The following is a 72,089-nucleotide window of genomic DNA, read 5'->3' as shown; positions in this document are numbered from 1 at the left end:
CTTCCTAAGCTCCCATGAACTGGAACTCAGAAACATTTCCCTGGGAAAGCAACTCCTAGAAGCCACTTTTTTTTTTATTCATTTACTCGGGGCTAAGTTGTAAGCAGACATCCACGAAAGCACCTAATCCCTCCCAATGGTCCACCGAGCTTCTTTGATTACCAGGGGCACATTCTGTGCAGTTGTATGGGTCGTATTCATTCTATATTTTTGGACATAGAAACTTTAGTTTGCCTTCACTAACTTAGGACTTTTCATGAAATCTCTCTGGCTTTTTAAACCCATGAATCCCAGGTGAAACCATAAGCAAAATACAAAAAAAGAAAAAAAAATCAAGCAAATCTTGTTTCCCTGGGGGCTCCAATCCTTCCAAATCAAGTCTGAAACACTGTAAATTTATTCTTCCCAATCATGCCTAATACTTCAGTCAATCCTCTGCTGGGAAGAATTTATTGTAAAGCTGTTTCTGAGTGACTCAGTGTGGAGATATTCAAGAAGTTGACAGACAGGGCAAATTCCAAAGACCTTATAATCTCATAAAATGACAAACAGTAAACATTAAGCAGTTGTTACAATATAACTAAATATCAGGTGGAAATTGAAAAAATGGGGGAAAGGTCTGACTAGGGTCCTGATTAATTTGGTGCCTGAAGGAAGAAAGCATTGGGGAGCTTATTTCCAGCACTGGGTCTGGAAAGACGGAATACATTTGCAAAATACAGACTTCCTTTTGAAAAGTTATTCAAAATGGGCAAAGAAGAGAACAAAACAAAGACGGACTCCCTTTTTCGACAGTCAAGAAGTAGTGATAACTAGCTCCCAGGTGCAGGGGAACTCAACTCGACATTTCCAAACACACACACACACACAAAAAATGGAGCTAAACCATTTTTCCAAGTGTGAGAGGTAAATCAGAACTCAAAAACAACAGAAGGAGTGTAACAAAGTAACAACGACTCAAATCAGGACAGACGCTAGGTCTTGCAGCCTGGGGTTGTTAGTGTCCTTTAAGGACAGACTTTAGTCCAGCAACATAGGTATGTTCACAGCAAGAAGAAAAACTGGGCTTCCTTGTGGTGATGTATTGTATACCCTAATAAAGCTTGCCTGAAGATCAGAGGGCAGAGCCAGCCACTAGATTAGACATAGAGGCCAGACAGTGGTGGCACACACCCTTAATCCTATCACTTGGGTGGGAGTTCAAGGCCACTGGGAAGCACACATGCCTTTAATCCCAGGAAGTGACGACAGGGTGGAGAAAGGTATATAAGGCGTGAGGAAACAGGAACTAAAACAGTTCAGCTGAGACCCTTTCGGGTGAGGACTCAGAGGCTGTCAGTCTGAGGATTTGTGGAAACAGGATCAGCTGAGGAGTTGGCGAGGTGAGGTTGGCTGTGGCTTGCTCCTCTGATCTTTCAGCTTTCACCCCAATATCTGGCTCTGTTTTTTGTTTTTTTAAATCCCATCTAGATTCAAACAACACTTTCTAATCAAAATCAGCACGCCAGAAAGCATTGCACAGACCCTGAAGGGTCTAACGCCTCTACCTATATGGTCATAGTAGCAGCTGGAAGGGAGCCAACAGCCCTACCCTACACGTAAAAAGTCATTGCTGAGAAAGAGGAAGATGCAGGCAGACACACCAGTGGATGGGAATGGGGTCTGAATTCTCTTTCTCAGTGCCCTCCAAGAATTCCAGGCTAAAAAAGACAACACCCTTCAAATAATTCAGAAATAGTGAGTTTTGAGGGTACGGGCATAACACAGGTAAAATCCACCCCTCGGTGACCCCGGGAGGTCTAGAAAAGGTCTAGAAAATCCCCTCCAAAACAAACTCATAGTGCAGAAAACCAAGGCAGCATCATGAAAGTCAGTCTGCACGGTCTGAGGAAGTAGTTATGATGGACCCATGTGGAGAGGAGTTTGTGAGAAGCGTGTCTACCTGGTTTAAACTATAAAAGAAGCACTCTGCAAAATAAAAACAGGAAGTTATGAAGCAAGCACCATGAAGACAAGTGAGGTACAGTCATTAAGACTTTGGGGGGAGAGGCTGGAGAGATGGCTCAGCAGTTAAGAACACTGGCTGTTCTTCCAGAGGTCCTGAGTTCAATTCCCAGCAACCACATGGTGGCTCACAACCATCTGTAATGAGATCTGGTGCCCTCTTCTGACCTGCAGGCATACATGCAGGCAGAACACTGTATACATAATAAAATATATCTTAAAGAATAAAAAAAAAAGAATTCCTTTTTTTTTTAAATTTCTGTGGTGAGATTGCAGAGAAGAAAGTTATACATGAGTAGGGTCTCAGTAGCATGGTGGAGAAAGACAAGGAAGTATTAGAAAGTAAGCAGTCCCAGAAGACCTAATATGTACTATGTGGAAACCCCAAAATTTGGAACAAAGAGCACTTAAACATTATCCTAAGCCATAACGGGGAAGAAGTTTCAGAAAATCAGTTTGAAATACTCACCAAGGGCCAGGTAGAATAAACAGATTTGCCAAGGAGAAATCTTGAAATAAGGAACAAAAGACAGAGTCGAACATCAGTGAGTCATATACTTGAAAGTCCCTGAAGGTCAGACTACAGGGACTCCAGGCACCAAGCTGCCTTTGAAATTCTCTTGCAGGGTAGCTTGGATCTTTTGCTCCCCACCCCCAACTCACTTTATTCCTTTTGGTTCAGTCCATTCTTCTCAGGATAGAGACTTTCTACTGAAGAAAACATTTTACCAAAATTCTTTTTACCAAAATGTATTTTCTCTGTGTCACATTTTATTTACATTTTAAACTCAATGTTTTTCCTGCTCTCAGCTGTTCAACTATTACTTTAATAGTTCTTTAATATTAATTTACCATTACTTTAACATTATTGCCAAAGGCTATTAAATTCTAGAGAAGTAAAAGAATAGCATTTCAGAATGACATAAACAAAGTGTTAAGAAAGCAGTCTATATCCACTGTACAAACATTTTCAAATGAACCAAATAGATTGAAGGAGTAGATTGTTTTAAACATCTCCAAAAAGAGCAACATTCACTCAGGTTCTCACTGAACTCCTTGGGAGGTCGGTATAGCACTGTGGTCTGAGGAAAAATAGCTGATGAGATAGTCTCTTTCCTCAACGTGTTCATTCACCTCCAGTTTACAGAAAATAAAACCAACGCAGAAACATCAACTAAGACCGTCACATGGGCTACATGGTATCAGAGATGTATGCATTTTGTCACCATAGATGCCCCTAAGGAGGGCTTATGACCACGATGATGGAGTTCAGGAGCAATCTAAGTTTCATTTTTCTCCATTGTAAAAACATTTTTCCAGTTTTCAGGCACTGTTTATTGAAAACATTGTCCTAGTCCCAATGTGTGTTCTTAGTCAAATATTAGGTTTACTTCTAGGTTCTCAAGTCTGTCTTCTCTTTAATCCTGTATCTGTTTTCAGGTCATGTTGTTTTAATATACAGTTTTTAGTGTATTTTGAATTCAAGTAATATAATGCCTTGTGCTTTTTACTTTTTCCTCATAATTGCTCTCTCTCTCTCTCTCTCTCTCTCTCTCTCTCTCTCTCTCTCTCTCTCTCTCTCTTTCTCTTTCAGTGTGTGTGTGTGTGTGTGTGTGTGTGTGTGTGTAGGGGGGTGGGTATGCGCGCGCATGTGCACACACTCACACATGCAGAGGGCAGTTCATGCAAATATTAGGATTCTTATTTTCAGACCTGTGTCTTAGTTATTTCTATTGCTGTGATAAGACAGCATGATCAAGACAACTTACAGAAGAGTTTATTTGAGGCTTGCAGATCAGAGGGTGAGTCCGTGGCCGCTGTGGTGGGAGCAAACAGCAGGCATGTAGGGATGGCGATAGAAAGGAGTCAAGAGCTTCCATTTTGATCCAAAAGTATGAGGCAAAGAGAGAGAAAGAACAACGTGGGAATGGATTGGGCTTTTGAAACCTCAAAGCCCACTCCCAGTGACACACTTCCTCCCACATGGCCACACCTCTTAATCCTTTCCACACAGCTCTACCAACTGGGGACCAAGCATTCAAATATATGAGCCTCTGGGGGCCATTCTCATTCAAACCACCATAACTTGCAAACAATATCATTGGTGAATTGATCAGGATTGCAATGAAACTGTAAAAAGCTTTGGAGAGTATAAACATTTTAATATTCATTCTTCTTATCTCTGAACAAGATCTGTAATACATTTATATCTTAAAAAATCTCATTAATATTTTATAGGTTTTATTATAGAGATCTTTTCCCTCTTTGACTAATTTTATTTATTGGTATATTACTATTTTCTGTAACTATTTAATATGAGATTGCTTTCTGCTTTAATTTATCCTATTAGTTATTGTTCAATGTGGTGTGTGTGTGTGTGTGTGTGTGTGTGTGTGTGTGAGAGAGAGAGAGAGAGAGAGAGAGAGAGAGAGAGAGAGAGAGAGAGAGAGAGAGAGTATAAACATGCCACAGAGATTGTCAGGAGGTCAGAGGGCAACATTTGTGTGTCAGTTTTCTCTTTCCACTTTTTTCTGGGCTCTGTGGATCAAACTCTGTTCATCAAGATTGTGCAGCAGGTGCTTTTAAACACTGAACCAACTGAACCATCTCCCCATACCTGGGACTGTTTCTTTTCTATATTAATTTTCATTGGAGTACATCAATGCTACTGATTTTTCATGCAGATTTTATACCTTGTGACTTTGTTGAATTTATTTAATTCCAGTAATTTCTTTGAGGTACATTAGAGAAATATGTATGAATACAAATATTCAGAAGCTAGTCTTGCCATGTCAATTTAGCTAGACACTGATAGCAAGGTCTTTCCTAGGACATGAGACCTTCTCAGCCATGAGTGTTTGAATGGGTTTACACTACTAAGCATGAATATTGTCACATACAGCAGGTCACAAATCTAATCAGAGAGTGATTAGTTGCCTCCATAACAGTTCATACCAGTACTGCACTAACCCTATGTAACAACTTCCAACATTGTAAAAAAACTAGTTAATAATGAGGCTTCCAGCTTAATTTCTCTGTATCTTGCAACCAAGGTGTGTGGCATCTTCAACAATGGGGTCTTAGCAGTTAGTTCTAAGGAACAACCAAGAAGAATAACAAAGCATCTATCGTTCTGGTGTCCCTGAATCCTCCCCGACAACTCCTAATCCCACACTTAGCACTGGAATTTTTGTTTAATTACCTATGGCTTTTAGAAAGTTGACTGTTCAGTACTAAACAAAATATTTAGATGTGATCATCATTTATATGCAAGGTTCAGGCAACATTCCAGAAGAGGGAATAAAATGATAATAGAGTCAGAACAAAGAGAAAGGAGCCAATGCAATCATGACCTCACATTGGCTGTAGCTGCCTGTGATAGGCCTGTGTGAGATTGGGACTGTCAACAGTCAATCCATCATGGATCAGGGAGAGGCTAGCAGGACCTCTCCCAGCTGAACTGTCAGCTGCTGATGGATTCTGAAGAAGGGGAAGTCATTATTTTCAGTTGTATACCCATTGATGAGCTCATAAAGCTTCTGTGTGCTCCAGACCTATGGTCATACAGTTGGTCCTAAGCTGAGTGGGTCACAAAACAAAAGGATAAAAATATGAGAAAGAGATCTGGAGGGAGGGAGGTGGGGTAATAGGGGCGGGAGAAAAGGAGCCAGTGAGAGAGTAAAAGTAATAGGAATGCGTTACATACATTATCAAGTTCTCAAAGGAAAATGTAATTTATTTAATTAAAAAAAACTGAAATTTTGTTGCATTTTATTTTTGCAACCTAGCATATGATGTATCCTGGAGAATGTTTTGTGTTCTCATGAGAAGGACTTGTTTTCTGCAGCTTTTAGATAAACTGTCTGTAGGTACGTATTTGTTCTGTTTGATCTATAGTACAGTTGAACCCTGCTGTTTCTTTCCTCCCCTTTTTCTTTCTCTCCATCTAATCCATGATCTTTCCATTGCTGAAAGTGAGGTATGAAAGTCCCCTCCTATGATCATATTGGAACCTCTTTCCTTAGGCCTATGCCTATCTACTTTATGTACTTACACGAAAGATACAATCATTTTGAAATTAGGAATATGATGGCTCCAGCTCTGTTCTATTTTTCTCAAGATTGATGTAGGTATTTATGGTCAGAGAAATGGCTTCTGAACTTCAGGATTACTTTTTGTCTCTCTGTAAAAATAGAGAACTGAGAGTTCTGTTAGGGACTGTATTGAACCTGTGGTACACTTTTGGACATTTTCAGATGCTGTTTCCTATAGTTTCCTCTAAGATGTTCCTTCCTCCAGTAGGGGTAGCCCCACCTTGCATCAAACCCCTTTGCATCCTGTACTGCACTCACGCATCACACAGAAGTGTGCTTATTTTCTGTTCCCTTCATCCTCTACTCACTGTCTTCTGGCTTAACCCACTCTCACTCCTCCCTCAGGCCTTGTCATACTAAATATATCATAATGAATCACACACACACACACATGCACACGCACACGCACACACACAAATCCAACCAAAAGAAAACAACAAAACACAAAAGCCACCATTAAATTTTTATCACTGAATTTTACAAAGGCATGCAGCAAGTTGTCTCTGTAGGTAAACGGGTTGCAAAACATGCAACTCCGTGGGTTTGGTGTCCTGACTACCTGAGCAGTCAGGCAACACCTTGAGCTGCTTAGGACAGCTCTGATGGCTGAACTGCAAGGAGACAGTCCAGCCCTGGAAGGCGAGGTATCCCGGACACCTCGAGCTGCTCAGAACAACAGCTCTGCCCTGAAGGTATCCCGGACACCTGGAGCTGTTTAGCACAGCTCTGACAGCTGGAACTGCAAAGAAGCAGTCCAACTGGAAGGGAAATTTTTCTAACTTCTCGGCAGAGTCAGGCCTGGAACTGCTTTAACAGGGAAGGGTATCATGACTCTTCAGGGAAGTCAAGGTATACCTAATGTGATGGGGGATAGTCTCCATGCAGGATACAGCAATCCTGCTCCTCTCCTGGAGAGCCTCTACAGCTGAACTTTGCTCAGCCCCTACTTAAGAGGGTTTTCTGGCAGAGCTCTGTTTCTCTCGCCTAAGATGTTGCTTCTTTTGCTTCACTCTGTAAAAGGGGAAACCCCTGCAGAAATGGAGCAATCTTCTCCGGCTCCTGAGAAAAGTGTTGCTTTTTAGCTCTCTCTTGATCTGTCTACTAAGGGATGTCTCAGCAAAGATCTTCTGTTTAGCTCCTCCTTGCTCTGCTCTTTCAGCTCTCTCTTGTTTTGTCGGGGGTGGGGGTGGGGGATGGGGGGGTGGGGGGTGGCACATCTCAGCAAGGATCTTCTCTACACCAGTGAATGAAGATCTTCACACCCAAAACTCTTTTGAGAAAGAGATTTATTTGAGAAGGAGGAGTCAAGGAGAGTAGCTGCCTCTACCAGGGTGGAGAGAACAGCCTTTTTTTCTAACTGACAAGGCAGAGCGGTTTACACAGGGTGGAGTCAACCCTGAGCCCAGGGTTCTACAATCCTGCTCTGTGGTTGGTTGATTTCACAAGTCAGTTGGCCAGAGGCAGAGATGGCTCTGATCTGACTGAGCCAAACTGTGTTTCTTTCTGCCCTGATCTGAGCCATCTTTCCCTAGTTCTGGGCTCCAGGGTCAGGGTGGGTTTTTTCAGCCAGCCCCTTTTTCCTACAGTCTCCCTTCCTTTTCAACTCGGTTTGCTGGAAATGGGGAATGTGTATCCTGTAGATAACACATGGTTACTCCTCCTGTATTTACATACTAAACTCATTTTTCCTTAATGGTGACCATAATCACATAGAAGGAAAGACTCAGAAAGACAAGGGGAATTAAATTGAAATCTAATTTTGTCTCTCTGGTTAGACTTTCCTACTAATGGGCATTCAAAGTCCAAGGAATTTCCATCCCTACACCTAAAATTGACATAGCTGTAACTCACAAAAATACTTTTGACTTAGCATTATGTTATTTTGAGTTGAGCGCTTTCAGTTTTTAGTCATTCCAACTGTCTTTATTAAAAATCGCTTTAATAAAATATTAGTATCAATTTTTATAAAAAAATGTACTTTTTAATGAATATACATAGAAAATATGTCTAGTGAAAATTATGTTAAGTTGACTAATGTTTAGCCTTGTTTCTAAGGTACTAAATTATGGAGAGTTAACAAAGTTACTAATTATTCCTCCCCCATTTTCTGCCCAGGTAGAAATTTACAAATTCTTACTTAGGAGTCTTTTAAGAATTAGCTTTCAGGCCGGGCGGTGGTGGCACACTCCTTTAATCCCAGCACTTGGGAGGCAGAGCCAGGCGGATCTCTGTGAGTTCGAGGCCAGCCTGGGCTACCAAGTGAGTTCCAGGAAAGGCACAAAGCTACACAGAGAAACCCTGTCTCGAAAAAACAAAACAAAACAAAACAAAACAAAAAAATAGAGATACAAAATTTCAGATACAAAATGGGAAAGTCTGTATAGCTGAATGACTTTCTGCCCTGAAGGAAAGTTCTAAGACTTGGATTTGAGTTTTAAAATCCCTTATGTCCTGATGAGACTTTAAGGCAAATACATATATAAGACTAAATTTCTAGAACAGTGGTTCTCAACCTTTCTTTTTTTAAATAAGTATTTTATTTTATAATTAATTTAATTTTACATATCAGCCATGGATTCCTCTGTCCTCCCTTCTCCCACCACCCAGCCTCCCCCCAGTCCACCTCCTATTCCCACCTCCTCCAAGGCAAGGTCTCCCCTGGGGAGTCAGCCCAGCCTGGTAGATCCAGTTGAGGCAGGTCCAGTCCCCTCCTCCCTGCACCAAGGCTGAGCAAAGTGTCTCAGCATAGGCCCTAGGTTCCAAAAAGCCAGCTCATGCACCAAGGACAGGTCCTGGTCCCACTGCCTGGGGGCTTCCTATACAGTTCAGGCTCATCAACTGTCTCATTTATCCAGAGGGCCTGGTCCAGTTTCATGGGGGCTCCTCAGCTATTGGTTTACAGTTCATGTGTTTCTGCTAGTTTGGCTATTTGTCCCTGTGCTTTTTCTAATCATGGTCTCAATATCTCTTGCTCATATAATCCCTCCTCTCTCTCTCTCTGGTTGGACCCCGGGAGCTCCACCTGGGATTTGGCCATGGATCTCTGTATCTGCTTCCATCAGTCACTGCATAAGAGTTCTATCATGACAGTTAGGGTGTTCGGCCATCCCATCACCAGAGTAGGTCAGCTCTAGCACTCTCTTGACCATTGCCAGTAGTCTATAGTGGAGGTATCTTTGTGGATATCTGGCGACCTCTCTAGCACTCTGCTTCTTCCTATTCCCATGGGGTCTTCATTTATCATGGTGTCTCTTTCCTTGTTCTCCCACTCTGTTCCCAATCCAGCTGGGACCTCCCACTCCCCTAAGCTCACTTTCCCCCGAACCTTGCCCTCCATTACCTTCCCCACTCACCCCCAGTTTGCTCATGTAGATCTCATCCATTTCTCTGTTGCTGGGTGACCCCCTGTGTGTTTCTTAGGGTCCTCTTTACTAGGTAGCCTCCCTGGAGTTGTGAGTTATAGTCTTACACCCATCAGAATAGCTAAGATCAAAAACACTGAAGACAGCTTATGTTGGAGAGGATGTGGAACAAGGGGAACACTCCTACACAGTTGGTGGGAATGCAAACTTGTACAGCCACTTTGGAAACCAATATGGCGCTTTCTTAGAAAATTGGGAATTAACGTCCCTCAAGACCCAGCTATACCACTCTTGGGCATATATCCAAGGAATGTTCAATCATACCACAAGGACACATGCTCAACTATGTTCATAGAAGCATTCTTCATAATAGCCAGAACCTGGAAACAACCTAGCTGCCCCTCAACTGAAGAATGGATAAATAAAATGTGGTACATATACACAATGGAGTACTACTCAGCAGAGAAAAACAATGACATCATGAGGTTTGCAGGCAAATGGATGGAACTAGAAAAAATCATCCTGAGTGAGGTAACCCAGACTCAGAAAGATAAACATGGTATGTACTCACTCATAAGTGGATACTAGCTGTAAAGCAAAGGATAACCAAACTACAACTCAACTTCCTAATGCTGCGACCCTTAAATACAGTTCCTCACATTGTGATGACCCCCCTCAACCATGAAAGTATTTTCATTGCTACTTCACAACTGTTATTTTGCTACTGCCATGAATTGTAATGTAACTATCTGTGTTTTCTGATGGTCTTAGGTAACCCTTGTGAAAGGGGAGGGACCACTTTAGAAATTAAAACTAGCTGACGTCCATTAATCGAATGGATCAAGAGTAGCCTGACACAGTGGTGGGACCAAAGTCAAATCACATCAGAATGCATGGCATATTCTAATCTTGATCATCTCTGCTCTAGGGTGAGAACTAGGCTCGAGGTTGTAATGACCCCTTTAACTGTTCACTTCTGTAATCTGGTGTTTACTAGTTTATTATACTTCTTAAATGTGTAATTCTTCAACAGTCGTTTATTGACCACCCATATTGTGCAAAGAATTTCCTGACTTTGGTTAGCTTAAGTCACAGCTGATGTGGCACGGGCTTGAAATTAAGAGGAATTTGTAAGAAAATTGCTATCAAAAGTCTTGCATACTTAATATCCTGTAAAAAGAAACAACAGTGAAAAATCTCCTATCACCCACTAATGGCAGCTGACAGCCCCTGTGGGATTCCTTGTCCTCCACATCTCCTGCATTTAGATTCACAAACCTTCTCATCAGCTTGGACGATTTTGGCAAGGGTTTCATCTGGCAGCTTAACATACAGCCTTTTCCTGCCCTGGAAAGGCAACCCGGCACACCGGAGCTGTAACACGTAACCAGCTCTCGCAGCCCCTACAGAATGTGTGAGTAGGAACGTCAAAAGTTTGAAGAAGGAGGGGAAGGGAACCAGCCTTGGGAAGGGCATCTGCCCAGGCTTCCTCTCTTATTCTGAGGGCTAGGCACATGAAAGAGCCTTGGGCAGGGAGGGTGCCAGCTGGCGGGCGGCTGCTGGACTGTGGAGTCAGAGGGCCCTGAGCAGGGCTGCTTTCTCTCTGATCCCACAGCTCATTATGCAGTCGACTCACTCGGCCTCCCTTCTGCTGTTTTCCTCCTTTCAGCACAGAGGAAGCCAACGCTGAAAGTGTTTTCTGCACGTCACATGAAGATTTCATCCTGGTTTACACAGCCGAAAATGGAATGCGGTTTGCTTTTCCGACTGGGTTTCTGTTAGGCTGAGTCTCTGTCGGGGTTAACCCCAGGAAGGGTCATGAGAGGTGTCACCTCCTGCTTTGTGTTGTTCTGTACCTTGTCACCTCTGCTTCCCCTTTGAGTCACATCTTGTTGGTTTCACTTCCAATTAAAAAACCGAGTGGCAGCCCAGAGTGCATGACCAGGAGCACTGGGAATGGCCGTGACATGGAAATTAAACACGTTTAAACTCTTCTGAAACAATAGAAAGTTGGATGCTTCCACACTCAATTTCTATTAGAGCAAATTAATTTAAAAATTCGTCACAACATGACGGTAATGGCAAGCTCAGCGCTAGGGCTTGGAAAACCACCTTTTGGTGGTGGCGGTGGGTGCATGGACGGTAATTCAAGACGCCATTGTCAACTTGATTACCCCCTCCCCTCACGTGGAACTAACCCCCACTCCCATCCCCACCCTGTTAGTCCTCTTCCCATTCTGTTTGATTTTCTCACACCTAGTCCTGGAACACAGAAAACTGTACAGCGTTCCCTTTTCATAGCTATAAAAGCTTAGCTCTGAGTCTAAGTGACGTGGCTGCCTAATAATACGGGACGAAAGCATGAATACCTAAAACTGGACTTGTACCCTGAGCTGTCACTTGTACATGCTACAAATGATGATGGGTTCCCTTTTTCACCTTCTCAAGGTAAACACTGAAGGATAGAAGTTTTCGTTGGTGTGTCCTTCGGAAAACAGCATATGCAGTTGAATAGCTGCCATTTCCCTTATTTTTCTGAATAAATTGTGTCTATCTCTCTGATGCTATCCTATACTCCCCCAAACCATACCCCAAAAGAATTCCCACTGCTGTGGCCTCCTCTCTGTTTCCTGGAAACATGCCAAGATCAACCACATTTCTTTATGGCCTTTGTTCCTCTCCCTATCTGGAATATCCCTCTCGTCAATACTCCCCTCCCATGTTTCCTGGATTCTTTGAGGTCCCTCCCTCAAAGGTATCATCCCTAATCATCCTATGTCAAAAGCTCACTTTAGGAGAATGGAATCAGTAAAATAACTACCGCATAACTAGGACGATTTGGTTCAGATCTCCACCTCCCATGCAAAATCTGGGTATGGTAGCATACTTCTATATTTCTAGTGCTGGGGACCAGTGGAGACAGGAGGTTCTTTGGGATTCAGTGGGTCAGACAGTAGAGCCAAATCAGTGAACTTCAGGTTCATTGAGAGGCCCTCACCCTCAAAAAATATGGAGAAGAACTGAGGAAGATAGACAACATTATCTTTTGGCCTCCAGTCACACATGTGTGCACACGCATGAACATGTGCATACTAACACACACATACTCACTTTTTTATCCCTTTCTCTCCATCCTTTTGTTGCGATATCATTACACTTATTGGCTGATCTGTCTCCTGTACGAGGATCCTAACTGTATGAGGGCAAGGACTTGTTGCTTCATTCTCGGTATGTTCTCAGTATTTAGGACAGTGGTTCTCAACCTTCCTAATGCCATGACCCTTTAATACAGTTCCTCATTTCGTGGTGACCCCCCAATGATAAAATTATTTTCACTGCTACTTCATAATTATAATTTTGCTACTGCTATGAATCATGTGATCCCTGTGGAAGAGGTTGCTGTAGAGCAATGGTTATCAATAAATATTTAGAGAATGAATAAACATATGTAGGGTTTGTTTGGTTATCAAGATATTTAACAGAGTGATAGGTAGTATCTGTAGTATAAAGAAAAAAGTTAAGGTGAGAAGGACTGTTCCATTCTTTACTAGTCATCACCTTGAAGGAGAAAGCATAAGAGGCCAAAGGATCAAGACAAAAAAGAGAAGGTGAGGTGCAGAATGAGATTTCTAAAACTTTGTCCCTTGACCACAGTTTGGAATCTATTTTATTAGTTCCCTTCAAAATAGCTATTATAGTAAATTGACTCCCAGTAATAATTAAATATTGAAAATGGGTAGAGCATGGCAGTACATGCCTTTAGTTCCGGCACTCAGGAATCAGGAACACTCATGGAAGCAGGCAGATCTCTATGAGTTCAAGGCCAGTCTGACCTACATAAAGAGTTACAGGCCAGCCAGAACTACATAGTTAGACTCTGTCTCAAAAATAAAAATGTTGAAAATACAAAGACACCTAGAAAATTCAAAAGGTCTTCTTTTCATTTCACTTGGAAGCAAAAAATGCAGAGCATTTTTTCTATCTTCCTTGCATCCCTTCAACAAATTCTGTGCCCCACCCCATATGATTCTAGACAGCTTTCAACCAAAGACCCCCCTTTTCTACTAAAGGGTGGACATGTGACCCTGGATGTCAGCATCCTTTAATTTGGGAGAGATTAAAGCACTGTCAATGCAGATCTATTTTCTTATGCAAAGTCTATGCAGGCTGGTGCTACATTTTCACCACATGAGAAAGGTCAGTTTATATAGATATTGTATCAAAAGAGATGTCAAGTTGAAAGACAAAGTCCTAATGAAGTCTGGCCATGTCTGAGGTTTACTCTATACCTTGTCTACCCAGACTTTTCAACTTACATGAGTCAATGAAGTATGTTTCCTTTAAGTAAGCTAGTCTAAGTTTTTAAGAGGCTGGACAAATACAGGATATGCAGAAACCACAAAAATCAAGCCAAGACAGCATTAGCAACAGAGCAAGAGAGTAGATAATATGTTGAAGAGTTTCCTGCATTCATAAATGAAAAGTCATTTTGCCATCAATCTCGATCCCAGGCTGGGGGAGCCATAGCACAAGCTCAGAGCTGAAGAAATCCCAAATACCACTGCTAGATAAGGAACAATGCAGGCATAGAAGTTCCAACATCGTTACTAGTCAGCAAGAAGAGACTCTTGTTCTGTCACTCAAGCTGGACAGTGAATGACTTTACACATGAAATTACTGAAAGGATGAATGGCGCTGGTTGGTCGGTGGAAGATTCATGGGCCACAGCAGAGGTAAAAAGAGCTCTATTAGAAAGAAGAGGGGATGGGGGGGAGAAGCCAGGCTCTGGCAGAGGGAACAGAGAAGAAACACAGGAAGAGAAGCGCAGAGAGATAGAGTGTGTGTGTGTCGGGGGGGGGGGGTCCATGTCTGGCTTTTTAAGGTGGTATGTAGTCTCCCGCTGATGACGTAAGGCACCAGACAAGACCCCCAGCTGTGCATGTACAGAATCCTAACAATTATCACCTTCCCAAACACAGGGGTTCAGAAATACTATTAGTACAAGTCAATTGAATTAACAAAAATAATTTGGCTGCTTGAACACAAAATTTTGAAACCTATTTTCATTGGAGACTGTCACGTTTCACCATTCAAATACTGGATGTGTGTCAATGTATATGTGTGTTGTATGTGTGTGTGTGTGTGTGTGTGTGTGTGTGTGTGTGTGAGAGAGAGAGAGAGAGAGAGAGAGAGAGAGAGAGAGAGAGAGAGAGATGAGATGAGATACAGGATTAATCATATGTCCTCAGTAACAAAAGAAATAGTTTTCAATGTATGAAACAGGGAGCCCTGCAAGGTTCAGAGATCTTTAAAGGAATTCCAGCAATACCATTCAGAAAATACAGCTATCCATCACAAAACATACATTATTGACATTATTATGAAATGGAATCTTTATTTTTAAAGTGATAATTATTACATATATTTACAAGTTCTCTATTTCAATCATTAAATTTAAAATATTAATGTATATAACCCAAATAGATAACAGGCCTTTGGATGTCAAACAATTTTTGAGAGTATGATGAACTCTTGAGAGCAAAAGATTTGAGAAGTGACATTATAGATTAGCTGACTGAAATTACACTTAGAAAAAAAAGTATAATAGCAGGATGTTGCATACATTTGCTATAAGACCTAAATTTTATAACTTTTTGAACTCTAAAAGTCATCATAATTATCCTCAGAAGGAGATTTTTATGGTGTTTTATTAAAACTGGTATTACATGATTTTATATTGCATCTTTCTGTGGGATGGTTCGTATGTCAAATTGCTCTGATTGGTCAATAAATAACACACTGATTGGCCAGTGGCTAGGCAGGAAGTATAGGCGGGACTAACAGAGAGGAGAAAAGAAAGAACAGGAAGGCAGAAGGAGTCACTGCCAGCTGCCACCATGACAAGCAGCATGTGAAGATGACGGTAAGCCACGAGCCACATGGCAAGGTATAGATTCATGGAAATGGATTAATTTAAGCTATAAAAACAGTTAGCAAGAAGCCTGCCACAGCCATACAGTTTGTAAGCAATATAAGTCTCTGTGTTTACTTGGTTGGGTCTGAGCGGCTGTGGGACTGAAGCTGTGAGCCTAAATCAGTCTTTCCTTGAGTCATTTCTCTTGTGTATTTGTCACAGTGGTGAAAGTTTGACTACTGCAGTGGACCTGGAATGGGGCCCAGAGTGCATTTCCAACAAGCTCCAGGGAACCCTGGGTCAGGGGTAAGGAAGGGATTCCTTGCATCACATAAAGTCAATGAAATTAAGTGACTTGTAGAATAGAACTTGGATGTTCATAAGAAACCAAAGTGGCTCAAATGTACATTCAAGTTTGAGAGTCCTGCTCTAGAGCCAGTTTCCATGAACAAATGTTACTGGTGTATAGGAAAGTTAGTCTAGTTATATTAAACAACTCTCCTCCAATAGTGGAATATAATCCAAATGTTTTTGAATGTATAAGAAAAAAGAGGAGACTCAGATTTTCTTCTAGACTATGTGGTAGTGTTCTACTTGAAGAAAGCTTTAGACAACTTGTGCAGTAACTCCAGAGTAACATCTACCAAAAGGGAATATATAGAAAAAGCTCAAAGGTCAGTTATAAAACATTTTATTAAAAAAAATTCTTCTGGTATCAGTGATGAGTCACAAAACATCATTTCAAGATTGTCAAGATAGTGAAAACATTCTCATGAAAATCATTCACTTCCTAGTAATGGGTCATCAGCAAATATCACACCAGCCATGCATCTGTTGGAAAGCTGACATGAGGTGGAGACTCAAAGACTAGATACTTTCTCCCCCAACCAGAGATGATGCAGTGGGGATGCACTCCCAGAACAGTGGGCAGACATTCTACAGGCACGTGAACAGAATACAGAAATCATCTGAAGGGAGTTAACAGATTCTTGTTGAAGGATCTTAGGAATGACAGTCTTGTGTTCTAAACAAAGGTGTTTTAATTCATGAGATTGCTGTCCAGTTTTGTTTTGGTTTTTTTAGTGACAGCATTCCCCAGCCTCAAAAAATACTATGTCTTTCCATTTTAATTTGTTTGTTGGTGAGTGGCTGAAGGGTTAAGGAAGATGTCCTGTTTGTCACAGGAGTAGTACAAACCAGAAAGAAGTGTTTGGGCACAAGGTAAAGATGTCGGTGTAAATAAAGAAAATAAAAGCATGTCTTTGTTAAAACAGTGATGAAAGTTCACGAATGGAAGCAAGAAAATTGAGCTTTCAAGAAGTGGTACCTACTCAAGCCGAGGAGAGAAGCACAATTCCATTTGGTTCTGAGCCTGGCCTGGCAGAATGGTGCCTTTCAAGGGCTCTTGAGCCTGGAGAGCACTTGCTGGCCCCGCATGAAGGCAGGGACCGGTCCATGCCCTTTGTTCATAGACTGGCTTCCTAAGCCTCCCAACTGAGTCACTGCCCTTTTTCTCGGTTCTCTTCATCTCTCAGCACCACCTCTCAGCCCCACACAATTATGTTTCTATCCATAGTCTTTCAGGCACATTCTTCTGGCTCTGAGCCTGGCCACTCATATCACCAGCTTTACTTCATTTATCCGGTGAACTCATGACCTTCATTGAGTAATGCCTCTCTTCATATCAACAGCCCCAGAATTATTTAGTTCGTAGCATCTAGTCTGTTTTTAAAAGCAAAGTCTTCACACTTGGGGTTTGCTCAGAGCAGACCGTGGTGTGCAGTGTGACCCTTATCCTTCAGATCATTTCAGCTATGTGTCCACTGGTCCTGCCACTTGAGCATGTCTCATGATGGGTCTTTTACTTTCTTTGCTCTTATAGAAAGTTTAAGTTCATCAACTATATACTACATGTTGATGGCAAAGTCCTGCTGAGTAAGAACCTATCTCAGTTGCACAGGCATAGACCTTGACCAGTATGTCCTCTAAAAAGAACAGAAATCGCCTGCTCTTCATGAAATAACACATATTCCCATATGGCCTGTACATTCTGCTCATTTACCCAGCTTAACACCAGATAGACAATGAAAGTTTGCTTAATACATGTGTCTTCTTCATACAGTTCAGATGACACACTTTGCGCTATATGCACTACATGGAGCAGAGCCACTATTAAGACATTCTCCTGTTGATATGTAGCCTTATAGACTTAACAATATTGAGCCTTGTTCATAGAATAAAGTAATGTCTGTGGTTTTTAAATGATTATATTATCATTCTATATGCATATTTCAAAAACTTGAAAATCTTTTAACATCAAAGAATTACAGTTTCACCTCCCAAAATATGAAATTTTATGTTCAGTAGACTGTTTTACACATACACATAGTTTCATGGGGCTTCGGCTTATTTTTAAGACAAAGTCAATCCCAAATGTGTTTTCTGTAAGAATCTGAGCCTTGTGCAGTTGTGTCTACTCTGTTGTGGAAATGAACAAAGACAGGATGACCAGACAGATCCTGTTACTTTTGGTTTCTCTAAGACTGAATATATTTATCTATCTTTAAATAATACAATGGTTGCAAGATGGCTGGAATGCCTAAAGTAATTGGAAGGTCTGTGTGTGATTAAAAAAAAAAAAAAACAATTTACTTTAACATTGTCTTGGAAGTCACTTGATTTCTTTGTTAATATTAATTTAGTTAATTGCTATAGCTAGCTCAAGAGATTGTTGATAGTTGAAAGTATTCTTATGATCCTTGAGTTTTCCCTGATATACTTACCTCATATCATGGGAAGATTTTCACGGTGGAAGGCATTGCTGACTGCCTCATTCACTTGGTCTTGCTCTGCCGGGAACTTTGAGTTAGAGAAAAACTAAAAGGTATTTGAGAACTCCAAAAACAACCCCATCCCTTTAAACATCTGCTATGTGCAGACACACTTACTGACAGTACACAGTGCTGTGGACAAGGCTTGACCACTGGACAAATTAAGAAACCGAGCCTCAGAAGTTCACCATGCAACTAGAAAGAGAAAAAATAAGTACTAATGTGGGTGCCACCAGCAAGCCGTCATGGAATACTGAGGTTCCCAGTTTGTGACAGCATTCCCTGTATGACATCTAGTCTAGCAGCAGACATATTGCTAATGTGATTTGTTTTGAAACCATCCTCCATCCATTTGTTTTTAACCTATATGTGTCTTTGTATATCAGAGGGGCTTTCTATAGACAGCAAACAGTGAGACTGTGTTTTTTATCCACACTGGCACATGTCTTTTAATTGATGCCTTTCAGGCTGCAGAAGGGTAAGGTGCGTGCCAGCACATCTAGATTAAGACTGTCCTGTCCACTGACATCTTCTATTTATGGATCTCATTCTTTGTTCTTACTTTTTCTTCTATTCTTCTTCTGCTTGGTGAGGTTGAAGTTGAGCATTTTATTTCACACAACTTTCTCTCTTAGTACAACAGTTAGACTTCTTTTTGCACTTTGTAAAGCTTGTAATGTGTACCTACAACCAACCAAGCCCATTTTCAAATAATACTACACCACTGCCATAGCACAAATACTTTATAATGGTGTATTCTTAATTCTTTATCCCATCATTCATATCATTGATATCATTCATTTTTACTTATACATAAGCTTATATAAGCACTGTAAGAATAATATGTGCCCACACAACCATATATGATCAAGTACATAGTTGCTATTATCATTTTTTTTAACAAACTATTGTAAGTTAGAGGTCAGTAAGAATGAAAGAAATAAGAGCTTTGTTTTTCTCCTACTTGTTCCCTCTTGATACTATTCCCTTCTTTCTTTGGGTCAGAACTGCCCACCTGTATGTTTTCCCTTCCCTCTGAAGATCTTGCTTTAATGTTTCTAGTTGTGTATCTACTGACAACACAGTTCTACAAGTTTTGTTGCCTGAAAAGGTTGTTATTTCTCCTTCAGGACTGAGGCGAATTCCACAGTGTCCAGGATTGTTGAGTTCTTTCTCTCTTAACATCAAATATTCACTCCATTCTTTTCATGCTTTCAAGGGTTCTCAAAATCCAGGTGCAACTGCTGTCTTCATCCCTCTGTGAGTAAGTGTTCTCTACCCTCAGGAATTGTTTTTCAAGAATATTTCTTTGCCTTTGACTTCTGCAACTGCAACATGGTACAAGTAGGTGCAGTGTGCCCCCACCCTTTGGGTTTTTGTTTGGGGGTCGTTTTGTTGCTTGCTTTTGTATTTATTCTGCTTAATGACCCTTACTCTAACTGGTTCTGTGGTTTGGTCTCTGATATTAATTTTGGGAAAACGATTAATAATTATTACTTCAATTACTGTTTCTATTCTCTTCTCCCTTTCTCTTCTTTTGATATATATATATATATATATATATATCTTTATATATATATATCTTTTGATATGTATATATATATCAAAAGATATGTATACATATCTTCTTTGATATACGTAGTCTTTATATTTGCAGTCCATAGGTAGTTGTTCCATCATTTTTGGTCCTCTTCTCTTTGGTCTTGGACTTTGGAAGTTTCTATTGACATAACCTAAATAAAGCTCAGAGATTCATTCCTCAGCTGTCGCAAGTCTAATTATTAGCCAACCAAGGTCATTCTTCATTTCAATCACAGTATTTTTTATCTCTAATATTTCCTTTTGATTCTCAGATTTTCCGTCTCTGTCAACATTATTCTTCTGTTTCCGCCTGTTCTTTACTTTATCCTCTACGGCCTGTATTAGTACTCTTCCCAATGCTATGACAGCATAGCTGACACAGGAAGCTAAGGAAGGAGAAGCTTCTGCTGGGGGCTCCTGGTTTGGGAGGATCAGTGTGTCATGGCAGGGGAATCTTGGTGGTAAGAGTGTAACATTGCTGGTTATGTTGTTTATATTTTCAGGAAGCTGAAAGACATGAATGTTGTGCCCACATGTCCATTCCAATTGTCTTCATCAGGGTTCTTAAAGGGATAAAACAAATACGACAGGTATCACCTATGAATTGAAAAATCTATTTTAAGAAAATAACTCCTCTGACTATGAGGACTGGTCTGAAATCCATGGGGCAGACAAGCAGGCAGCAAGAGTTAGTTTTGAGTCTGAAAATTACAGGATAAGAAAGTGGATTGCAAATCCAGGCAGAAGCTAATGCTTTAGTCTTGAGGAAAATAAAAAATATTGTCTTTTCCAGAAAACCTGTTTTTTCTTTCAAGTATTCAGTCAACAGATGAGTCTCACTCCTTTTATTAAAAATAACAAGGCCAATCAGATCTCTCAGTGGATAATAACAGTTGCCACCAAGCCTGATGATTTGTTTGATTCCTGAAAACACATTATAAAGGAGAGAAGCAAATTCTGTAAGCTTTCTTCTGACTTTCACATCCATTTCTTGGCATGTGTACACACACACACACACACATACACACACACACACACACACACACACACACACACCAAACAAACAAGCAAGCAAACAAACAAACAAATAAATAATAGCATTTCCCACTCTGGGGTAGCCTCTTCTTTGAAAAACAAAACAATAATCTACTTAACTTAGAATGCTCTGAAGCTATAACTACATGTACAAATATCTTCAAAGCAACAGCTAGATCAGAGTTTGATTATATAACCAGAACTAGACTCTAATCAAGTTAACACATAAAACTAACCACTGAGCAGACTGTAAATGAGAAGTTATCTACCTCTCCTTTTATGTATTAATTTTAGCTTCATGCTATCATATACACAATTGAGATTATGTTTTCTTAGTAAATATATACTAAACAGAAAGTAATGTGAGAGACATTCTATAAACACAGGTGTATTTTATGAAAGAGTAAAAGCTTCTATACTTAATAGATCCTGTGAGAACCTCAGGCTATTACTGTTTTAAGTCACAGTGGCTGGTAACTTTTTGACAAATTACCATTTTGAAAAACATAGGGTCAAATTTTAAAACTTGATATTTGAGGTCAGACAAGCAAGGTAAGACAATTTGCATATATGCCATATTTGTTGCAATTTTCTTTGTTTGGAGCTAGCAGGAAAACTGAATTACGTTTTCCATGACTATGGCAGGTGTTCTGGCCACAACATCCCACCACTTGTGCAGTCCTATCTTGATTTGCACGCACTCAGCAAGTAGCTGGCCACCAGCAGGGCAGCAGCTTGTATCTGTAACATGTGGAAAGAAGAAAGCAAATGATGATGGAGGAGACTTGCAACGCCACACACCATTCTCCACTTCTGATTTCAGATTCCTTTCTGAAAAACACATATTATGCTTTCCTAAAAATCTGGCTTGTATTAGTCAGGGTACTCTAGAGATGCAAAACCAGCACCGTGATATAGTAAAGAAAGAATTCACTCAATTAGCTTACATGGTGTGTTTAGAGTAATCTAATGATGTCTGGATCAGACAAAAGAAACTGAGGACCTGGTAGTTGCTCAGAATATGATACTGGTTGCCCCAGCAGTTCCACTAAGGATTCCTGGAGAGCCACTGGCCTTCAGACTATAGTCGAGGCCTGAAGAAGCTGTCTCTAACAAATTAAGTAGCATGCTACAACAGCAACACCAGAACAGATAAAGTCACAGTGAGAGTGAAACTCAAGGAAGCAAAATGGTGAAAGGCTTTTCTTCTTCCATGTCCCTTTATCTGGGCCACCACCTGAAGGTGCCACCCACACTTAGGGTGTGCCTTCCCACATCAGTCCAGGTAATAAAGACAACCCCCCCAGACATACCCACAAGTCAACCTGATGTAGATGATCCCTCATTGAGGCTGTCTTACTAGATGATTCTAGACTGTGTCAAGTTGATAATTAAAACTAATCATCATTGAATGATGCTTGTGGGGGCTCAAGACTGATGTCAGAAGTTTTGTTTCCCATTTGCTCTCCACCCTATTTATTGAGGACTATGGTGATGTATTGTGTACCCTGACAAACTTGCCTGAGGATCAGAGGACAGAGCCAGCCACTAGATTAGACATAGAAGTCAGGCAGTGGTGGCACACACCTTTAATCCCAGCACTTGAGATCTCATGCCTTTGCTTGGGAAGCACACACACCTTTAATCCCAGGAAGTAATATGGCAGGGCAGAGAAAGGTATATAAGGTGTGAGGAAACAGGAACTCACTCTCTTTAGGATTTTGTAGAGGTAAGAACTAGTGGCTGGCTGCTCTGCTTCTCTGATCTTTCAGCTTTCACCCTGATATCTGGCTCTGTTTTTTTTTTTATTATTATTATTAAAAGACCATCTAAGATTTGAACAACATCTAGCACCCAATGTGGGGCTTGAACCCATTACCCTGAGATTAAGAGACACATGCTCTACTGACTGAACTAGAACAACAACATCTAGCGTCCAACTTGTGGGGCACAAACCCACAAAAAAGCCGCTTACCCGTGGCCTTGCAGGCCCCAGCTCAGGCTAGAGCTATACACGGCCAGAACACACAACCGGAGTCTCCAACCCATGTGGGGCAGAGTCTCTAACCTGCTGACTAAGTTTCTATTGCAGCCTCTTCACAGCAAACTCCCCAGGCACAGGCTCCAAACATGCTGGAATTAGCTGCTTTTGCACGTTCCTCCATACAAACAGCTGGCTCTGTAGTTCTTCCCTTTCGGCTTTCTCTGGGCCTCATCCTCTGGCTGCTGCCACACCATCATCTGAATCATAGTTGTCAGCAGATTTGGTGGGTCAATTAAGATTTCTTAAAGGGAGGAATTAGTTAAAGAAAAGTTTTTTTCCCACATTAAAAAATAAGAAAAGTTTTTACAATGGAAGGCATTTGGTCTCTGTTTGACTATACATTAAACGGTCTGAAAATGGAACAATTAAATGAGAAGATAATTAATGTTGATTGGATGGATGTAATGTCAAATATAAATATTATTTGTTTGATCATATTTGTTTTATCATTTAAAAAGTTGGTTAATATGAGTGCCAAGATAAAAGTTTTAGAAGAACTTGTTAAAACAGATTATAAAGATATTGAGACCCAAACAGACCCAGATAAAAAAAATTGAAAGGTGAGCCAATCTCAGCATCACATTATATGGTTATAGAAAAACAGCTGAGGGCTTTCAAACAGCTAACTTTAATCTATCCAGTAACCTTACAGGAACTGCCAAATGTTCAAGGCGGTGTAAGAGCTGACTGGATTTCTGTGCAGATGTCATATTTGAGAAGATTCAAAGAAGCTATAGTGTCACATAGTATGCATTCCCCATTTGTGAAGCAGATGTTAAATTCGTGATCAACTTGTAATAGAATTATCCCTCAAGACTAGAAAGATTTGGTTACAACAGTCTTGGAGACTGGTCACAAATTACAATGGAGGACCTGGTGGAAGGATGAGGCTAAAAGCATTGAACAGTGAAATAGGGCTAGAGGTATGGAAATCTCCCAAGATCAACTTCTTGGAGAGGAAGAATATGCTAATGTAGAAAAGCAGTCTCTATATAATGACCAAGTCCTGCTTTATGCTGAATGGTATCCTTGAATGCTTGGGACAGAATTGAAGAAGTAGGAAAGAAAATTGAGTAATTATAAAAGTTACACAGGGCCCAAAAAAAACCATCACTGATTTCTTACAAAGGCTGATTTCACCAGTAAATAGAATGATACAAAATTCAGAAGCTAGAGAGATAATAATTATATCTCTGGCTTTTGAAAATGCTAGTGCACAAAGCAAAAGGGTAATTAGGCCATTGAAGGAAAGATCAGCACCCTTAGAGGAATGGATTCCAGAAGCAATGAATATTGAATCTCATGACCATGATGATACTTGGATAGAAGAGGTGATTTCCAGGGGATTGAAGAAAAATAGTAATGTCAGATGTTTCAATTGTGGTAAACAAGGTCACTTAATGAGGGACTGTAAACAGGGCATTCCTAGAAACAATGTTTTTCCAAGGAACAATGGCAACAGAATGCCCCTCCCTTCTGGATTATGCAGAAGGTATGGGAAAGGCAAACATTGGACTAACAAATGTAGATCAACAAGGGACAGACAAGGTAATCCTTTACATTTGCCATCAGGAAACTCCCTGAGGGGCCTCTCACAGGACCCCATGAAAATTCAGTTCAGTCTTTCCTGCCATCATAGAAGAAACCACTTCCCAGAGCAATTAAAGAATCTAATGCCTATTGTAAAAAACCATACTGTTCAGGGGGATAGAACAGATACAGAAGAGAGAACAAAAATTTGGGGAGAAACCATAAAGTGAATTTTTTGGCAAATTTCTATAAATGAACAAAGACCAAAATTAAAAATATGAATAAATGACATTCTCATTGAAGGTCTTGTAGACACAGGTTTGGATGTAACAATATTTGCACCAGAATTTTGGCATTCAAATTGGCCTCTTCAGGAGGTAAATGTTCAGCTTTTAGGGGTTGGAACATTGTCTCAAGTGAAACAGAGAGTGAGATGGGTTGAATGTATAGGGCCAGAAGGACAGAGAGGAAGTTAAAGCCATATGTAGCTAATATAGCTATGAATCTATGGGGCCATGATTTATTACAACAATAGAATAACCAGATTAACATTCCTTCAATCTCAGGAACAAATCATAATCTAACATATTTCTGGGAAAAATATTAGAAGGTATTATAAAGAACAGTCACCAACCATCCAGATTGTACAAGAACAGGGCATAACAACTGATGATCTTTCAAAGACACCAACAGCTCTACCTTTAAAATGGTTAACAGACAAGCCTGTAGGGGTTCAGCAATGGTCTTTAACAACAGAAAAACTGCAGGCATTAGAAGAGCTGGTACAAGAGCAGTTAAATGCATATTGAAGAATCAACCAGACCTTGAAATTCTCATGTATGTTTTAAAAGAAATATGATAAGTGGAGAATGGTAACAGATCTAAGAGCTATTAACAAGGTAATTCAACCAATGGGCTCTCAACAATCTGGAACTCCTTTGCCTTTTCTGTTACCTAAAGAATGGCATCTTATAGTTATAGATTTAGAAGACTGTTTCTTCTAAATACCCTTACAAGAAAAAGACAGAGAAAGATTTGCCTTCACTGTGCCTACTTATAATAATTCTTAGCCTGTTAGATATCAATGGAAGCTTCTTCCATAAGAAATGTTAAATAGTCCAACCCTGTGCTAATATTTTGTATGACAGTCATTGGAAGTAATACATAAATAATTTACTCAATCTATAGTTTATCATTACATGGACAATATTTTACTAGCTGATTCAAATGCAGATACTTTAGAAAGAATGTTGAAGAAGTAAAGAAAATTTTGCCTTGTTGTGGATTACAAATTGCTCCTTAAAAGATACAAAGAGATGATTCTATTAACTATATTTAGGATATAAAATAGGTCTACAAAAAATTAGACCCCAAAGGGTACAAATTAGGAGAGATCAGTTGCGGACTCTTAATGATTATTCAGAGACATTTCCCATCTATGGACCACTATTGTAAAAAAATAATGAACTGAGTAGTTTCTTCAAAACCTTAGAGGGTGACAAGGACTTAAATTGTCCAAGAGAATTATCAGGTGAAGCTGAGAGAGAATTGGCCTTGGTGGGAAAAAAAATACAGGATGCACATGTGGATCATTTGGATCCAAAGCTTGATTGTATTTTGCTTATTTTACCCTCTAGTTAGTCTCCAACAGGAGTTTTAATACAGAGGGAAGATATTATATTGGAATGGATATTTCTACCAAATAAACAGAGTGAAAAATAAAAAATTTATGTGGAAAAGATCTCTGAGTTGATTTTAAAAGTAAAATTGAGACTTTGTCAATTAGGAGAAATAGACCCAGCAGAAATTGTAGTGCTTTTAACTAATGATGAAGAAATTAACAAATTATGGGCAGAAAGTGAACTTTGGTAAATAGCTTGCAGTATTTTTTTGGGAGAAATTAAGAACAAATATCCCAAAAGCTTATAAACTTATAAAGAGCTCTAACTGGACCCTGCCTCACATTGTACAGGAAACACCAATATCTAGAGCCTCTACATATTATACAGATGCAAACCAAAAAGGAAAGGCAGGTTACAAATCAGAACATTTAAGTAAAGTGGTTCAAAGTCCTTATAAATCTGTCCAAAAATCAGAATTATATGCCATTCTGATGGTATTAATGGTTTTTATGGAACCTCTCAACATAGTTACTGTCAGTATGCCAAAAGAGCGATCTTACATATTGAAACTGCTGAATTTATCCCTGATGAGTTAGAATTAACTCTATTATTTATTCAATTATAATAAATAATCAGGAATAGGAATCATTCCTTATATATAATTCACATCTGATCCCCTATGGGTCTGCCAGGCCCTCTAGCACAAGGTAATGATGAGATTGATAAATTATTGATAGGAAATGTGCTGGAGGCCTCAGAATTTCATACAAAACAGTATGTCAATAGTAAGGGTTTAAAAAAGGATTTTTTTTTCATAACCTGGCAACAAGCCAAGGAAATGTCCTACTTATTCTTTATACAATCAAACTTCATTACCAGCAGGATGTAACCTAAATGGTACTCAGAGGAATAAAATCTGGCAGAAGGATGTGTTTCATTTTGTAGAATTTGGAAAATTAAAATATGTACACCACACCATTGATACCTATTCAGGATTTCAATGGGCAACAGCTCTAAGTTCTGAAAAGGCTGATTCTGGGTATAGTCTGGGCTGACATCCATGGTCTCTTAGTGTCTGCATTACATCTGTCCAGGTCCTTCTGGCTTTCAAAGTCTCCATTGAGAAATTGGGTGTTATTCTGATGGGTTTGCCTTTATAGGTTACTTGGCCTTTTTCCTTTGCTGCTCTTAATATTCTTTCTTTATTATGTATGTTTATTTGTTTAATTATTATGTGGCCAGGGGACTTTTTTGGGGGGTCTAGTCTGTTTGGTGTTCTATAGGCTTCTTATATCTTCATAGGCATTTCCTTCTTTAAGTTGGGAAAGTTTTCTTCTATGATTTTGTTGAATATATTTTCTGTGCCTTTGAGTTGGCATTCTCCTTCTTCTATCCCTATTATTCATAGGTTTGGTCTTTTCACGGTGTCCCAAATTTCTTGGACATTTTGGTTTATGACTTTGTTGGCTTTCGTGTTTTCTTTGACTGATGAATCTATTTCTTCTACTGTATCTTCAATGCCAGAAATCCTCTCTTCCATCTCTTACATTCTGTTGGTTATACTTGCATCTGAAGTTCCTGATCGTTTACTCAGATTTTCTATTTCCAGCATTCCCTCTGTTTGTGTCTTCTTCATTTTTTCTATTTCCTTGGACTGTTTCCTTTATTTGTTTCATTGCTTTTTCATGATTTTCTTTCAGTACTTTATTGTTTTCTTCCAGGACTTTATTGTTTTCTTCTAATTTGTTTGCCCTTTCCTCTAGCTGTTTATAGCATTCTTCCCATTTTTTTTGTCTTTTCCTCTACACAAGCCTCTATCTTCTTCATGATATTATTCATAAGGCTGATTTCTTCTGCTTCTTCCAATTTTTGATGTTCAGGTCTAGATGTTGGAGGCGGGCTAGGTTCTGGTGATGCTGTATTGCTCTTCATTTTGTTGTATGTACTTCTGTCTTGACGTCTGCCTGTCTCCTTGTGGTTCGTTCTTTGTCTTATCAGCCCACTTGGTTCAGACAGAGCTGACAGATCCAGGAAGTCTCTCTCTCTTGTCCAGATGGGAGCTCTCTTGTCCAAATGGGAACTCCGGGGCAGGATAGAAGCTTTTATCTAGACGGGAAGTCCGGGGCAGGATGGGAGCTCTTGTCCAGAAGGGAAGTCCGGGGCAGGATGGGAGCTGGGGGCTGGTCTCTAAGTCTCAGGAAGTGGCTGGGGTCTCAGGCAGATGGGCATGGGGGCAGGGCGTGGAGATTGCAGGGTCTGCCAGGGGTCTTGGAGAAGGGGATCCTTCCTGGTGGGGCTAGAAGGGAACCTGCCCTGTGGCCAGAACCTGGGGCCAAGTTGGGCAGGTCTTCCTGGGAGTGGCTGGTGCCCAGGGATAGGGTCTGGGATGGGCCCAGATACTCACCTCTGGTCCAGAAGGGAAGTCTGGGGCAGGATGGGCCTGATTCTGTAACCACTCATTTGCTAGAAGTTATAGCCATCATGGATATACCTGTACAAATAAAGTGACAATGCTCCAGCATATGTCTCTGGTAAAATGAAACAGTTTTTTTTTTTTTTTTTTTTTTTTTTCCTTTGAAGGTAAAAATTTTATTTTTGAGGAACTTGTTACTGCACATTTCAGAGAGAGCTATGTAAGAAAGCAAAAATGTTCTCCCCTCATCCTAGGAATAAATAAGGGCATAAAATTTTGTTTTAAATCATGACACTTGGAAGTTTAGCACCAGCATCCAAAATGAACAACAAAGGAAAAAGAGCATTTACTATATATTTCAGATTTCTTTGGTTGGGGTAATCCCCATGTGGTATTAATATTTCTTCTTTTAATTCATATTACCAAAACAGTAAAAACCAGGAAAAAAATATAAAGCTAGTGGTTGCTGAAACTGGGGAGGCCGCTCTCCTGCGCCTGTGCAGGTTCCCGGGATGCAGCTTGATGGACATTGCTGGCTCATTCCCTTTGTAGCTGTTAGTTTCGTAGAGAATAGCAGTAAACATTCTAATGTCCAAATCTTGGTTAGTCTTCCATTTTATTGCTTAGATGGTTCTTTGGTGTTGGTAAGGTCGTGGGTGTGCTTTTTGCCTTGTTTTTGAATTGTCATTAATTCTTAAGGTCACCCTGCTGGTGGTGAAGGTGCCTGGGGGCCAGGGTCACTCGGCGCTGCTCTGCTCGGTGGCTGGAGCTGGGTTCTCAGTTGATGCTTCACCTGCCTTGGTCTCTTTGCCATCTTGTGAAACAGTGTTCAGGGGACGGGGCCGGCGCCGATAGTTGTAGGGGCGTCGGAATCCACGGCGGGCAGACGGCTGGTTTGGACCATTGGCCGCTTGCTGATTCTCTTTATCTTCAGCCTCTCCAATCGCAGGGGCAGGTCGTGGGCGAGGAGGTCCCCTGCGGAACCTTGGGCGGTAAGTTGGATTCCGATGAACCTGGAGCTGTGCTCCTTCAGGGACTCCATCCTTCATCTCTCCAATCTCACCAGCATTACGGGGAGGCCCACGGCGTCTGCCATAGTAGCCGCGCCTGTAGCGGCGCCGATCAGCAGCGTAGCGACTCCCTTCTACAGGAACTCCGTCTGGGCCAGTCACGTTTGCTGCTTCAGCACCCTTTTCTCCTTCAACCACATCAAACTCCACCGTCTCTCCATCTCCCACACTGCGCAGATACTTGCGTGGATTATTCTTCTTGATGGCGGTCTGGTGTACAAACACATCTTCTTTGGTGTCATTTCGATTTATAAATCCATATCCATTTCTGACGTTGAACCATTTGACAGTGCCAAGGACTTTGGTGGCGAGAACTTTCTTCTCCGCGTCCTCGCTGCCCGCGGGGGCTGACGAGGCCGGGGCGGGCCCGGGGGCTGCGTCTCCACCGGGGCTCCCCGCGAGCAGCGCGGCGGGCGCCGGGGCCTGGGGCGCGCCGCCGGCCGCCGGGCTCTTGGGCGCGGGGTCCGGGGGCGCCGCGGCGGGCGCGTCGGCCGCGGCCTGCGGGAGCGTGGTGCCGCCGGTGGTGGCCTCGCCCGCCTCGCTCATGCCGCCTCTCCGCTCTCTCCGGGCACCTCGGTGGCGGTTGGCGGCGGTTAGCGCGGTGGCGGTCGCGGCGGCCGGCTCGCTCTCGGGGAGGCCGGTGCGGATCGCGCGGCGCGGCGGCGGGCGGCGGCTCGAGGGCGGGGGACGCGCGCGCTCGCGGTCTCGCTGGGTCTCCCGGCCCCGAAGATGGCCCCGCGCCAAAATGAAACAGTTTTTTGCTTATTACAATATAAAGGATATTACACGTATACCACATAATCCTACAGGCCAAGCAGTTATAGAAAGATCAAACAGAACTCTAAAGGATATGTTAAAAAAACAGAAAGAGGTAACAAAAAACCCCAGAAATAGATTACATAACACTTCATTAACTTTGAATTTTCTCAATGCTAATGAGAAAGGAACAACAGCTGCAGAGAGACATTGGATAATAGAAAAAAATAAAGAATTAAATCAGCCTATATACTTTAAAGATGTGCTGACCTCAGAATGGAAGCCAGTATATATGTTACATTGAGGATGAGATTTTGCTTTTGTTTCCACAGGAGAAGAAAAGCTATGGATACCATCAAAATTGATAAGGTTTCAATCTGAACAAGAGAGACCTCTTAATTAGAAGAGGTGATAGTTCACCAACCAGCATGATCATTCTATTTAAACTAATTTATACCACTAACAAAAGCTCTTCAATTAATCAGATAGAACTTGCCAAAAAGGAACCTTCCCAAAGTTAGGTTTAGGGAAGGGTTTTATTTTTTGTCTTTCAGGAGAATGAAGGCTAAGGAATCTGAAGAACACTGGACAAATGAGACATCTGAGGAAAAGGACAAATCATCCAGAAGAAATGTCCAAGAAAAAGAAAATTGGCCTATTGGTATATTATATATCTAACAGGATAAAGTTTCATAAGTCTTCCTAAATGTTTTTTTCTGCTGTTCTCTACAGACACATAATTGTAGTGGGTAGCCATTCCAGATTTGATCTGGAAGTTCCAACCCCCATTGAGGCTTTAGTAACTGTCACGCCTACAAGGCAGGGCCGAGAGAGGACCCTGAGGGCCCTGAAGACCCAAGATACAGATGCGCCGCCTTCTCTTGGTTTCTGGACCCTGGATGCTGGGGTAGACCGAGCAGATTTCTCCAGAGAACACCACCGGACTGTGTTATGTCTTCCTCAGACCCTGCAACCTACCTATCCCTTCATTACGCCACTAAACAAACCTCCCTTTTAACTACATGGAGTGGCCTTAATAATTTCACCAATACATAATGCAAATGGTCTTTATATAGTCCCAGTTCAATTAAAAATTAAAACTGGCTTTGGAGTTGGAGTGTGGCTCTTTACTTCTCTAAACACAAGCATGTTTATTAAAAGGAAAATTCAAAATCTCTGTTTCATGTCAGAAGAGCCACCTGATTTGGGACAAAAGAAAAACCAAAATTAAGGGACTATTCTATTGCTATTAAAAACCCCATAATTCTTTGGTGTTGTTTTGACTCTATAAAACTTTTCTTAGTATGAATTTTATCAAAATTTATAATATATATACATATATATATTAAACTTTTGTCATGATATTAATGGTCATATAGAGTATTAATTAATTCTAGAAAAAAGGCTTCATCTAGCTTCTTGTACATGATTTTTGGGGTTTCAGTCTCTATTAGTTTTCTGCAGTGAATCATGACCATGCCTAATAGTGACTTTGAAGTTTCCAAAAAGATGATGGGGCCCCACAATGATGATTCCATCAGGATAATACCACTAAGATGGCAAACACCACCCAAAGATTGGCTTTGGACTACAAACTGCTCAGGACAATTTCAAGATGGCTAGATGAAATGATCCAGTCTCATAGACTGCTCAAGCAAGGACTTGAGACAAGCCCTGCACTTTCCCATTATGCAGAGACTGGACAACAAATGATATAGCTACCTCTCCCAGGACTTGACAATTAACCCCAAAAATTTCTTTCAGGAACCTCTAAAGATGCCTTCACCCCCAGACAGCAGGAAGTAATTTTAAGAACATGATGCCCACATTCCCAAGGGGTAATAGGGTAGGTGGATTTTGGTTCATTCAATGGGTTATGGATAATTGTCATTCTTTAGGATGGTTGGTTACAAGTTCTTATTGTTAATGGTCAGGAAAAAGGCTAAACAAAGGAGGTTAGATTTAAGGTTCTTGTTTTATAAAAGAAAAAAGAAAAAAGAGGATATAGATATAAGATAAAAGGTATATTATAGAATCTACTCTGAGAAAAAAAGATATAGAAATGATGGATAAAAGGTAGATTATTGAATCTACTCTGAAAAAGAGATATAAAAATGATGGATAAAGGGTAGATTGTTGAATTTACTCTGAAAAGAAAATAAAGAGAATACGGATATGATAACATAAAAAGGTAGATTATTGAATCTACGTTTAGAAAGCAACTACTAGTTTTAAATATTTTACATTGGATTGGATTTTTGTATATTGTATATAAATTGTATATACTGATACAAATTTGAGATTAATTTATTAGAAAATACTATACATATATTTCTAATCTTGTTCAAGATATTGTAACTATACAGCTCATTTAACAATGTAATGCAAATTGCTAGCCCTTGAAAGTTATTATGACCAACTAACTAGGATATAAAGAAATGCAAATTAGTAGTTAGTCACCTATTATAATCAAACTTGTAGTCATGTTAGGTATGTTTTCAAGGTCAAACAGAGATATATCTTAGATATACAGGTCATCTTCAAACACTTCAGAGATCTACAGAATATGGCATTTAAAATATTTTAATAACATGGGTTTTTTTTCTTTTTTTAATGACAATGAGACATGTCTGCTCCTGGCAGCACCAATCTTCTTCAGAGAAGATGATGGGCATCGAAGAACCTCCGTATGGAGTTTACTTTCACTGTGGCAAAAGTTAGCCACTGGGCAAGAAAGTGCCCTTGCCTTGACTGCTGACAGTATGCTGTCCAAAGTGGACAAGCAGGACACAAAGGAAAAGACTGCCGATCCTTGCCAAGACAAGGTAGGAAGGCTCTTTAGAAAATCCTGCTTCACAGATGTGTCTGTCAGATATGCTAGGCCTGTAGGCCAAAGAAGGATGCCCCAGTGTTGCATAGGAACCTCTGATGACTGTCCAGGCAGCCGGCTGTTGTCATTTATCACATTTTTTTCAAAGTTGCTTGTTTGCACTTCCGTTTGCTTAGGTAATATTATTTCCTTCTTGGGTTTCTGAGGGAGTTGAAGATTAAATAGTTATAGTTTTCCTTGTTAACAAATTCAGAAAAGAAACTCACTGAAGAGGTGTAAAGTGTATAAGTTTGAAAGACATCAAAAGATAGTTTTCAGTTGGTAATACAAGTTAGGATAGAAAGTGAATTGGGTACAACATTTTGGACTTTTTTCTGAATCTGTCAAAGGTTAATTGAACATTGTTAATGTAATTGACTATATATATTGTATATACTTATTGTATATAGTTTTTCTTATATTAGTTATAACCTTCTTTTATTATTTTAGACAAAAAAAGGAGAAATATGGTGATATATTATGTACCCTAATAAACTTACCTGAGGATCAGAGACAGAACCAGCCACTAGATTAGACATAGAGGTAAGGCAGTGGTGGCACACCTTTAATCTCAGCACTTGAGATCTCATGCCTTTGCTTGGGAAGCACAAATGTCTTTAATCCCAGGAAGTAATATATAAGGGCACAGAAAGGTATATTAGGCATGAGGAAACAGGAACTCTCTCTCTTTAGGTTGAGGATTTCAGAGGTAAGACTAGTGGCTGGCTGTTCTGCTTCTCTGATCTTTCAGCTTTTACCCTTATATCTGGATCTGGGTTTTTTAATTAAAGACCATCTAAGATTCAAACAACAGAGGACAGTGTCTCTTGATTTCACACAGAGATCACTGATCAGGCTAGTCTACCTACCCAGTTTTCTTGGGTGGTTCCTGCCTCTACTGTCTGAGAAATAGAATCACAGGCAGGCTAACATGCCTTCCTGGAATTTAAGTAGGACATTAGAAATTTTAATTCCATTTCTCATACCTGCTTCTATCTCCCTAGCCTACGAATTAGTTTTAAATTTTCGAATTTAAAATTGTTGTTGTTCAAATCTTAACGTTTATTTTGAGATGACTGGTCAGCCTGAGGGATTTCAAGCTAGAATAACACTATTTCTTAACTTTTACCAGAACTAATAATTAACAGTAACAACACTGAAGAAATCTTGATATGTATCCAGTCTGGAAGGACTGAAGCCAAAAGGAACATCCGTGTCCTCTGGATGAACAGTCCATTTTCACGTGGATATGCTGACTCAATTTGAATGGTGCATTCTTGGATCCCGGGAGGAAAGAGCTAAGTTCATATTCCTTCTGGTTTGTCTCCAAACCCAAACAAAAATAAACAGTAAATTGGGCAGATAAATTTATTAAAATTATACATTTAGGTATTTTTATAGAAAATACTGACTTCAAAATATCTTCCAATAATATGAAAAAATAAAACCATAAAGCGACCTTTGTATTATCTTTATAATTTCAAAACCATGCCCTCCTATGCTTAGTAGGCACTAAAATATACAGTGCTATCTCAAATCAATATTTTATATGTTCCTACAAGTGCCAGTTTTCATGCTAATAAACTCAAGCTACAGATAACAATTTTATAATTCTAATACCATTGTTTTGGCTACTGCACTGTAGCTCTTTCAGAACTTCATCTTAATCACATAAAATGTAGGCATGAGATGGTAAGATGGGCGTAGTTAGAAAGTGTTTCAAATATTACAAAATTTGCTTGTAGTAAAAGTCAAATTAACAAAATAACTAAAATAGAAATCTATATTTCTTTTATGTAATTACTGTGGTGATTTTATTTTATTCTTAAACTTGAGAACTATAGTATGAATGGAGTAAAATGGTTAAGTAATCATTTATTTAAACATTCATCATATCAATTATTTCTACCTCGTGTTAATGCTGGAGGTGAAGTGCGTTCCCAGGTTTCCAAGAGCAACCACGAGTTTTTAAGCTAGATAATATCCAACCAATGATTCCGTCAACTTGATACTTGGAGTTGTCATGAAATTAGGATGAAGAATATTGTACTGAAGAACTCCCAGCTTCTTTGGAAATGAAGGGGAAGTGAGAGGAAGGTAGAGTGCCTGGCCTAGAAACAGTGCAGCAGTCCTGAGACTGCAGGGAGCCTCTTGCAATGAGGTCCATCCATCCATGGGGAGAACAACTCTTCCAGGCAAGCGGAGGAGTCAGAACCACGCCAGGCCGATGAGCAGTCAGCAGAGGCAAGATCACAGGCAGCCACCACAGTTCTGATTAGAGATTTTGATTTGGCTCTTAAGAGACATAAATAAAGCAAACTCGGGCAAGGGTGTTCTGATAAGAGTTTGCATCTTAGGAATCATTTAATTAGCACAAAATGAAGAGTTGATTGGACTGACTTCGTGGTAGATGAGGAACACCCTCTCGGGGACTCTGGTGATTCAGAACAAATGAAGACTCGTGTGGTGATATATTGGGTACCCTAACAAACTTGCCTGAGGATTGGACTATAGAGACAGTGGTGGCACACACCCTTAACCCTATCACTCCAGAGGCAGAGTTCAAGGCTACACTGGAAACAGAGCCAGGCAGTGGTGGCACACACCTTTAATCCCAGTACTGGGAAGCACACACACCTTTAATCCCAGGAAGTGACTGCAGGGCAGAGAAAAGTATATAAGGCTGAGGAAACAGGAACTAAGGCAGTTCAGCTGAGACCCTTTCGGGTGAAGACTCAGTGTTTCAGTCAGAGGATTCGTGGAGTTGGTGAGGTGATAGATGGTGGGTGCAGCTTGTTCTGCTTCTCTGTCTTTCAACTTTTACCCCAATATCTGCTACTGGGTTTTTTAATTATAAGACCATCTTAGATTCGAACAACAGACTAGTTTGACTAGGAGTGGGTGGAATGGGGAAAGGAAAGGCCCTCACCTCAGTGAGGTCAGAAAACTGAAGTGACGGGAATCGAAGCTGAATAAATACTGGAGGGTGGCTGAAGCTGGGAGAGTAAAGGAGGGTAAGCCATCCTATCACAGAAGCAAAAACAGCAGAGCAACCCCTAGGACAGAGGTTCTCAACCTTCATCTCGCGACCCCTTTGGGGTTGTCGCGTGACCCTTCCACAACTAAGACCATCAGAAAACACAGAGTTTACATTGCGGTTCACAATAGTAGCAAAATTACAGTTATAAGCAGCAACAAAAATAATTTTATGGTTGGGGGTCAGCACAACATGACAAACTGTATTAAAGGGTTGCAGCATTAGGAAGGTTGAGAACCAGTGTCCTAGGGTTTTTTTTTTTTTTATGTGCACAATTTATGGACATTACTATCATTTCCTGAGACTGGCAAATCTGGACAGGACTCATAGTTTTCCTGTTGTGGTGATAGGGAAGTGAGCAGAGCAACACACTCAGGGATTTGCACTCGGGCACTTGCACTCAGGCACACCAAGTGGGCTGTCCCTGTGAACTTTCCACACAGAGATTGTATATGTCCAGAAAGATGATCAGTGAGGCCGTGAGAGTGAATCAGATGGTCTCATAAAAAGTTCTGCAGTCTGTAGGGTCTGTGAAACGTCAGGAGGGCTTCCCTGAGGAATAGCAACTGAAAAGATATTAAACATCAATTTCCCCACATCCTGCGCATGGCCTGTGAATAGATATTCCTTTTAGTGAATGTGTTAGAGAGTTTCCCACACCTTACACCAGTGCATTGGACACTAAGCATCTGGGGATGTCTGTTCTCAGTCCTTAAATACCCACAAACTTTTCTATACATTTCCGACCTCCTTTTATGCATAGCCAGCCAACTAAGGATGCAAATAAGCCCAATCAGTGTAATAAAAACTAAGGATGCCGGGCGGTGGTGGCGCACGCCTTTAATCCCAGCACTCGGGAGGCAGAGACAGGCGGATCTCTGTGAGTTCGAGGCCAGCCTGGGCTACCAAGTGAGTTCCAGGAAAGGCGCAAAGCTACACAAAGAAACCCTGTCTCGAAGAAAAAAAAAAAAAACAAACAAACAAAAAAAAAAACAAAAAACAAAAAACTAAGGATATTTTCAGTCTAAGGTATATACCCCACACACACACACTAAGATGAGTCTCACCCCTGCTGCTTGGTTGATTTCTTTTGTTTGGTCGTTCCTGTTTTGAGATGGCATCTCACAGAGCAGCATCTTAGGAATCATTTAATTGGCACAAAATGAAGAGTTGATTGGACTTCGTGGTAGATGAGGAACACCCTCTCAGGGACTCTGGTGATTCAGAACACCTGAACTCACTATGAAGACCAAGCTGGCCTCAAGCTTAAGAGATCCACCTGACTTTGACCTATCCAGTGCTGGAATGAAAGGCAGCATGTGCCACCATGCCTAGCCTTGATTTTTGCTCTTTGGCAAATGATACAAAATATGAACCATATAAGTTAAAAATGAATTGTATTGTATTGCTGAGTTAGGCACCTTTAAAAATTTCCAGTTTATTATTCCTCTCCATTTAATTTTGTTTTTCATAAACATGTCTTACAGCACAATATGCTTACCTCAGAACACTGGATATAGGATAGAGAAAGATCCTAAGCATAGACTCATGGACAGGTATGATATGCTCAGTGATATGGAATGTCAATGCTCTGAGTCAATCTACCAAACCAATGCAACCAAGCAGCCAGAGGGTCATCTTTGCAATGAAAGCTGCTTACCCATGCCTGGAATAGTCCATCTCATTGTCCTATTCCACCAGGCACACTCAGTGGAAAACAAATGGCAGAATTAGCAAAACTAAAAGGATGCTTAACTCACAGTCATTTCACAAGCAAAAATGTTGAGTCTTCCTCTAGTATGTCTATGTGTGTTTATCTCATTGTTTGGGTCCAGGCTGCCCTTGAACTCACTAGGAAGCCAAGACTGGCCTTGAACTCCTGATCTTCCTGCTCCCATTTTCCAGATGCTAACAGGGATGTGCCTCCATATCCGGGAAGGTGCTATTTATTTGAAAAAAGCAGTTTGAATCTCAAACCAGCAGAATGAAGATTGTGTTAATGAAACAGCCACACCCAATGAAAAGGCTTAAAGAGCTTGTTAAATAGGAGTTGTTCGAGTATAATATATTGCTCAGGAAGGGAAAAATTACATACTTGCTGAGGCTATCACTGAGGTAATTATTTAGAAAACACCAGTACCGGATTCCATCCAAGTTAACTAAAGAAGTCGCCATCTCGGCCATCATGAATGTTAAAGTACTGATGACATGTCTCTTGATACCAATAATATGTTATAATAATAACCTTGAAAATATCTTCTCAGCCAAGGCTGGCGTAGAACAAATTTCACCCATAGATGCCATGCAGTGCCGCTCGTTTTACCATTTTAAGAGTCTGTCCAAAAAAAGCAGAGTTTAAGATAATTTGATGTTTATTTTCATATCTGAGAACAGAAAGTTTATTTACTACAAGGGCTGCACTGGCATCTGTGTGGATGGTGCCCTAAGAAAATTCATAGACAGCTCACTGATTACTCCCCAGAGAACCACTGCCATGAAAAAACTCTCCGGCATGAAATGAAAAATATCGGAATGATGAAATCAAAATGGTCAACTTTATTAAACAAAGCTGAAGGATCCATCTTCAGCTTCTATACCCAGAGCCTTGAGAGGGAAAGTTCTCTACAGGGTGTTTGGCTCTTCAAAGGGGGTCTTTTCAAGAAATGAGGAGGTCGGGCTTTGTTAATATTTGCTAAGGATGGTGGCTGCAACACAATTCTGTTTAGAAAGTATTTTAGAAATCACATTTTTTTTCAGTTAAATGTGTTCTATGAGAGTCAAGGGGAAAAGCTTTTTAATTCAAGTGATAGATTCTTAAATGCAAAAGAAATCAAATCTTTAGGGAAAAAAACGAGTCACAAAGAAATTTGGGGGTGTTTCAACTGATCGTCGACCTGGAAAGGGAGGGAGAGCCTGCCCACATTGGAAGCCATCAGAGACGGGGAAGAGAACACAGCTCAGGAGAATTCGGAGGCCAGCACAAGAACTTGACGGGTGAAAGGGAAGAACGCTGAGCAGAAACCATCTTCTTCACTCCAGAAGATGGTCTGAGCCCTTGACAGTTCTGAGTTTCCATGACAACAGAGCAGCTGGCCTCTTGCAGAGAAGTCACCAGCATTTGGTTGTGGTTTTCAGCCTTTTTGACTTAGGATAATCAAGTGCTTTCTGATCTAGCCAGCGCCAAAAAGACAAAGACAAAAACAAACAAGGCAGCCAACAGTGCACACCTTTAATCCCAGCACCTGGGAGGCAGAGGCAGACAGATCTCTGTGAGCTCAAGGTCAACCTGGTATACAGAGCTAGTTCCCGGACCTTCCAGGCTACACTGAGAAACCCTGTCTTAAAAAAAAACAAAAACAAACAAACAAGGACAGACTTTTTTAAAATTGTATTTGAAAATAGAATACTCATTTACTTATTATTACTTCTATTTTGACATCATAATTTAACTATACTATGTCCCCCCTTCTCTTATCTCCCCCCAAAACCTCTCATATACCCCTCCTTGCTCTTTTTCAAATTCATGACCTCCTTTTTCATTAATTGTTGCTGCATGCAATGCATATGTGTCTATGTACATACATACATATTCCTAAATACACATATACAACCTGTTAGGTCTGTATGGTGTTACTTGTACGTACGTTTTCAGGGCTGACCATTTGGTATTGGATAATGATTTGGTAAGTTCTTCCCTGGGGAAGACTGTTTCACCTGCTCTCAGCATTCCTTAGTTGCCTTAGTTCTTTGTGTAGGATTGAGGCCTCCTGGGCTTTCCCTTGTCCATGCTGGCATGTCTGTTGTTGTCCTTGTTCAGGTGATGTTTAGGCAGCCATGTTGGTGAGCCTTTATAGACGTAGCTTTTGACATTCCTAGGAGACACAGTCTCATGGCAAACTTCTGACACTCTGGCTCTTACAATTTTTCTGCAGCATTCCCTAAGCCTTCAGTGTGGAAGTGTTTTATAGACGTATCTGTTGGGACTGGGCTCCACAATTCTGCATTTTGATTAGTTGTGGCCTTCTGTCATGGTCCATCTGTTGCAAAGAGAAGTTTTTCTTGGGTATTTGAACCAGTATGGAGAATTATTGCAGCAAAAATCAAACCCCAGGTTTCATGTTAAATATGTGAACTTCATTCTTTTTTATTGTAACAATGCTTTTATCTGCATCAGGTCTTTTGTGGTGATGTATTGTATACTCTAATAACTTGCCTGAGGATCTAAAGACAGAGCCAACCATTCAATTAGACACAGAGCCAGGCAATGGTGGCACACACCTTTAATCCCAGCACTTAAGATCTCATGCCTTTGCTTGGGAAGCACAAATGTCTTTAATCCCAGGAAGTAATATGGCAGGGCAGAGAAAGGTATATAAGGCATGAGGAAACAGGAACTCACTCTCTTTAGGCTGAGGGTTTCAGAGTTAAGAACTAGTGGCTGGCTGCTCTGCTTCTCTGATCTTTCAGCTTTCACCCTGATATCTGGCTCTGGGTTTTTTTTATAAGATCATCTTAGATTCCAATAACAGCCTCTAAAGGAGATCAAAAAATCAACATATTTGCCTAATAATTTTGTGATTACTAAACCAAAATTTGAACCTAATCATGTCACCCAGTAAGAAATACTTTTTTTTTTTTTTTTTTTTTTTTTTTGGTTTTTCGAGACAGGGTTTCTCTGTGTAGCTTTGCACCTTTCCTGGATCTCACTAAGACCAGGCTGGCCTCGAACTCACAGAGATCCGCCTGCCTCTGCCTCCCGAGTGCTGGGATTAAAGGTGTATGCCACCACCGCCCGGCTGAGAAGAAATACTTTGTTAACCTTACAATGCATGTGCATACATACAAATGTATACTTACATGCATATATAAAAATGATATTTTTATTTTCAGTGCTTTGGCTTATTAATGTTGGTAATTTTCTATGCAGTATTCATAATGTCTTTGTGTTCTTAATAGTGTTAATGAAATCAAGTTGAAAATTTTAATTAAATCCATCAACTATACCTTATAAAAATAAATATCACTTTGGTTTCAGTCAGTTATTTAACAGAAATACAGTGTTAATTAGCGATTTTTAAATTTTTACTTTAAAAAAGGAAATTAAATTTTAAGAACTTAAAATAAGCTTAATTGGCTTTCTTTCTGTTCTTTCTCTCCCCTCCACCATTTTTAAGAAAAAAAGTTAGTTTAAATGACATTTTTAGTTGTAAATGATGAAAAAAACCCAAAAAATAAAAACAAAACAAAAAACCTTTGCTATACACTAAGAACCACATACTGGGTTCTTTCATAGTAGATATTCACAAATGAGACTATGAAGTCTATTTTCGTAAAGTTAAAGAAAGTTAATAGGAATTTTCTTTCCTTTTTTTCCCCTTAGGAAAAAAAAATCTCCTCTACTCTTATTTTACATTCAAGTCAACATTTTCAGTGAGATGGGGAGCCAAACAAAATGAGATAGGACTAATGGTGAGTTAACCAAAAATAAAAGGATCCACAGAAAACTGCCATTCTCTCCTCAAAACGTATTTTTAAAAAAATGTTATGGAATGTCAGGGCAAAAGTCCTTGCCCCAGATACCCCCAGGACTCGGTGCTATCACCCATCCAAACGTCCCTGTCAGGGAGACAAGTTGTGGAGAAAGGAGAGGAAGAATCGCTGATAAGACAGAGAGGCCCCGTCGAATGGGGCATGTAAAGAGCACTGGGAAAGGGAGAAAAGACCCTCCCTCTGAAACCCGCTTGGGGGTCAGAAATCTCCACACAACTGGAAAAAAAAATCTAAATTACTATAGAGACAAAACCCACTTTCCTAACGACAGCACACAGAGGGGTGTTCAAAACAAGCAAAAGGGCTGTGACTTTGAGTTTAGCTGTATCAGCACTTTTACTCTTCCCCCCCCCCTCCCCCGCGCCTAAACCTAAATAACACGCCTCAGAAAACCGCCTCACAATTTAAAATTAAATAATCAGCACATAGTTTTGTACTTAATTTTTAAGCTTTGCTTAAACTTTAAACATGGTAGTAAATTATATCCTTTGAACGATGTAACTCAGAAACCCACAGAATCATGTACACGGGGCCGCTGTGAAGACACCCACAGGCAGCTCTCTCGAAACCCGAGCTGAAACCCCAAGTCATTTACTCTCTCTCTCTGGTCTCCACTTATTAATCTGCTAGGCTTGCCCCACTCAGATGCATCCTCAAATCCCTTTCTGGGGTGTCATTAAGGACCCTAAGACAGGGAACCGTTCAGGCTACTGTGGTTACATCTCCCCGCCTCTGATGACACCATGACCCCCAGCTGTGTTTGAGGGGTTGCTAGGAAAAGTTAAATTTTGCAGAAAACAGGAACAGAGTCGAGGGCCACGGGTAGGGACGGCTGACGTCGCAGGGAACTGGGGTCAGGGCCCAGGTCTGGCTGTTCATTATCTCAGGACTGCTTCTGAGGCTGGGCTCTGGAGATGCAGCCGCTGAAGGACTTGCTGCTGTCACTGATGGAGGGGCAGCCCCGTGCCACGTGATGATTGCTCTGGGAGGAGTGCATTCTTGCTTCCTCTCTTGGGGTAGTTGCTTACACTCGGGAGGGGCAATCTTACGGTGCGAGCTGTTCTTAAGACTTACTGTTGCTTCCGGTACTTTGGATCTCTTTCATAAAAAGCCTTATTCGGTAGAAGTGGGGTTTCTGGAATCCAAAGTAACTGGCAGGGAGGGTGATTCTGAAGGGAAATGTGAAAGAGGCAAAAGGAAGATTTACAGGGGCCAGTTGTCTAGCTTGAACTGTTGAAGGGTCCCCTGGCAGTGGGATTGGAATCTGTCCCTGCTGCATGACCTGGCTTTTTGGAGCCCGGTGCCTATGGTGGGACACCTTACACAGCCTTGGTGCAGAGCGGAGGGGGCTTGGACCTGCCTCAACTGAATGTACCAGGCTCTGCTGACTCCCCATGGGAGGCCTTGCATTCTTGTAGGAGGGAATGGCAGGTGGGTTGTGGGGAGGGGGGAGGCTGTGGGGCAGGAGGAGAGAGGAGAGGGGGATCTGTGGTTGGTATATAAAATGAATAGAAAATTTCTTAATAAGAAAAAAAAAAAGGAGATTTACAGGGGCAAAGGTGAGTGAGTTAGACTAGGCCCTCTTTTCGTGAATGCTGCTTTTGTTTTATGACGGTTATAATCACGGTGGTTAATATATGCTGCACTGTGGAGAGAATTTTGATTCAGGAAATTGGTAAGTCCAAACCTTATTGAGAAAATATGGTATCGGGAAAAGAATGGAGACTTTAAGATTAAAGCATAGAGAAACACAATATTCTGAACACAGTGGGGCATGCCTGTAATCTCAGCCCTTGTAAGCTAGGAAAGGAGGGCTGCCATGAGTTCAAAGCTAATCTGGACTGTAAAGTAGATTCTGGGCCATCCTGGGATATACAGTGAGACCCTGCCTAAAAATACTCTCTCTCTCTCTCTCTCTCTCTCTCTCTCTCTCTCTCTCTCTCTCTCTCTCAAAGAAGTTGAGGCAAGAAGATTACTTGGAGTTAAAGGCCAAGTTGACCTATATAGTGGACACTAGATCATCCAGAGCCACACATCAAGACTCTGAATTAAAAAAAAATAAAAAGGTAACTATGCACAATTGTAACAGATCAAAAGGGAAATAATTGGCTGATGAGAAAAACAACTTGCTGTTGAGTAGAAAAGCAAGAGGACCTGGCACCATGGAGCCCAAGTCAGGGGAGGTCTACTCCATGCAAAGTCAGCTCTGTCATTTTTCTTGGTGTAAACTCTTAATACTGTGTTCAGTCCTCTCAAAGGAGTATTTAACAGTGAGAACTAAAGAAATCGGGGCACTGAATAAAGCTCGACTGCTTGCACTCTGTGTATTTTCTGAGTGCCAGTCAAGCCAGGGAGTATTAGGAGGGGGACCGTAGCAGTAAATGGGATTTTTAGAACATACGTAATAATCCAGGAGAGAGAGAGAAGTCAAAGGCACGGAAGAACGGTGAACAAACGGGCAGGATAAAAAGGCAGTGGGAATTTCATATGGAGCCTTCCTACATGTTTAATTTTGGCCCCGTTCATCTCCCTGCACCCCACTCCATTTCCCCCCTGGACCTTTTTATCCCCGGCACCCCCTCTTTCCATTTTGTTCTCCTGTCTTCCCCACCTCTCTCTCTTAAAGCCTCCTTTTTATCCAGTCCTCTGGGCTGCTTCTAGTGTCTTGGTCTTTACTGTGTTTACCTTCACCAGGATTTGCATATTTAAAGGAGACTAGGACAGACGGACGGATGGACACACACACACACACACACACACACACACACACACACACACACACACGAACATAAGGTATTTGCCTTTCTGACCCTGAGTTACCTTGTTTAATATAGGCTAATCTTTTTAAAACAGATAATGTAAATAAAATGTGTGTGCTCCGGTATGTTATATGTGTGTTGTGGTGTGTGTGTGTGTGGGGGGGGATCTCTGACATTCAGTATCATACCTAGTTGACAGTGGTCTCTACAATACTTTGATCTTTGCAATTTTTGTGTGTGTGTGTGTGTGTGTGTGTGTGTGTGTGTGTGTGTGCACGCACACGCTAGGGCAAAGTAAACAAGAACTCCTTAGGTAAAAGGGAGAAGGAGGAGGAGGAAGATGAGGAGGAGAAAGAGAAGGGCTGAAAGAGAAAAAAGAGGAGGAAGAGGTAGGGATAAGATTCTGAGGTAGGCAGGAGGATGGGTCCTATGGCAGAGAGGCTCTCCAGGTGGAAAGCAGAAGCTGGAAGGACAGAGGGAAGGCAGCTAAGTCTTCGATGGAGGAGGGGTGTGTGTTTTCCACTGATTGGAACTCCAGGTTCGGTTTTTAGCTTTTAATTCTCTGCTTTCTTCATTACATTATGTCACTCAACTGTAAACAAAGACCAAACTCCCATGTTGGAAATAATAGCCTTTGACAATTTGCATCTTGCTCTCCTCAGTTTCTCCCTTTTCTGTTTCTTCTACCTTATCAGCATCCCTCACCACAGAGGACAAAGAAAATGGTCCATTGAAGGTTGTTAAGTCGGGCCAATAATTCAAAGCCCATTGTGGACTGCTATAATGGAGCGTGTATTTGCCAGGAATTGACATTATATTTGGGCCTTTAATAAGAAGACTGCGCATGCCACTACTCAAAACAGACTTTAGATCAAAAAGAGCAGAAGAAAAAAAAAATAAAGGAAACTGTGAATTTGAGCATGTAAACATGTCACCCACTTTCTGGGACTGAGCCAATTTCCTGCATCTTGTCAGTGTATATTGTGAATTCTATGAGATTTAGGAGGTTTCTGGCAGGAAAATTATTTGTGCTTTTGAAAGAATGTAGGTGGGGAAGCAGGAAGTAAAAGATTAATTACTTCTAAGCGGGAACAAAACTGGCCTTCTACTCAGTGTCTTTTCATTAATTTTGATGTTCAATTAGCTTTAAAGATTCAAGACAAAATGGAAAACTAAGTAATTATATTATGGTGCAGGGATTAAGAAATCACTCATTATTCTGGTGCTTAACAGAGAAAATGCTTCTAATTGAAACAATGTAGCAGATAAATAGCTTAGAGAGAGAGAGAGAGAGAGAGAGAGAGAGAGAGAGAGAGAGAGAAGCAAATGAATGCCTTGAGGGTTTTATTTATATGAAATGAACAGGTGTGTGTGTGTGTGTGTGTGTGTGTGTGTGTGTGTGTGTGTGTGTGTATGTGTGTGTGTTGGTACAGACACCTGTGCTTGCACAAGAAGACCAAAGAGGTGGTCAAGTGTCCTGCCCTATCACCCTCGGCTGTATTTCTTAGAGGCAGGACCTCTCACTGAACCTTGAGGCAGCCTGGTAACCAGGAAACCCTATTTCTCCCAACTTCGTTCTCTCTTATAGATACTGGGATCTGAACTCAGATCTTCCTGTTTGCACAGCAAACGATCTTAACCACTGAGCTATCTCCCCAGCCTCCAGAAATACTTTGACCTATAGAACTCCAGGTTAGCATGGACACAAAATTCCAAGTTTAATATAAATAAAACTCCCATTCACTTACTCGTGTATCGAAAACTGTGTGTCAGAATGGAGTATATTCTGAATGTGTTCTTGAGTAAGTTTAACCACATCAGATTTCTGGCTTATTAACTTATTTATTATGGGTAGCAGCAATAACAGCAGTGTCGCCAGCACACAGTACAGGATACACATTTAATAAATTCCTCTGAACAGTGAATGAGCCTGAAAATTCGAACATATGGAAATTCTTTATAGAAAAAGTCTTCAGTAGTAAACCAGTTTCAACTATTCAGTGGGATGGTGTTTGCAAGTTAGCCACACAAGGGCAAAGGCTTACATCAAATATGTTCTTGACGTTTTCTGTTAGTGTCCATCAAAATTATCTCTTGTGAGTTCAGGGCAATCATTTAATTACTATCCTAAATATACCAGCCTTGTAGAGTCAATGAAACATTAGCCAGAGAATGGGTGCCAGGGCATCCTTGCTTAAGGGTTAACCTTCAGTTATAGAGAATAGCATTGTTTTGGTTTTTTTTTAACCCTTCTAATTTCATTTTCATATATTAAAAAAAATAAAGCACCAGAAAAAGTCTGTGAACTCTAAAATTGAACAGAGACAACTTTTTTTTTTTTAACCGTAAATTCAAATACTGTTATACACAACCTGGCTATTTTTAAATTGGTTGTACTTCTAGGAGTTTTCATTTTCTAATAATTTTTGAATTTAGATGTTAGGTTTATCTCACAATCTAAATTGCAGAACACTCACCCCACACACATACACATCTTTTTTATCTTTTATACCACTTATCACTATTAAAATTAATATTTGTTGACAAAATAGAATGATCTATTTACTTTCTAATCATTGATTCTCTGTTATGTAGAAATACTTAACTATTTTCTCAATCATTAAATATTTGCAGCAGATCTTGTTTCTAATTCAGAATGTGGGGAATAGTTTTGTCTTTTTGATTCCCCTGCCAAAACTATAAACTGTGTTCTGTGCTAAAAGCCAATTACACCAATCATGAATTGGGATTAAGCCATCATAAGTTGCTAATTAAATGAAGAATTTTAAATAGTCATAATCAGCCCATTTGTGAACAATTTAGTGATAATCACAGTGCTGTACTGGGATTTCTCAGTAAGCTGTCTAATCAGTCTCTTTGAACATGAGCCACCATAGAATATTCCTAACAGTACGCGCAGGCCACACCCATTTAGTTCTGACAAAAACCCTTCATGATAGGCGCTAACATTTACCCCAATTTAGCACTGGAAGAAACTGGAACTTGACATGATTGACTAACTTCACCTACATGAGTTCACTAGCAGAGGACATGGTTATTCCGATCCACATTTCATCCAAATCCCTCATCTTCAATATCTACATTGTATGGTCTGTCACTTGGAAACAATACTTCCTGCTTTAAGATCTTCACACTGCCTCATCCTCACCAGGGAGTACCAGCAGCAGAGGAAGTAAATAGCTGCCCCAAGGAGGCTACAGAAACCAAGGCTCTCTTCTGTTCCTTAAAAGAAATCTGCATCAAAATAATTTTAAAAAGTCTTTTCTTATAGCCATGGTCTGCCTTATAAAATCTATAATTTTGTGTATTATTTAGGAGCCTAGTATCTATCTAATACTAGATACTAGTTCATGGCTCCCATTCATAAATAGTTCTCTTTGCCTCAAAGCTGAATCTATAAGGCCTCCCGTTGACTAACATGACTACATTCTCCTCTCCATCAAAAACACAGCTTTGTGATTTTCCACAACTTTCAAGAGTCTTCCTCAGGGAAGAGACTCCTGACGGCCTCATGTGACTTTAGGACAATAAAATGTTTGCACATCCCATTCCCCTTTGCTGCTAAGCAAAGTGTACCTTTCTCTTCCCTGGATAAGACTGTATTTGTTCTTCCTGACTTATTAAATTGGATGCCAGAAAAGATGCTACAGTGTATTCCCTGTAGTCACTAATTGAGTGGAGACAGAAATTTGACACGTGACTGTGTCATCCTGCTGAAAAGCAAATTTTCATTGATGAGGTCAGCAAATCCCATGCAGCAGTAGGTGTTTGCTTTTACTGGCTGCCCCCTGGTCATGTGCCACCACCCAAGCCAGGAAGCACATGGTGTTTCCTGTCTCGTCAGCTACCTGGCAGGAAATGCTTAGCTTGAGGTAACTGAGGATGCAGTGGCTAGAAAAGCTAGCAGAGGCCACAGGAGAGGGGCTAAGATCAAAACCAGAGAGCACACAGACTTGCTTGGTCAGGTGTTTGTGTTGGACTTTGTACATGCAGCTCCTCCCTCTATTTTTTCACGAAGCCCCATCTACACATAATAGTGATCATGCACACACGAATACAGACTTACTAAATGATAGCAGGGATTTCACTTTATGTAGTCTTAAAACTTCAATTCGAAACTGTTACTCTCTACCTAAAACAGTAGATCATTTTATAGACACTGAAGTATTTCCACTCTGTCATTACAAAGGGAAAAATGGCAAACGTCCAGTTTGGTTCAATTATATACCTATACACAGTAAGAAATTGTCCACAGAAAGAACACAGACCATTTTAGAGCTATCGAGGAAAGAGTGGGGTCCTGTGTGTTAATTGCTGTATTGGTTCCGATTCTCACAGAAGCAAATGCCAAGAGAGAATGAGATGGGAAGGGAGTGTACAGAGGGAATTGTGTGGAAAACTAGGAGGCCAGGTGCAGGAGGAGTTGGTGAAGCCCTCCAGAACATGTTGTGTGCTGTTATACTTTGCTCAGACTTGAACACAATGGTCTGCATTGGGTAATTACAAGAGTGTATTCCTGGTGAATTAAAACTTGTCATAAAAATTAGTAATATCTGACAGCAGTAACTTCAAAACTAACATTGATCCTTAGGAAAAGCATTAGATGGAAGCAACTCTGAGTCCCAGGGACCATCCACACAATGATGGTCTTCCAATATTTCTTTGAGAAGTCTCCTCTCACAAACCAGTTTATTACTGGAAATTGTACTCATTATAAAGTTCCTTTTCCCCACTGAGACACGAGTTCTGTTTGTAGCCCAGACTGTCCTGGAACTCATTATATAGTCCAGGCTGGCCCTGCCTCAGCCTCTTAAGGCTGACTAGAAAGTCATTTTCCTTATTGTCATATAGGCTTTTGGAAAAACATTGCTATAAATTTCCTTCCAAACTCTGAGAAACAATACCAGAACATTATTGTGAGCCTGCTCGCCTGCTGGGGTAACAGACCACAGCTCACCCCCCTGCTTGTTTTGACCATTGCTTCCAGAACTGTCACCTCAGCTGCCCTCCGAATGATGTGTTAATTGTTCAGCATCCCTCACCTCTGACAACTGTAGCTTGACTGTCCAGCCAAGCGAGGTGACTGCACTTCCCTTAGCAAATTCAATTTTGGGTATCACATTTCACAGAATTCTTTGTATTGAATTGGTCTTAAAAAAAAAAAAAAAAAAAAAAAAACCAACCTCTAAGCTACAAGCTATAAAGTTCAATCCAGAAAGAACCACAGAACCAGTTTTATTCCAACATCTTCATTCTCAGATAAAAACATTTTGTGCCAAAAGTCACATGGACTCATTTTAACATTCCTAACGCAGTGGTATTTTTCGTTTATTTTCTTTTAGTTTTGTGTTAAGCATTGGAGCTTGTCCTCTCCACACTTCCCATTCCTCAAGTCGTTTCTTAAGATAAATGCAAAGCTCTGCATTTCTCCTCCATGCAATCTAGGTCCTGTGAATGCTATGGATCTTGTCTGTAGTGAGCTTTTAAATTTCATATATGGATTACGTCATTCCCTCTTCCTCCCTCCCCTTTCTCCAACCATCCCTCCTACTTACACCTTCCTTGATGCTCTCTCAAATCCACAGCCTCTTTTTCCTTAATCACTATCATTACAACTATATGCATATGTGAAACCTGCTGAATCCATCTGTGTTGCTCATATTTATATGGCTTAAGGCTTGCCACTTGGCACTGGAAAACAAATTGAGGGCTCATCACCTGGGAAAACTAATTATCCCTCTTTAAGGAGTTGTTAATTGTCTACAAGTCTTTATCTAGGAGTGGGGCTCCATAAGATTTATCCCATCTATATTTCTGGTTACCTGTCATTGTAACTGTTTAGCTCTTGTTTAGGTAGCCATATTGTTGAGAGGTTATGGGTACAGCTTCCCTGTCATATATATAGAGTCTTTTTTAAGAATAAGTGAAGAAAATTAGAGATTGGGCTGCATCAGATGACCTGAATCATTATAACAAAGGTCAACCCCTAACTCCACTACCTAAGCCAGTCCCTTGGACTTGCCTGATTTCTTTATTTCAAAAGCAAAACAGACCTATGGGTCTGTCAGACAGGACAGCACTTCTTCATGCTTAACCTGAAGCTGAGTGTGCTCCTCCTCACTACTGTAGTTCTGTTTCTGTTGCTGTAACTAATTTCCTGAGAACTCTTCTTTGAAAAGGGAAAGAGTGATTTTGGCTCATGGTCCTGGAGCTCTCATGGTTGGCTTCATTGCTTTTGGAGACCTGTAGCAAGGCAGCATACCATGACAAAAGACCATGCCGAGGAATCTACATGTAATGGTAACCAGGAAGGAAGAAGGGGGAAAGGAAGGGATGTGGTTTCTCAGTTCTTTCCAACATACACCCATTCTGACTTGACTTCCTCCAACTAGGCCACACTTTTTAAAAGTCTTTCTACTTTCCAATAGCATCATGGGTTAGAGACTAAGCTGCCAACACTTGGAGCTTTGGGTGACATTTAAGATCTAAACTATAGCATGTGTTTTCATCCAATGCGAGTTTGCTCCTTAAAAGAATCTTGCTCCTCTTAAGTCTTTGAATTGTAAGAATTAGCCCTACCTATTCCATGATGGTCATGGACTGACCTTCTAAAAGTGTAAACAAGCCCCAGTTAAATGAGTTCTTTTAAAAGATGCCTTGGTCACCCCACATCAATAGAATAGCAACTAAGACACCTTCTGCCCAAACAGCTCATCCTAGTAATGACTGATCATGCCATTTTATCTCCTTACTCCATCACCCCAGAGAACTGACTTTTAACCTCCAAGAGGAATCTTAAACTTGGTCACCATCAGTTCATGGTTCTCCATCCATGCCAGTTACTCATATCTACCACACAAAGAGCACATGTTAGTGTGTACTTTATTTACTTGGTTCTTGCTAACACATAACAATATTTTCCCTATTTTAAATATTTAAGGCTATGATTAAAGTCAACTGACTTTTTCCAATTAATATACCAGTGTATATGAACTCAAAGAAAACCAATGTTTAGAAGATACAGCGTGAATACAAGTTTATAAATTATATAAAACTTTTGCAATCAACTGGAGATATTGGCTCTTTGATATCTACATATATGGTAGTAATCTTGCTGGGCTCCTCTCTTTAGAACCATGCTACTGTTTTGTGGCCTATGTACCCATAGATTGAGTTATTATTAGGTAGATCTCAGTCAATAATTAAGTCATTTCATTATAAAGTCTGTATGTTGCTATTCCTTTAATTCCTCTAATATTTCTGGAGCCCACAAAAATAATGTGGAGATTAAATAATTCCATATTTTGTGACAACTGTTCTCAAGAAACACAAATAAAGTTATCTTGAAGGCATTTCCTTTTGACAGCTCCTCTTCCATGACAATCTACCAATCACAGGAGGGAGGCAAGACTTAAGGAAGAGCAAGTCATTTAAAGATTGTCGTTATGTCTTCACTTCAATGTTGTAGAGCAAGTAAGAACCCTTCTTATTTTCCCCTTCTGTCAACTACCCTGTCACCCATCTATTCATCCCCAAACAAACAAACGAACAATTATGGGCTCAATGGATTGATCTGGATGATGGAAAGGAACACTCAGATAACACACCTTTTAAAAACTCTGAAATCTAGCATCAACTCACATGAGAATGTCTGGTGGTTTCACTTCCGGTTTCAGAATAAGCAATCACTATAAACACTTGGGTTGGTTCATCAGCCTTCTGATGATGAAATGGATCTCAGCTCCACTCATTCTGCATTATGTTGGTATTGTATACTCTGGTATATCTACTGTGTCTTCCTCCATTTGACTTCACTGAACCTGCAGATAGAAACTTCATTGCCTTTCAGGCATCATGAGAAGGATTCAAAGAGTTTGGGGAAGATAAATGTACCCAACACAGGAACTGTAGTCACTTATAGTAAGACTGCTTCTAAAGTCAAAAGCATGGTTAATTACTTACTTGAGTTACAACAACTCAAGATAATCTAGTTCAGAGTAATGTACTAATCTACCTACATTCAAATCCTGGCTCTTCTACTTAAAAGTGGTATGACCACATACAAGGTTCTAAGTAGTTCTCTGTCTTAATTTCTCCACAAAACAAGGATAATAGTGTGTCAATAGAATTAAGTAAGCTAATATACACACACAAAATTTGAGCAGTATTTGAGAATTTCGTGTTAGCCAATAGTATCACTTAACTTCAACCTTCTGATGGTGAAATGGATGTTTTAAATATACTCCACTATTTTGAAATCTCGTGGCATTTGAATCCTAAGAAATAACACTGATACGCTGTTTACCTATCTTTTGTTCACAAATCTATGATCTATTTGATCTCAGACCATGCAATAACAAACCAAAATATTTTTGTTGTTATTTTTGAAATGCAGTCTTACCAGGTAGCCCTGGATGGCCTGGATTCTCTATGTAAACCAGGGTGGCCTCAAACTCACAGATATCCCCCAACCTCTGCCTTCTGAGTGCTGGAATAAAAGATGTGTGCCACCATGCCAGACTTTTACATGTTGGTGCCATCAATCCAGAAATATCCAATGATATCATTTCATAAACACAACCTCTGTTTTCTGTAAATAGTAAACGTGAATTTTCTGTCCTAGATTGTGTGTGTGTGTGTGTGTGTGTGTGTGTGTGTGTGTGTCTCAGTGGATGTGCACATATGCATCTTTCAGCTTTTTGTTTCAGGCAGGGATTTCATTGGCCTAAACTTCTCCAAGTAGGCTAGACTAACTGGCCAATAGATACAGGAGTTCACCTGCCTGTCTCCATCTCACCATCAGTGGGACTCCAAGCATGTGACAACATCTCCAGGTTTTTAAACAGATTCTGGGGACTAAACTGAGAACCTAATGCTTTTGAGGCAAGAGCTTTATTGGATGAACTCTCTCTCTAACCCTGATTGTCTCTTTGCTCAGGTACCAAGTCACTAGCTTCATTATAAAACTGAGAACAGAGGCAATCATATGGGGTTGGTTGAATAGCAAGGTGCAAATAAGAGAGATAAGAACATAATTTGATTTGACTTATTAATGGTTCTATTATTTTTCCTTGGTGGAGCATGGGAGCTTTTCTCAACCAATTTAAGGAAACATTCAGTTCTTCATAATGGCAGCTAGGAGAAAGCATCCTACATGTGCTATATATTACACTAAAGATCCAGAAATGTAAGCAGATTCTATCCATTATCCTGAACTTGCAAATATGATTTCATCCTCTCTGGGTTCCAGGCAATACACACTTCTAGAGCAGTAAGGTCACAAAAGTCACAATAGGAAAAAAATAGCTAGACAACAGTGCACTGTGAAGCCTCCTTGCTTAGAGTCTGTTAGTCCCATCTCTCTGGGATACTTCCTCATTAACCAGGAAAGCTCTTATATTTTATTCCTTTCATATTTGGACTCAGTCCTGCTGCTCTATATTAAAGATGGAGAAGAGACATGAATTCCAGTCATGTGTTCAGCTTCCTAAATCCAAATTGAAAATTCATAGTCATTCAAAGTCAATATGTACAGCATGTCAGGAAAAGACTTTGTTCAAAAACACCTCAAGTAAGTATGTTAACTATGATTCCTGAACACGGCGTCTACCAAGGAGGAGTTGGAAGGTCAAACCCACCAACCAGACAGGAAAGCTGGGGAGCTTTTTCTCTATCCTGTGTCATCCATGGAAGGTGGAACTTCCTTCCTTGTTTAGGTTCCAGACTTCAACAGGAAAATGAAGCCACAGAGAAGGATGTGCTAGAAGTACTTGAATTGAAGCTCATGTCTTTTGGGTTAATGTGATGTGAATTTGAAAGTCTGAATAGGCCTGTCCAAAAATGTCCTTCACAAATTTACGTAATTATGAACTTTTGTTACTAAAATGATTTCAGCTCCATCCGTAAAGCCCAGCATGTAACATATAGTAAGTATAGTCAACATAAACATAAATAGGTTGTATCTCTGTCGGCACTTATGAAACATAATAAAAAAGAAATTTTTGGTTCTGTGATAGGGGTGCTCAACTTCATCTGTAGCTTTGACTTCAGTATTTCTCATTAATGGATATGGGGAAGAAAGTTGTAAAGGACTTTCAAAAGGGACATAGAAAGGCAAGGCAGTAAGTGAGGAAAGCAGGTATATACAGGGGATGCTGAGTAGTTAATGTAGCTAAAGAAGATTTAGGGCTAGAAGACTTTGGACAAGGAGTACAATGTTAGCTTAAAAGTGAGGGTGTGGATTCAAGTGCTCATGTTTCCTAACCTTGTAGCCTTGAGTCATTATACAGATTCTTCAAGAGTCGGTTTTCTTCTCAGAAAAGTGTCTTCATATTAGCAAATGGTTGTCTCTGTGAAGATTAATTGAAATAATTCCCCATGATGATCACAAAATCATGTTATACACAGGAAGGGCTCAATAATGATTAAGACCCTTAAGGGAAGGCTACAAAGGAAGATCCAGTACAAGAAGACCTGGTCAGGGACCCAACCCTCAGATTAAGTGATTTTAATTGTACCTATATCTAGCTCTTTATGTATTCCAAGTCTTATCATCCTTTTGATGGCCCAATTTTTCTGATGACATTTAAATTCAGGTGGGTGTCAGGGAATGGAAAAAACAACCTCCATGGTTTCCTGTCTGACTGGATCTGATCTTTCCATGTGTGGGTTTGCATATGAGAAATGCAGAGGACAAGGTGCTTGGTGATAATCAGAATGTTGAGATACTCGGGAAAGTTCTAAGTAGTCATGAGACCAAGTTAGAACTGTGACTGAGAGAGCTAAGCATTGGAAGGGCCAGGTGGCTGTGAGTATGTGAGAGAAGTGTGAGTGTGTGAGGGGAGAGTGAGTGTGTGAGAGAGTGTGTGAGGGGAGAGTGAGTGTGTGAGGGGAGAGTGAGTGTGTGAGGGGAGAGTGAGTGTGTGAGGGGAGAGTGCATGTGTGAGGAGAGAGTGAGTGTGTGAGAGGAGAGTGAGTGTGTGAGAGAGTGTGTGAGGGGAGAGTGAGTGTGTGAGGGGAGAGTGAGTGTGTGAGAGAGTGTGTGAGGGGAGAGTGAGTGTGTGAGAGAGTGTGTGAGGGGAGAGTGAGTGTGTGAGGGGAGAGTGAGTGTGTGAGAGAGTTTGTGAGGGGAGAGAAGACTGCAGCTGTTTCTCAGGGGACTCAGGAACAAGCCATAAGAAAATGATTTTATTCATCTTCATAAAAAGAAACAAAAGTGCTAAAGTGAAAATTGACTTCCGTTCAAAATTAGACTGACCCCTGCCATAACTAAACACACTCTAGGACCTGAATATCCTCAAGATATACATTCCAGGCTAGCTACACGTTTCCTGGCAAGGATCTAAAGCTCTGTCTTTACAAGAAAAAGTCAGGGAAACCAACTATTTATATGACTGGATCTAAACCTCAGTCTTCAGGGAGACATTTATTGAATAAATTATTTAAACGGGTTGCTCGTGGAGCCAAACTGCCAGGGTTCAACCTCAGCCCAGCCACTCTTGAGATTCGTAGCAAGTCCCTCAACCACTTTGTCCCTTGGCTTGCCACCTGTCAACCTCTTGTACTTAGTGATATTTAATCAATACGAATCTCTATTGGGAAAGATTTTTGGGAAGATTAATGATGTAACGTGTCTTAAACACTTAGAACTGTGCCAAGCCCATAACTAACTGTTGATTAGTAATCCTTATGTTTCTTCCCAGACTATTCCTTTCTCATCTGAGCTGAGATCTTCTGGTGGCATAGGTCAATCCCAATGCCTGTGCATTTTCCTTGTAACTTACATGGCTTTCAAATACACTGTGCTCCATAAATGGCACTGATTAAGTTTTACCTGCTGTAACCTCTCACAATATACCAAGGATCTAAGATATGCAAATTTTGTGTACAACATGAGATATTTCTTCTCTTTGTGTCCATCATATATACTCACACATTAAAATAGAATGACTCTAGTATTAAGTCTTCAGACTGCTAACAAATGCTAAAACAAATCTGTGATTTATGTTTAAAGACTACAGATACTTTCAAAACATACATCTATGATTTTAAGGAAAGTGATATTTTCAAACACAAGCTATCAAAACAAAATCTATATTCAAAGTGCATGTAATGTAAGGGTGTTTTAAAATAATTAACCATCTTTGTGTTATCTTCATGGATAATGAATATAGAAATATTTTTTAAAGTGGTCTATTTGTTGTAACTGTGAGCAACAATTATACATGTACTATTTAAAATATCAACCACATTCATACAACTAGAATGGTCATACTCCTTTTCAAAATATGATTACTAGATACAAAACTTAAAATTTATTAGCTCCAGTATTGTATCATTCTAACACACAGACTTCCAGGTGCTCATTATGGACCTTTCATTCTCTTTATTATTAATTTCTATTTAATGATGGACTAACTATTCCAAAACCATTCACTGGCTTGAAACTGTTCCTCACATTGAACCAGCCTCTGCAGTGTAAACTACCCTGAAATACAAATTTCATGTCATGATGAACATGCTAAATGGACTAGTTATTTCGATTGCTATTGAGCATATGCTGAGTGCATTAAAAAATATATTTCTTAATGTCTACAAGAAATAATAAAACAAGAATAAGCTGTCTTTGTAAAAATTGTAAAAATGGTATTCAGAAGACCTAAGTGTGAATTATGCTAACTAAACTTTAGTTTCTAGACTCTATTTTTTTGTAAACATTTTCCATAAAGGAAAACAAATTGAAATATGTTTCAACCTGTGCCACACTGATCAGAAAAATGGCAATCACAAACAGCTTAAAGAGATCATTTAGAGGTCAAGATAACCTTTTTGGAAAGTACACTCAAATTTGGTGCACAATTATTCTGCAAGTCTAACAAAAAGAGAATTCATGATTATTTTATACAACTCCATCTGTCTAGATACAGCAAACCGTGTTTTTGTGCCACTTTGTAATATTAAGCAATGTGATTAAGCATTCACATCTGTTATCCTGTTATTTTTTTTCTTCTTTATCAGCAAATAAAAGGAAAACATGAAGAAGCAACTGATCTTGAACCACAGGCAAGAGGAATATGCTCCACTTTTGCTCAGCTGCACTGGCAAGTGCCATGCTGAGCCCTAACTAGATACCTACAGGCCATGGTGTAGTTGGAAGTTTTCCTGTGTCCTGCTTGGTCCCACTGCCACTCAGACCCAAATAAACACACAAAAGGCTTATGTTATTTTTAAACTATGGCCATTAGCTCAGGTTTATTACTGACTAACTCTTGCACTTAAATTAACTCATAATTCTTATTTATGTTTAGCCACGTGCCTTGGTACCTTTTCTCAGTTCTGCCTTGTCATCTTGCTTCCTCTGTGCCTGGATGGCAACTCCTGACTCAGTCTTCCTCTTCCCTGAATTCTCCTCATCTGCTTACTCCACCTATGCTTCTTGTCTGGCTACTGGCCAGTCAGTGCTTTACTTATCAACCAATCAGAGCAACACATATTCACAGCATACAGAATGACATTCCACAGCAGTATGGAGTGGTAACAATACTCCAGTTCCTTCCAAGAGAACTTCCCAGATGCAGCTATGTCCTGGAGACAAGATTTGTGCATGGGTTACATTTGCAGTGTTGATGCTATCTCATCCCTCTCCTTCATATGGTCAAAAAGCAGGAGTCCTCACATCTAAGAAGTCAGTTATGGTTAGAATACTGTAGGGTTCAAATCCCAGCAGCTCCACTTACAGAATGTACAAGTGCTGGATAAGTTATGTCTACAAATCTCAGCTCCTTCTTTTGTAACAAAAATGCACAGAAGAGCTGAGCACACGTTCCAGGACAATACTAGGCTTCAGTAACTAGCATACACTGAGTTCATTATGATAACCTAATCAAGAGTGGTAAATTGATGAAGCACCAGAGGCAGGAATGGTGAATACATTTGTGTGACTAAACAAGGATTAGTTACTTTCAGTTACTTAGAGTAGACACCATGAGAGGTAAGTGTGGCTAGGATTGGATTTTAGGACTAGAGAGTAAATCCTCGTGTTATTGAAGGGTTTTTTTTTTTTTCAACCAAGCAAGCAACTAATCAAAGTCATTCTAATAGTGAGGAGAGAGAATGTCATTGATGAAGAAGAAAAATGGAATGCTCAACTGGGAATCAATTGTCATAATTCAAGATGGAGAATTTTGGTCTCTAAACTGAGATATTTATATTGCAAAAATCTCGATGCAACTCTACCACTCAGGTTATAGGACTCTGGGTTCTCAGGCTCAAGCTTATAGGGAGAGTAGGTCTGTGATATACAGAGCAGGGTAAACAGTATTGTCCATAATGATTCACTGTAGTTAGAATGATTAAACCGAAAAGATAGCCAAATGTTAACTAATATTACAAAACAAGACAGTGCAATGGTTCCCACACATTGCAATTTAGAACAGTCAAATAATCCCTACACATTGTAATTCAGGACAGTACAGTAAGTAGTTGTCCCACATTACAAATCAAGGCAGTCCAGCAGTCACCCACTCACCTCAGTCTCTGGTTTCATTTTCCACAGTATTACCAGCAGTAGACTTTAATTTTAAAACACTGAATGGAAAATTTAGGAGAGTTGAACATTTTAAATTATTTTGACTATAGTATATTGTTATAGTTATTTATATTCTATTATTAGATGTGTGACTAGATTTTTCTGGGGGAGATGCAATACACACATCTTCTCATTTCAGATAGAGAATCCATGACAGAAGCACTCTACCCAGCCTGCAGGCCGCTCAACAGGTTGGAGAGTGTCCTTTCCAAGTGACTCTAAGTTTCTTCCAGGCAGCAGGGCTTAACTTCGAGCCTTATTTGCATCTTGTCTTGTCTGAGAGTCACTCAGACACTTTTTACTGTTTACTCTTGTGGTCTAGTGAATCTGGTCAGCTTCAGGGACTTCCTGAAGCTATTTTAAGTTCTTTCTTTTCTAGTTTAAAGAGCTTCCCTGCAGGACTGAATGCTACAGTCTTGGGGCAAACTGCTACAGGACAGATGTTAAGCTCTTACTGTGACCTGTTTGCCTAATTTACATATTAAGGTTTATTCCTAGTACAGATATTTGTGGAAAAACAAAGCATAGACAAAATTCAGTAGTTTCCAGTTTCAGGTATGGACCAGGATTCTTGGAATTTTGTGATATGGATATAAAGAACAAGGTAGTAAGATGAGGCTTTAGATGTATATTCTGTAAAATGAGAATGACAATGGAGCCTACCCTATCACTTTATTGTATGGATAAAATAAGTTGACGTATGGAGAATGCTAGTGTCTAACGCATCCTAAATGCTTTTAGTTAGTAATAGTAATAGTGGCAACATCATGGAGTGTTTTTTTTTTTAATATGCAGCTTTTCTTGTAATAATGTTTAAAATAAAAAAATAAAGAAAACCATAAACTACAGCTACTCAAATATATTTCTTTAAATATTTTGCTTGGAGAGAGCTCAGAAATTCGTAGGGTCCAGAGTCCCTTTGCCAGGCTCCACCCCTGATCATGTCAGCTCCTAGCTTTCACTTTCCAGCATCCCTTCCCAGTCATCCAGCAGATGAACTGAAGCTTTATTTACAGTCCTCTGCCCTCACTTCCTGGTGCCAAATCCCCAGCTAATTGTGGTAAGACACAGAAAAACAACAGCAAGCATTCGCCTAAACCTTCAGAGACAACTCTAAGCAGAGGAAGAACACTCTCTCCTCTCTGAATTTGAAGAACCCACCACTTTGTTCACATTTCAATAAACAACAAAACAAGAATAAGCCACTTTCATTTCAAGGAACGCAATAATGCCTTGTATTCAGATATTTTGTATTGTTTTCATCGAGGAAATGAATTGCCATCCAAATTGGAAGGGAGTAATGTACAGCGTCAGGAAGGGAGAGAAAAGAGCCACCAGGAAAATGGATTGGCTCCTGCTCCACCCAGCTGCAGAGGCTGTAACATAGTCAGTAACATTACTAATTCTACTAATCACCCTTCCTAAGAAGGTCAAGTTAGTTTTCTGCAACAGAACAGAAAGGACAAATAATCATGGAATTGACTATGATTCACACAAAGTAGACTTTTTGTGACTTGAAAAAAGGATTGTCTTTTTTTTTTTTTATTTCTGATCACTGGGGAGAAAATGAAGTACTTTACATGATAAATCATTGAAGCAAGGAGTAGAGTGTTATATTTAAATGATTCCCCCAAAATTTCGTGTATTAAAATTTTAATCTCCAAAGGCTACACCATTTGTAGGTAGGGCCTTTGGGAGGTAAATAGGGTTAAATGATTACACAGTGGCTTTTTAAGAAATGAAAGAGAGTAAGAGAACATGCCAGTTCTGTCTCTCTAAGCAATGCTTTTTCCTTCATGACATCACTCTGAAGGCAGGCCCTCACCAGAGGCCAGCCTGATGCTACATGATGCTCTTGTGCTTCCTATAGGATGAGCTAAACAAATCTCTCTCCTCAAGTCTATGGTGTTCAGTTATGCAAACAATAAAACAGACTAAGGCAGAAACCAAGCGTATAGCATCAACCTCGGAAAATGGGATCTTGCTGTATTTAGGTCAATGGCCATGGGTTTGAATTTCTAACATCTTTCAAATTGGCTTAGCTAGAAGAGTTTGGCTCAGGCTAAAAAATAATATATAAAGTAGGCCAAGGCTTATGTCTCCTCTAGTTTTAATAAAAGCAATTTTGTAGAGCATCTCAGAGCATCAGCAGGTTAGAGCCACCTTTACATGTCTGATGTCTTTGAGACGTTCATAAACTCAAATAAATAACACAAAAATTGGCTTTCATCACTAAAACTGTTCTCGCAAACAGGTAGCGGCTGTTCCTGTGGTTGGTGACATAAGCTGTCAGGCCTCTTGATATGCAATTCTATATTTTCTATAAAGTTTGCTAACATAATATTCATGGAATTTCTACCATTATAAGACACAAGAATAAAGTGTATAAAATATCAACATTCAAAATCTCCACTATGTGTATATGATATGCTAAGTTCTTTCCTAGACACTGTAGGTATGGCAGTGGACAAGACAGTTTGTGCCTCAAGGAAATTTTATTCTGGTGATATTGACAGACAATGAACAGGTAAATAGAGGAAATGCTTATTAGATATTGATGATTGCTTTAAAAAAAAACAAGAACAAACAAAAGACAACAACAACAACAAAAAAACATAAAAGAACAATAGAGGGGACCTGCAAAATGGGAGACAGGAAAGTTATGCAGTTAACTAGAACCTTAGCCTGTATTAAAATAAACTTCTATAGGAAGAAGCTCTTCTGCAAGAGCCCGTGCTGATGATAACCATAAAAAGAGCTGAGGTATTCATGGCCACTGTATTTTGGTCATAATTTCTACTAATTTCCAATTACCGGATGAAATACTTCAAAAGTAGATTTACAAGAAATCTGGAATTACTGAGACTGACTTCTGACTTAGGAATATCTTGACCCTGGCATTAGAAATGGCATCACCTGTTCCTCTGTGTGGCCAACTACATTGCATAGTGATCTTAAAATAGCCTTGAGAAACAGTTGAGCACATGAACCCATTGCCAACCAACCTGTTACCATGTGAAGATTCACATTTATGAGCATAAAACTGATAATCAGATGATTTTGGCTTAGAGAGCTTTTCAAAGAATTTTATCCAAAATACGACTTTAGGATTCCATGGAAAAGTCCAAGTCACATGAGCTGAGGTTTTTAAGAACATATTGCCAAATATATTTTCAAAAAGCATTAATTGCATGAATGGTTCTTGGAATTCTTTTGCTCTGTAGTACCCCTGGTCATTGGAGGTGGATTTGCACTTACAGCAGAGTAATGAATCCAATCAAAGGCTTTAAGAAATAAGCTCTAGTTTCCTTACAGTGCAAATTTCTGGAGGGTGAGAGCCTACCATTTCTATCTATAAGACATAGGAATTAGGAGGTACATATGCCCCATGAAACACAAGGGTGTCTCTGGAAAACTATTCTGGGTAAAATTCCTTACCCAAGGACTAAAACTTAGCTGAAGCTTTGTTACCTAGTGGCAACTTATCAGAATGAATTTATGAAATATATTTATATCATGTATAACTATTGATTTTATAAATATATTATAAAATACAAGTATCATATGAGTAATGACATCAAGTGTAAGCATAGTTTGCCTTCACATTAAGGTCAAATATAAACATCTCAATGACAATTAATGCCTGTCTTTTTTACAAAGCCCTGAAGATAATCCTTTTCCATTGTCCTGTTTTTGTTCATATACTTCACATGGGTTAGTTTGAAAGGGTGAAAGATGTGGAAAAGGTGAAAGAATTAAGGATATGTAATCCCAAGTATTTCTACTTGATATATTCATTTGATCATGAAACACTCTATATATGGAGAAATCTGGGAGGAGAGAAGAAGTAGCCAGAAAAAGGAGGAGGACTCCAGTGGCCAGTCACCCATATACATAGCAAGCCATAGAGTAAGAGTAAGAGTTACAGAAGTAAGAGAACAGGAAAAACCCAGAGGTTTGTTACCACTAGGTAACAAAGCTTCAGCTAAGTTTTAGTCCTTGGGTATTGCAGGTGTTACCCCTAGGTGGTGAAGTTATTCAGTGTTGTTGTTGGTATTTTACTCTTTTGGGAGGCCTTCCACTCAGCTTCCAAATAAGTTCACAAATGAAGGCATATCATTACTTATGAATGCCTGGCCTTCTCTTGGTTTAGTTTCTACCAGCTTTCTTTAACTGAAACCATCTGTCTTTTTGCTTCTGGGCTTTTCCCATTCTCTTACTTCTGTAAATCTTACTTTTTTTCTGTGGCTTGCTGGTTGTGGCTTGCTGGTGCCTGGCCCCTGATGTCCTCCCCTTCTCTGGCTCCTCTTCTTCTCTTTCTCACTTCCCATATTTCTGTGATGATATATTGTGTCCCCCAATATATTGTGCACTCTAATAAACTTATCTGGGGATCAGAGAACACAGCCAGCTACTAGATTAGACACAGAGGCCAGATAGTGGTGGCACACACACCTTTAATCCTATCACTCAGGAGGCAGAGATCCATCTGGATCTCTGTGAGTTCAAGGCCACACTGGAAACAGAGTCAGGCAGTGGTGGCATACACCTTTAATCTCAGGACTTGAGATCTCATATCTTTGCTTGGAAAGGACACATGCCTTTAATCCCAGGAAGTGATGGCAGGAAGCAGAAAGATATACAAGGCGTGAGGACCAGGAACTAGAAGCTTTTTAGCAGCAGCTCAACTGAGACTCTCAGGAGTGAGGACTCAGAGGCTTTCAGTCTGAGGATTCATGGAAAGAGGATCAATCGGCTGAGGAGTTGGTGAGGTGAGGTTGGCTGTGGCTTGTTCTGCTTCTCTGATCTCTCAGTTTTCACCCCAATATCTGGCTCCAGGGTTTTTAATTAATAAGACCTTTAAAAGATTCGTCTTACATAGTTCTCCTTCTATTTATATTCTCTACCTGCCAGCTCCATCTACCCTTTTTCCTGCCTTGCTATTGGCCAGTTCTTTATTAGATTATCAGGTGTTTTACACAGGCACAGTAACAGAGCTTCACAGAGTTAAACAAATACAATATAAACAAAAGTAAAACACCTTACAATAATATGCTCCAACAATTCAGTGTGACAGAAACATTAGCAGACAGATCCAGCTGGAGAAAGTCACTAAGAGGGAGGTGTCCTTGAAAGGTATACTGAGACTCTGGACCCTTCTTTCTCCCTTTTTAATCTCTTAGACACCATGTAGTGGACATCTTTAAATTAACACACATTCCTGCCATAATATTCTCCCTCACAAAAGCCTAGAAAAGTGAAGACAGGTGACCATCTACTGAAACTTCAGAAATTATAAGCCAAATGGGTTTTCATCCCTTAAATTGATTCTCTCAGGCATTTTGCCACAGCAACAGAAGGCTGGCTGTGACAGACATCTATTTGCAATCTCAATTTCTTCATTTACACACTGTGGGAACAAAACAAACTTAAGCCTTTCCATATTCTTCTTGTAACATAATGTATTTCCAAGCCAAATCTCATATAGAACTTAAAAATACAAAATGTATGAAATCAGAGCTTCAGAGAGAGAGAGATGTGGCCTTTTCATGCTTCCCTTCCAACCACATTCCAGCCCCAGTGGCTCCAGCAAAACACTATGGATGTTGAGGTTCTATAATAGACTATTGTTCAAAATGAGATGTTTCCAGATCTACAAAATCTGTCAAATAAATTATGAACCTTTCAATAAAATCTCAAAAGCTCTTTATCACCTCTCTTTTACCCCCACCCGCAATAGTCTTTTATTACTTTGAGAAATACAGTTACCTCTGCCACATTGGGGCTTTATTTAAATATGAGTGATGATGGTAATCTAAAAAAAATTTTCTTACTTTATATTCAGCAGCAGAAAAGACTCAACAGATTCTCAAAGTATATAATAAGGAAAATGGTTCTTAGAGCAATTTTAAGGTGGTGTTCATTCATTTATGAAGTTTCTGCATTAAAAAGGAAATGTTCTCCATACATTTAGTTAATTAATAATCCTCATGCCCAGAAGAGGAGCCCTCATCAATGTCATATGACAAATGAAAACATAGTAAGAAAAAGTGATCATTTTTCACTTCTAGCAATGTTCTATTAATCATTAATTCCTCCCTCTAAAACCTCCCATGTATCTCCCTTGCTCTCTTTCAAATTCATGGACTCTTTCTCTTTAATTGTTGATACATAAAAACTGCTCAGGCCATACACTGATTCTTGTGAGTGTGTTTTCAGGGCTGACCACTTGGTGTTGGATAACCAATTGCTGCACTCTTCCCTGGGGAAGATTATTTCTCCTGCCCTCAGCATTCCTCGGTTGTCTAGGATTGAAAGTTTGTGAGTTTTTGTCTGTTCGTGTTAACGTGACTAGTGGTATTGTCCTTGTTCAGGTCATATTTAGGCAGGTAATAAGCATTAAAAAGGGCATGATGAACATGAATCTTCTCCAAGCCATTCTTCTGCTTCTCCAAATAACATGTACATACCCTAACATACTTTCTCCTCTTATAGAAAACAAGTACTACATGTTTTGGAAGCCATGATTAGATGTGCATATGTACACAACATATAAAATAATATGCATAAAAATGTCCATGCTGTCCAAACCTAGAGTACATTTCCTATGCATTCTAGTTTCCCCTAGCAATTTCATGAAGAACAATGCCCTTCTACACAATGGTATCATCTATCACATAGAGTTCATGTGTCATTTGTGATGGGAGTAGGTAAATCTTTAAGAGCTGGAGATAAACTTTTCATAAAATGTTTTGCGTTTGCAAAGTATCTCTACCCCTATATATTTTCACAAGGCTAATTACAATGAAGTCAAGATTACTTTTTTAAATGTAAAAATTCAGCCTTTTCATGGTTATTTAAAACTTAGCTGAATGTATGAATATATGAAACTTTAGGTGAATTTTGTTTTGTTTTGTTTTGTTTTGCTTTGCTTTGCTTTGCTTTGCTTTGTTTTGTTTTGTTTTGTTTTGTTTTGTTTTGTTTTGTTTTGTTTTGTTTGAGACAGGGTTTCTCTGTATAGCCTTGGCTAATCTGCAACTCACTTTGTAGACCAGGCTGGCCTCTAACTCACAGAGGTCTACTTGCCTCTGCCTCCCGAGTGCTGAGATTAAAGGCGTGCACCACCACTGCCCAGCCTAAATAGTTTTTAAACTCACAGTAAACTAAGAGATGTACCCGTAATCTTATCCTGAAAGAGAAATACCTTGAAACTCTTTGTACAAGTTTAATGCACATGCAATCATTTGTCTCATAAAAACACCCTCCCAGAGTACAGCATAGATTTATGATATCAAATACAAACACTATCCCAAAGGTTGCGCATGTCATTGGGTGGCTATGGAAACAGTTCTTTGTAACAACTTTATATTGATGGAGCTTAGAGCTTTCCTGAACACTATTTATACTGTTATACTACATCCCTAATCTGAACACATAAGTGCAAAATGTCCCCAAATCTGGAACCTATGTTTCCAAATGTGTGGCAAATAGAAAATTCCACATCATGAAATTGTTTAATGATCAGTTATTTTAAATAGTGTTTAAAATTACTTTAATCTATCATGTATGAGGTTTATTGATAACATTAATGAGTTCCCATTAACAATATACCTCATTTATATAATTATGCTTAAACTTGAGTCTCAAAAATGTTCTGCAATATTTTCTTAGCTCATTAGTCATTTTTATCTGGGTATGTTGATTTTAGCATAAACCATTATAAATATATATAAATTGACCAAATAATTTCCTTTATTAAAGTGCCTTGAATGAATAGTAATGAAGTGGTTTATTTCAATACCTTTAACAGAATAATTAACTTTTATTGCACCAATTTGAACCGACATGTCTATCATACACAAAACTCTCTTTCAGTGTTTGTACTTTTCCTTAGAAGGCAAGTTTCATTGATTTGCTAATTCTTTTCATTTACAATTGCCTCCATAGTTTATTTTATTGTCCAGTAGACTTTATACAAAATGTGAATCTTGGTGAGGAAATCCACATATGTTAATATTTTTATTACAAAAAAAATGGGAATAAGGAAGTTTAGATTTCTTTCTTACAAGTCTATTTTGATTATTTAGATCTTTTTTTAGTGTGTGTGTGTGTGTGTGTGTGTGTGTGTGTGTGTGTAACATGTGAGTTCAGCCATGCCACAGTACATGTGTGGATGTCAAAAGACAACTGTGTAAGTCAGTTTCTGTTCCACCATGTGGACCCCTGGGATGGAATTTATGTCATCAGACTTAGTGTTAAGTGTCTTTGTCCTCTGAGCTATCTCTTCAGCCCCAAAATTAATTTTAAGTGCATTTAAGTTTTAACATTTTTGTTTTTATTTGAATCTGATTAACATCAAGGAAATATATCCAATGTTATATATGAAAATACATATGTAGATATAAGTTTTCTAAATTACTAAAATACATTAAATATTAATGTATATTATATATTAAACATATAAATACCCTCATTATTAACATTTTAGACATTTTAATCATATAGATTCCTTATATCTTTTATAAATCATATTTTCATAAAAAATATAGGAAAAGTACTATATTTGTCAATTTTTTTGTCTATGACAGAACATCCTAGGAAATCTACTTAAAAGAAGAAAGATTTTGGTTCACAGTTTCAGAAGTCTGGAGCACAGTTGATTTCATTGCTTTTGGGCTTGGTCAGCAAAAACAGCAGGGTAAAAAGGCATGGTAAGGAAAGCTACTCACTCCATGGTAGTCAGGAAGGAGGGAGGAAGGGAGGGAGGGAGAAAGGAGGAAGTAGGGGAGAAAGGAGGATCTATGACAAGATACGTTCTGCAAAGGCATGCCCTAGTAACCTCCTTCTTCCAACTAGGCCTCAGAGGCCCCACCCCCTTATAGTATGAACTTATCAACAAAGGAGTCCATGGATGACGTTAACCCCTTCATGATCCAATCATGTGTCATTAGCACTATCAACTGGAGGCCAAGGCTTCTGCACATAAGCTTTGGGGGAAAACACTTCATAGCTCAATCATAACAAATATTGATTTCATAAGTAGCTACTTGATTAAAGTGTTGACTTTCAATTAATTTTATTCAGTAAGTAACAACATAGTCATTGAGCAACTTCTCTCCAATAACCCTGTTAGAAAGGATGAGAAAAGAAGATATGGGAAGCATTCTTTTGAATTTTATATATTCTAAAGTATCTTTACACAGACACCAAAAGCAGAGATTTAAGCAAGGTTTTTTTTTTTTCAGAATCTTCTTAGTAATACATTTAAGCTATTCTTCATAGTAAGTTATCTATCAAATTGACAGGATTTTCTACTTACTAAGTATGTGAAGCTTTTAGAGACATTTTTTGCAAAGCATTATAATTTTATTCCAGACAGTAAAACCTGCTAGGGTGTACTATCAAAAAGCTTTCCGGAGCTTTAATAATTCTGCCCTTTTAACTCAAGAGCTTATGGGTTGCACTTAGATTCTCCAAGTTCCTAATGCATAACTTTAAAGTATTCAGATCCACCTGCTTAGATTTTTGGATATTACAGAGAGATCAGCTTGACAAAATCCAACAACCATTCCTCATAAAAACCATGGAATAAGAAGAACACACCTCAACACAACAGCTTACATTCAACAAACCTACAACCAACATCATTCGAAATGGGATGAAAGTCCAAATGTTTCTCCTAAGATCAGGAATGAGAAAAGAGCATCTACTTCTCCACTCTTATTCAGTGTTGTTCTTAGAATCTTAGCTAGACCAATAACACAAGAGAAATCAAACGAATCCAGATAGAAAAAGAAGTAACTTGAGAGAGGACTGAGCCGTCAGGAGCACATGCTGCTCCTGCACAGGACCCAAGTTCTATTCTCAGCACTCACACTGGGAAATTCACAACCATCTGTAACCCCTAAGACTGTGTGCACTCTCATTCCCACATGCTTTTACTAAGTTCATGCAATGGTGGTTCTCTTTTTATTGCATTGTGGGTAGAGAGATGGCACATACCATGGCACATGTGAAGATCAAAGGAAGACTTTGTAGAGTCGATTCTCTTCTCCCCGCTTTGCATGGGTACCAGGGATCAAGAAAAGATTGTCATGCATCAGACACCCTTGACCAGTGACATTCTCACTGACCCATGATGGTAGTTCTGCTACAAACCAGTAGAACAGTTTCCATATCATCTAGAAAGACTTTTAGGCTATGTAGATGCCCAGAAGATATTCTATAGAATATCTTCACTAGAATCAAACTGAGTGGGTCAACAGATCCCTGGACCTCTGTATTAAATACAATGAATCTAAGTCTCAGCCAAGAAGCCAGGATGGGGGCACATGCTTTCAATCCTGGCACTAGGAAGACAGAGGCAGGTGGGTCTCTGTGAGTTCCAGGCCAGTCTAGTCTACATAACAAGTTCAAGTCAGCCGGGCGGTGGTGGCACACGCCTTTAATCCCAGCACTCAGGAGGCAGAGGCAGGCGGATCTCTGTGAGTTCGAGGCTAACCTGGTCTACAAAGCAAGTTCCAGGAAAGGCACAAAGCTACACAGAGAAACCTTGTCTTGAAAAAACAAAACAAAACAAAATTCAAGTCAGCTAGATTTCCATGGTGAGACCTTGTTGCTGTGGGATGTCTTTCTGTAGGCTGTGAATATGTGTTGCTTCTACTGGGTAATAAACAAAGCTGTTTTGGCCTATGGCAAGAAAGCTTACAGCCAGGTGGAAAATCCAAGCACAGATAGAGAGAGAAGAAGGGTGGAGTCAACAGAGACGCCAGCCTGCCTCCAAAGGATCAACAGGATGCCAGCAGACTAGTAACGCCAAGGCCATGTGGCAACATATAGATTAATAGTAATGGGTTAATTTAAGATGAAAGAGATAGCTAGCAAGAAGCTGAAGCCATAGGCCATACAGTTTGTGATTAATATAAGCCTCTGAATGATTATTTTATAAATGGCTGTGGGACCTCAGGGCCGGGCAGGACCGAGAAACATCCAGTTACACCCTATCCACATAAATATTTTAAAGCTACTTTGGGCCTCACCAAATCTCTATGGTTATGATTTTGGCCTATGGATTGGTGAATCTCAAAGCATCTCTCCTTGACATTGTGTTATTTTGAATAATAAATGTTCCCCTAGAGTCTTGGAATTTGAACACTTGGTGCCCAGTGGTTGATATTGTTTGGGGATGCTTGGGTAATGTTACCTTATTGGAGTAAGCATTCAGGTAGAGGCTTGGAGAGTTTAAAGACCCATGATATTTCTGGCTCACGGTCTCTGCTCTGTGTTTACAGGTGAGGATGTGAACCCTCAGCTTCTCTTCCAGCAGCCATGGCTCCCGTCTGTTGCCTTTGCTCTGCCATCATGGACTCTAACCCTCTGGGATTGTACACACAAACTCCTAATAAACTCTTGCTTCTATGAATCACCTTGGTCATGGTGTTTTATCACAGCAAGAAAAAAAAAAGTAGCTGATAGTCCCTGGGAGCTCATCACTAGTGCAGAATCTTTGACCTCAAGCCAGAGCTCCTGCACTAAAATGTGCATTACAGTAAGATCACTGTATTTATATACACACTGAGGTTCCTGAAGCTCAGATCCAAGTGTTTACTGTGTGGCCAAGAGAGAGATTGTTACAAGAAAGTAACCTATCTTCAATTATCAGTTTAATAACAAAAATATTGTCTTTCAAATAGATGTTTGGAAGGCTGAAGAGATGGCTGAGTGATTACGAGCACTTGCTACTCTTCCAGAGGACCCAAGTTTCAGTTCCCAGAAATCACATTAGCAGTTCAAAATTTTCTGTACCTCCAGCTCTAGGGGATCTGATCCTCTTCTACACACACACAGACACACAAACACAAACACACATTCTCTCTCTCTCTCTCTCTCTCTCTCTCTCTCTCTCTCTCTCTCTCTCATCAACAAAAAACAAATATTTTTTCAAAACATAATTTTTCATGTAAAAGATGCAAATAAGATTTACTTTGCTCCTTAAGACAGAACTTCACTAAAGGGGGAAATAGGGGGAAAGTCCCCAAGGGAAACATCTCTTCCTGAAAGTCTACCTCCTCTTAGAATGTTAAAAAGAGATTTCAAGACTGAAAACTAATTTGCTACATCCATTAGGATATCCTGACTAACTTTATCAAGATGCACAGCATTTCTAAGTATTCTTTTATTATTGGTATTGTAAGATTTCAGTTGTCTTTCTCTTTTCCATCACTTACTATGAATTAAAGATTCATATTGCATTACATTAGTCTTTTCTCATGTTAAAAATGCTCCAAGTATCCTTGGATTGTTTTCCCCAGGAAAAGCATAGCTGAGAAATACTTGAGATGGAGAACAGTAAGAGAAATTGGCTCAATTAAGATGTGTGTGTGTGTGTGTGTGTGTGTGTGTGTGTGTGTGTGCTGTCTGTTTTCTCCATAAGTTCCAGCATATCATTATGTCTCAACTATTTCTGATTTTTAGTCTTACCCTTTTGTGTCCATTGAACTTCTGTAGTTGTTTTGTGTTATGTTTTTAATCACAGAAAAGCAAACTAAAATTGCAAGGTTACTCTGCAATGCTTCAGCATTTAATAATTTTATTTCACTTTACATCTGAAAAGATAAGCTGATCTCTAACCATTTGCATGATCCATAACTCTCTAGAGCCTGTAAGAAAACTACAGAACAGCCACATTTATGCACACCAGCACTGTAGCCCAACCATGTGAGTGACAAGATGAAAAAAACAAGCTTGGGCCAGAGCTGGAGGAATATGCTTGTGATGTAAACACTCATAACAATGGCCCTCCAAATAGAGCTCAGTGCACACCAAACAGCACTAATGTGCTCATACACAAGCCACACAATGTGTTTTCTAAGCATCTAGAGAGAACAAGAAGTTGATTTGTCTCCTTGTTATCCTTTGTCTTCTTTCTCCTTCAGGGTTTTATCATTAGATCAAATAATAATTTCAACTGATAATAAATAGAATGAATTTATTAATAGACAAACTAGCCA

The 72,089-nt window shown here is 39.8% G+C and overlaps 1 long non-coding RNA gene and 1 pseudogene across 3 annotated transcripts; one reads left to right on the top strand and one right to left on the bottom strand.

Moving 5' to 3' along the window:
- Positions 1-28,767: 28,767 nt before the first annotated feature.
- Positions 28,768-30,228, bottom strand: LOC102909396 (Y-box-binding protein 3 pseudogene; annotated as a pseudogene). The gene has a single exon (XR_013045059.1). The product of XR_013045059.1 is annotated as a Y-box-binding protein 3 pseudogene (transcript).
- A 12,306-nt stretch (positions 30,229-42,534) lies between these two features.
- On the top strand, positions 42,535-70,501 carry LOC121823135 (uncharacterized). Of its 2 annotated transcripts, none has more exons than XR_013045057.1 (4): positions 42,535-43,143; positions 43,671-43,778; positions 67,668-67,790; positions 70,371-70,501. It is a non-coding gene; the product is annotated as an uncharacterized LOC121823135 (long non-coding RNA). The 2 variants fall into 2 exon arrangements; XR_013045058.1 differs by having other exon boundaries at positions 42,538-42,797; positions 43,668-43,778.
- The last annotated feature ends 1,588 nt before the right edge of the window (positions 70,502-72,089 follow it).

The sequence above is a fragment of the Peromyscus maniculatus genome, chromosome 16 (assembly GCF_049852395.1).
Source record: "Peromyscus maniculatus bairdii isolate BWxNUB_F1_BW_parent chromosome 16, HU_Pman_BW_mat_3.1, whole genome shotgun sequence".
NCBI lineage: Eukaryota > Metazoa > Chordata > Mammalia > Rodentia > Cricetidae > Peromyscus > Peromyscus maniculatus.
Note: the sequence above shows the minus strand (reverse complement) of the source record. Positions and strands in the feature narration are given on the sequence as shown.